Consider the following 72,089-nt stretch of genomic DNA (forward strand, 5'->3'; position numbering starts at 1 on the left):
ATATGAACATGTCCATTATTCATAAAAAAAATTTCTTTCAAAAAAATCATTAAACTTAATATGTTGTTTATTATTTAAGTTATAATATTATTTATTATTATAAATTAAATTTATATATCGAGTAAAAAATATGTGATATAAATGAATTATTCTATTTATAAATTTAAAAATATATACTTAATCAAATTAGGTCACTAAAATAAAATAAAAACTTACATTTAATGATTATTTTGAAAGAAAAAATAAGAGGGTGACAAAGTTTAACTATGAAAATAGTTGAGTGACTAAATATATAACTTATCTATAATATTTTTAATGGAATTAATAATTTGAGACAAATAATATAATAATTTAAATTTCAATAACAAAACATCTAAAAAAATATTTTAAGAAATGACTCGATATATTAAATAACGATGCATTTAAGCTATAAAAATTCATCTTTTTGTGAGGTGGAAAAATTCTTGAAATGATGTTCCTTTCCAAAACCAAAATCCACTTCGATTTCAACGCTAAATCAATGGTGTAGGGTTAGAAAATGTTTCCTTTTATGAGTACATTTTTCAAAAGGATATCATTTTAAAAATACATTTTTCATAAAAGAAAACACTTTAGTTAAAAAGGATATCATTTTAAAAAATAATCATTATTATTAGAATAATAATTGTTTTAGTAAATAGGTCACTTTTGAGATCAGCCTAACTTACCCCTAACCAAGGTGCAAGAAGTAGCAATCCTACTGTTTACTAAAGCTATCGTACCGTAGGCCTTCTCAAAGCCACTTTTTAGGTCGGCGTTTTAAAAAAAAAATCACTCTGACACACTAATATTATATGCCACACAACCTTTCAATTTTTTTAGGATTTAATAACATTTTGCAGTAAAACGCATCACTTTAAACACGTCTTATGCTAAATTATGACACACGTGGTCCTTTGGGCGCGTCTTACGTCACGTAGGGTTATAGCGCGGTGCAAGAGTCGTACTTTACTGAAATTACTCATTTATCTCCGCCCGTTCACACCCTTTTCCCTCCCTATAAATACATTCATTCTCAATCACTTCCATCCCATCAAATCCTCTAAACTTCTCTCAAATATTCTTTATATTCTCTTATAGCTCTTTAAGATATATTTTATTATATTTAGTATTTTGTTATCATTTTATTTAATTATTTAAATTATTTAATATTTTATTTATTTAATTTTTTTACAGATATAAAATGGAAGAAGTTCTACTTCGTTTAGATGGAAATCACATATCTCGACATTTTACTGATACGGTAACATTTTAATATTTTAATTTAATTTCAATTATTAGTAATAATTTATTTATTTATTGAATGCGTGATTATTAGTTTATAGATTAATTTTTGTAATTATTTATATTTTAGGAGAGAGATCATATTTTAGATCCTTTTATTAGGAAACTTAAGTTAGCGATACTTACGTGTGTCTGGCCGTATTTAGTAGAGGTTGTATTCGGTCACATAGGTAGATATGGATGTCATTGTAAGATAGAACCAGACCTTATTTCTACCTTATTGGAGCGGTGGAGGCTGGAGACCCACACATTCCATTTTTCATGCGGAGAGTGCACGATTACACTTGAGGATGTTTATATGCACTTGGTGCTTCCGGTGGATGGAGGTGTGATATCAGGGATAGCGCACGATTCTTGGACTACTTTGTGACTGGATAATCTATGACGTGTCCCGGAAAGTTTTAACGGTGATCTGATATCGTTAAATTTGTTAGATGCCAATTTTTTGGAGTTGAGCGCAGACGCCTTTGAAGATGAAGTTAAAATGTATGCACGGGCATGCATACAGCAGTTGATGCCGGACAAATCGCGCAACCAAGTTTACTATATGTGGTTGCGACATCTTGTCAACTTTCATCTGGCCGGATCACTCAGTTGGGGCTCGACAGTTTTGGTTTTCATGTATAGGGAGATGTGTCGTGCGACTGACTATAGAAAAAATGCTATCGGCGGATGTCTCATTCTGCTGCAGTCTTGGTCATAGTATCGATTGCCCTTTTTATGTCCTGTTATGAAGAACCCATTCGTATTTCCGCTACTGTTGAGGTAATTATAAAATTGATTTCGTATATTAATTATTTTATACAGTGTATAATAATTTTTTTCCTTGAATAGGTGGTCTACTGACAGGAAAAATCATCGGGAGCTACCTGATGATTTAGAAAAAATTAGGCTGTTAATCGACCAGAATGCTGGTACACAGATATTCATTTTAATGTTTAAAACTCGATTTTAGATTATAGTTATATAATTAGATTATTATTTTGATAAAATTATATATATTTGTTTTAGTTTGAATGGGTGTCATATTCTAATGATGATGTGAGGATGGCGATCCCACCTGAGTTGATGGGCCCATCAGATGTTTGGATGGCGATGATCCTTTTGATCTGTTATGTGATCGTCGAGTGGCACTCCACTGATCGCGTGCTCGACAATTTGGTTTTTTCAACCAATTTCGGAAGCACCTCGCAATATGGGCGAGTTGCATAACACAGATCGACGCGGTAAGACAGATACAGATTGGCTGGTGAAGCATCATAAGTGTGTCGTGTTGTGGGATGATCGACATCGACGCCTTCCCCATAGAGAGCCCATTTATGATGACCTATTGACGGTTGGTGATAATTATTATCAGTGGTTCAACAGTAACGAGAAACCATTTCTGTTTTCTAAGGATGCACGAGGGCGGACCTTTCAGCGACGTCGACAGAGACATTCACCGTCACAGCACCATCGTCCCCTGACTCGTGGACGGAGAGCAGGTGCTTCTGGTTCGTCCTCAGTTGCACCAGCAAAACCTTCATAGCAGTCACTGTCTGCAGCGACTTACATATCGCAACCATATATAATACTGTCACAGCCTTTCCCTTACCCGATACTGCCACCGCCGCCTTCACCTGGTTTTATGACCCCGCCGTCATCACCGTCACAGAGTTATATGACCCCTCCTGGAGGATATTATAAGTCTATGTTTGCAGATCAGACTTGGGGTTCATATGCTGGTTATTTGGCGGGTGCAGCCTCATCACCCATGACCGCCGCACAGTCACCTCTTGTATAGTTTTCACACTCAGCGATGTCTGGGTTTTATGAGATTTCGCAGTTATCTATGAGCGGTGGGATAGTCGGTCATACACCTCCAGGGTCCTTATTCTATGGAGGTGCTACATCGTCATCAATTCCTCATCAACAAAATGTAGCTACTCACGACGACGATGACGATGATGATGATGACAGCGAGGAGTCACAACAAGTGAGACGAAGAAATCCTCCTTGAGACCGACAGCCACCGCCCTGCGGAACACATTCGCATCGCAGACATTGATAGATTTTGTTTTTTTATTATATTTGTATTTAGTTGTTTATTGGACTTTTTTATTGTAATTTTTTTATTTATCATTTAATAATTACTTTATTTTGTTAATTTGGTTGGATTTTTTTAAAATTTATTTCTCGTATTTTGTTATACTTTTGTTAATTGATTTTGATTATTTTGTTTATTACCATTTAATATCAGTTAATTTATTTATCATTTAATATCAGTTATTGTAATTTTATTATTATTTACCATTTAATACTTATTGTAAGTTTGTTGTATTTAGAATTATATTCAAATACCAAATTACTATTAGTTTGATAAAATTTAATAATTGTGTTCGATAACTTTCTTAAGTTTGTCACTTATTATCTCTTTTATTATATCACATATAACGCCAACGTCCAATCTCGTTTTCTTGTATCGTTTTTTTAATCTTCATCAATGATTATTGAATGACATTAAATTTAAGTAAATGCAAATTAAAGTACAAGAATTATTATTTGATAAATAAAAACTACATCAGTTCCTCATCAATGGTTACTTGATGGCAACAGAAGTGGACATGTTCTCCTAGTGTGTCCTGAGTTTCTACAATGCCCACATTTTTTGTCTTGTCGAGATGTTTCTCGAATATCCATATCACAATGGATTCGAGTAGATTTTGGACGACCATGGTCCCTCAATAAATTCGGGTCTGGTACAATCGGAAGCCATTTTTGAACCTCATTAGGGTCTTCATCATTACCTATGGGGGGAACTCAAATTCGTATACCTTAAACACTTCTAATAGGAGGTATACGAGATCCATAAAACAATTATAGTCTTGACGGGTATATGAGCAAACTACTATCACATGAGATCATGGATATTTCAGAGCTTGAAAAAACCCACAGTCGTAACATCTGTCCCGTAGATTTACTCTCAACGACACAGCTTCAATCCATTGAAGAGGTCGAGGTAACTCTGTGACACGAAACAATACATGTGTTCTAGAGAAGCTTGTTATAGACATTCCATTTGATGCTGCAATTTTTTTTGTAGATCTGCAACTAATCTAGGGTTATAGACATGACCACCTTGCATCCAGGTTTGAGTCTGTCCCCCGAGCTTCGCAAAAAATGTCCCCAAACAAAAATATGTAGTTTTTACCAAAGCCGCTACAGGTAAGTGACGTGCATCTTTAAGGTCGAATTGATTGCCTCAGCCAAGTTGGTCGTCATTTGTCCATATCGATCTCAACCATCATATGCGTTTGTCCACATTTCTTTATCGATAAGGCTGACACAATCGTATCCTTCCTCATTCTTCGCCCATAATTCTTGAAGCATAGATTCAAATGTTTGAGGAAGTAGTTCGTAACCTGATCAAAAAATGTAGAACTTGCTAACTTTGTTTCCATAAAAAATGAAAACAATCAAAACAAAAATGGTGGTTTCTCTTACCCATGCGCACAAGTAATTGACGCTCATCATTCTTCTTGAACCTTTCATGGTAGTTCACATCAATGTTTCGGATACAATACCTATGTTGGACAGAGGATGACTGCCAGAATGAACCCAAAGACTCCATTGCTGCTTTGATCCTAGCTCCGCGATCTGAAATGACACAGATTTTTCCCTCGTGATAACATGTGAACGTAAGTTTCAGAGGAAAAAATACCAAGAATCTGTATCTTCTCCTTGAACGAGAGCAAGCACAACTGGAAAAATGTTGCGATTACCGTCTTGGACAACTGTCAATAGTAAAACTTGCTTGTATTTTCCATATAAGAAAGTCCCATCGATCTGAACCACAGGCTTGTAGTATTTGACAACATTAATGCACTGTGGGTAAGTCTAAAAAACCGATAGAATTGGCATCGATCGCGAAGAATTCGATCATTATGGTATGCATGGAAGGTTTTGAAGTCCACAATTATCCCAGGATTAAACCTCCGCACCAGCCTAAACTAACTTGAAAGTTAGTTGTAAGATGCATCCCATTCGCCGTGAAGTTTTTTAATGGCCAGCTGCTTTGCCTTCCATGCTTTTCTGTATGAGACGTAATACCCATACTGCGATTGTGTTGAAACATTTTGATATTTCGATATAACAAATTAAGTTAAATGGATTTTAAGATTTTCCAAAATGATTTTCTAAGTATATTCGATATAACTATTCGAATATCAAAACATTACTCCAAATATTTCAAAAAACATTTTTAATCCTTACTTAAGTGTAAAATTAAGTTTTAATCATAAAACAATTTCAAAATAATCTTACAAAGTATTTCGAACTAATTCAAAGCCAAAAATTACAGATTGCTCAGAGGGAACCGATTCCCCCCCATAGGAGGAATCGATCCCCCCTAAATGGTTTTGGCCCCGAGATTTCCAGAATGCTCGGAGGGAACCGATTCCCCCCATAGGAGGAACCGATTCCCCCCTAAACAGTTTTTCTCCGAGAATTCCAGTATGCTCGGAGGGAACCGATCCCCCCCAAGGGGGTACCGATTCCCCCCTTGTACAACGGTCGAAATATTTGAATTTTACACTTAGGAACCGATTCCCTTCAAGGGGGAACCGATTCCCCCACGCTCCAAGCTGTTTTATTAAATGTTTTCACACTAAAACGGCTATAATATCTTCTCTAATCATCCCCAACGTTCAGAAGTGATCCAAGTTATATTTAAGCAAGCTTAGAAGCCATTTATCAAAAAACAAGAAACATCAAGCAACTAGAATCAAGAGAAAATCAAAGAGAAAGCATCAAACCTCAAGTTTGAGCATTTCAAGCCTATTTTCATTCAATATTCATTTTGCTTTCAAGAACACTTTTTGTGCTCAATTGTATTCATCTTTGAGTGTTCTTTTCTTTGTTCTAGAATTGTGCAAACATCTTACCTTGTGAGGTTTTCTTGTAAGTTTGCAAATTTGTAATCTTCTCTTTGGGAAAAAGAGTGTTCTCAAGAGTTGGGGTATACTCTTGAGAGAATTGTAAGGTTATCTCTTTGGCCTCAAAAGAAAGAACAAATTAGTGAATTTGTTGGAAAATCCTTAGTGTGGATAGCTAAGGTAGTGGACGTAGACTTTATTTGAGAAAGTCGAACCACTGTAAATCGCTGTGCAATTACTTTCAATTTTCTGCAAAAGCTTCCACAAAAATTTTAATTGCCAATTCACCCCCTCTTGGCCGATTTCATCAATCGATTAACTCAACAATTGGTATCAGAGCCTAACTCATTTGAAAGTTTTATCGCCTCTTGAGTCGATTCGGGAAGAGTTATATCGATTATTAAAGTCATCAATGGCCTCCGCTTCAAACTTCGACTCCGGTCTCGATTCGATGCCCGTCAACAAGCCTCCTTTCTTCAATGGAGCTAACTATGCCTATTGGAAGAATAGAATGATGTACTTCATTCAAGCAAGTGACATGGGAGCATGGAATGCTGTAGAAGAAGGATACATCAAACCTCTCACTCATCCAAGGTTGTGGAGTGAAGGAGAGACAAGAATGTTCCAGCTCAACTCCAAAGCCATCCATATTATTTTTTGTGCTCTTGGACCAGATGAATACGGAAGAGTTTCATCGTGTACAACCGCCAAAGAAATATGGGACAAACTTCAAGTCACACATGAAGGTACAGATGAGGTAAAGAAATCAAAAATTAGTATTCTAACGCATAGCTATGAAAATTTCAGGATGAAACCAAATGAAGACATCAAAGCTATGACGGATAGATTTTCAACGATTGTCAATGGTCTCAAATCATATGGAGAGATCATCTCAAATGAAAAGCTTGTGAGGAAGTTAGTCTACTCCCTCCCAAAATCATGGCAATCAAAGAAGACGACAATCATCGAGTCTAAGGACCTATTGTCCTTAACTCTTGAATAACTTATCGGTTCACTCCTCACTCATGAGATGATGCTCGAAGATGAGGTGGACCTTGATAAAGTTGAAGAGACACCAAAAGAAAAGGAGAAGAAGAAAAATATTGGAGTTGCTCTCAAATCCACAAAAGATGAGAGTGATTCTAATAATGATGATGATGACGAGGAAATGGCATTGTTTGCCAAACGGTTCAGAAAAATGATGAGACCTTACCAAGGAAGAAAATTCAAACGAAACGAAGGCCTCAAAAATGAACCAAAAGAGAAGGACCCAATCATTTGCTATGAATGCAAAAAGCCGGGGCATGTCAAATATGATTGCCCACAATTGAAGAAAAAGGGTCAATCAAAGAATAAGCACAAGGCTCATGTGGCTACATGGAGCGATGAAGAAGGTTCCGATGAAGAAGAACAAGAAGTAGCAAACTTGTGCTTGATGGCATTCGGGGAAGATTCTAAGGTAACCTCTAACTCATCCGATTTTGATGATTTATCTTATGATGAGTTATTTGAGGAGTACAATGGGTTGGCTTCGGATTATGAGAAATTGTTTTTAAAATATAAAAATGATGTTTCAAAATTGAAAAATGAAAACAAACTCATATCCAAAACCAACAACGATCTTGAAAGTAAAATCAAAGATTTGCAAATCAAACTAGAAGAGTTTGAAAAGAAAAATTTAGATTTGCAAAATTTACTTTCAAAGATCAATGATGACCATCAAAAGAAAATTGATGATCTTAAAACTTCTTTTGATAAAGTTGGAACAAAACATTTTGAAAAAGGTGGAAATTCAAAATCCAACTTTGTTAGAAAAAGTTTTAGAAACTACAATCATAGAAGTCCCCAAAGAACCTCTAATGGAAAAATCATTAGAAGTATGTGGGTTCCTAAAGAACTCATTACTACTAAAGATAAAAATATCCTACACAAATGGATACCTAAGGGGACTAGGATTTTGGAAACTAATGAATATGGACCCAAAAGAATTTGGGTACCAAAAATCAAAAATTAATCTATGTTTGTAGGGAAAGGAGCATTGCTACAAGGCACGGGAAACAAATTCAAATTCATGGTACCTTGATAGTGGATGCTCAAGACATATGACCGGAGACAAAAGCCGGTTCATTGAGCTTAACGCCAAAAATGGAGGAGAAGTGACTTTTGGAGACAATTCAAAAGGTCACATTGAAGGTATTGGTACAATAGGTAATACCTCTTCCATACAAATTAAGAATGTTTTATATGTGAATGGATTAAAGCATAATCTATTGAGTATTAGTCAATTATGCGATAAAGGATTCAATGTCTTATTTGAAATTAATGGTTGTAAAGTCATTGACATTGCATCTAATCGGATTATGCTTGTTGGTCATAGAATAGGAAACATTTACATGGTGCATTTAGATTCTATTGATATGACTAATTTATGCCTAGTTGCTAAGGATGAGCATGATAGTTGGTTATGGCATAGGAGACTAGGTCATGCTAGTATGAGTGTTTTGCAACGGTTAATTCAAGGAGACTTAGTAAGAGGGTTGCCTAAGCTTAAATTTGATAATGATAAAATCTGTGATGCTTGTGCTAAAGGAAAACAAAAACGAGTTTCTTTTAAATCTATTAATGATGTATCAACTAGTAGAGTATTACAATTGATCCATTTAGATCTTTTTGGGCCAACTAGAACTACTAGCTTGGGAGGAAAACAATATGCTTTTGTCTTGGTAGATGACTATTCTAGATACACTTGGGTTCTATTCTTAAGTACTAAAGATGAAGCATTAGAAAATTTCATCACATTTTCAAAAATAATCCAAAATGAAAAAGGTTACTCTATCACTAGTGTTAGAAGTGATCATGGAACTGAATTTGAAAATCTTGGATTTATTGAGTTTTGTAATTCTAATGGTATTAGCCATAATTTTTCAGCACCTAGAACCCCTCAACAAAATGGAGTTGTTGAGAGGAAAAATCGAACTTTAGAAGAAATGGCTAGAACCATGCTTTGTGAAAATAATTTGCCAAAATATTTTTGGGCGGAAGCCACAAATACCGCTTGTTATGTTGTAAATCGAGTAATGATTAGACCAATTTTAAAGAAAACTCCATATGAAATTCTCAAAAATAAAAAGCCTAACATTAGTTATTTTCATCCTTTTGGATGTAAATGTTTTGTTTTAAACAACGGTAAAGAAAATCTTGGCAAATTTGATGCTAAAAGTGATGAAGGAATTTTTCTGGGTTATTCCTTAAATTCTAAAGCTTATCGTGTATTTAATAAAAGAACTTTAGTTGTAGAAGAATCTATACATGTTGTTTTCGATGATAATCCCATTCCGAGGAAGGATTCTTCTGTTAATGATGATGTAGGTATTGTACAAGCAAATGACGTTAGACATGACGTTGGAGAATCATCATCAAAGGAAGAAACAAAAGATGAGGAAACTCATGATCCCCTCGAGAATCCAACCATTGAAGAAAGGGAAGTATCTTTTCCAAGAGAGTACAACTATGTCAAGGATGGTGAAATTATAGGTGATCCATCAAAAGGGGTAACTACTCGATCTTCTCTTAGAAATATCTGTAATTATGTTGCATTTATTTCATGCATAGAGCCTAAGAACATCAAAGAAGCATTAAAAGATGAACATTGGATTATGGCTATGCAAGAAGAATTAAATCAATTTGAGAGAAGTAAAGTATGGACATTAGTTGAAAGGCCTAGTAATAAATCTACTGTAGGTACTAGATGGGTTTTTAGAAATAAACTTGATGAAAGTGGTAATATAGTGAGGAACAAGGCTAGACTTGTTGCTCAAGGCTATACTCAAGAAGAAGGCATAGACTATGATGAAACATACGCTCCCGTAGCTAGGATGGAAGCAATTAGAATGTTATTGGCATTTGCATGTTTCAATGAATTTAAATTATATCAAATGGAAGTTAAAAGTGCATTTTTAAATGGTTTTATAAAAGAAGAAGTGTACGTGGAACAACCTCCAGGTTTTGAAGATTCAAATTTTCCGGATCATGTTTTAAAATTGACAAAAGCTCTTTATGGTTTAAAACAAGCTCCTAGAGCTTGGTATGAAAGATTGTCAAATTTTTTAATTGAAAAAGATTTTTTAAAAGGAAAGGTTGACACTACATTGTTTTTAAAGAGAAAAGGTAAAGATTTATTAGTAGTTCAAATTTATGTTGATGATATAATATTTAGTTCTACTAATGATGTTCTTTGCCAAGAATTTTCTAAGCTAATGCAAAGTGAGTTTGAGATGAGCATGATGGGGGAGCTCTCATTTTTCTTGGGACTCCAAATCAAGAAAAGAAAAGATGGCATCTTCATTAATCAAGCTAAGTACGTCAAAGATATGGTCAAGAAGTTTGGACTGGAAAATGGGAAACCTCATAACACTCCAATGAGCTCTTCAACAAAGCTTGACTTAGATGAAGGAGGTAAATGTGTAGATGTTAAATTATATAGGTCAATGATTGGCTCTTTGCTTTATCTAACTGCAAGTAGACCGGACATTATGTTTAGTGTTTGCTTATGTGCTAGATTTCAATCATGTCCTAAGGAATCACATTTACTAGCTGTTAAGAGAATCTTTAGATACCTTAAGGACACTTCTAGTTTAGGACTTTGGTATCCTAGAGACTCTAGCTTTAGCTTGCATGCCTTTTCTGATGCGGATTATGGAGGATGCAAATTAGATAGGAAAAGCACCTCCGGTACTTGTCAATTCCTTGGAAATATGTTGATTTCTTGGTTTTCAAAGAAACAAAAATGTGTTGCATTATCTACCACTGAAGCGGAATACATTTCAGCCGGTAGTTGCTGTGCACAAGTTTTATGGATGAAACAACAACTTTTTGATTATGGAATTGAAGTAGGTACCATTCCTATCAAGTGTGACAATACTAGTGCTATTTGTCTCACTAAAAATCCCATCCAACACTCTAGAACTAAGCACATTGAAATAAGACATCACTTCATTAGAGACCATGTCACTAAGGAAGATGTAGTTCTAGAATTTGTTGATACTTTGCACCAATTAGCGGATATCTTTACAAAACCCTTAGACAAGGAAAGATTTTGGACACTTAGGAGAGAATTAGGTTTGACCAACCTATCTTCACTTAGTGTTTAAAATAATTTTAGCACTTTTAATAAATCTTGAAAAATGCTTATAATAATAATTTTTGATTGCATTCTTGCTATTAGTTAGGGGGAGTTTGTGATTCTTAGTGAAAATTAATTTTATGCTCAAAAATCGATTAAAGATTAATTTAATTGTTTGAACATAATTAATTTTTGATATATGAGTTGCCAATACCACTAGAAAAGATTAATTTAGCATTTTGTGCTTAAAAATCGGATTTTAGCATTTTGGTGCAGAGGGAATCGATCCCCCCCTGAGGGAACCGATTCCCCCTTTGAAGGGGAACCGATTCCCCCCACAGGGGAATCGATACCCCCCTGGGGTTCTGTTAAAATCGGGCAGAACACCCAAAAACGCAAAAACCCTCATTTCCTCTCTTCTTCCGCCGTTCCTCTCTTCTAGATAACCCAAATCTCCATTTTTGTCTCAAATCAACGATATTAATCGGAATTTGCTTCAAATATCATCTTCTAAACCTGTTGAAATCATTAAAATCGTGCAAACAACATCTAAATCCCCTCAATCTTCATCTTTCAAGGTAATTTTTCTAAACTCTCTATTTCATTGTTTTTGAACATAGGATTAGTTTTAGGTTGAATTAGTGATCGGGCATTGATTATTTAGTGATTAGAAACTAGATGTTACAACTAATTTCATCAAAAACACAAGAATTTTTCAAATTTTTTAAATTTTCGAATAAAAAAAATTATTTTTCAAATTATTGTGTTTTGATTAAATTATGTTGTTGTTATGAAAAACTATACATATATTGTTTCTCAAAACCATATTTTCCAAAAGTTTTTCAAAAACTTTGCCCATTAGGATTGATTTAGAGAATCTTGAAATATTGAGGACTCATTTGAGTTTTGGGATTAATTGAATTGCATACATTTGTTTTTAAAATTGCAGGTTATCAATTCTATTCCGATTTCCTAAACCATGTCCAATCCTAAACGTCCTAGGTCTTCATTTAGCCGTTCTAGTCGTCAAAATCCACCTTCAAATCCTCCTCCTATCCCTCAAAATCCTATTCCAAATCTTGATCCTAACTTGACTATCCAAAATTCTTGTTTCAATCAACCGGGTCCTAAAGATTATCGTTATTGGTTTTACCAATATTTTGACTCGTATAAGATTAGGGAAGAACGTATCCCATCTCTTCAAACTATGGTTGACATTAACTTTAAATATCTCCCTATCTTGCACGAATGGAAATTTGATAAACTTTTCGAACTTGAACCCATTGTCTATCATCAACTTGTTCGTATCTTCTACTGTAATGCCGTTTGTATCAAAAATCGTGACAAAACCAAAACCATAGGAGTGCGTTCCTACCTCCTAGGTCAATATTTCCATCTTGATCCGGATTACATAGCCAATGCCTTAGGCTTGGATAATGAAGGTTTATCAAAACGAAAAACAAGTTTTAGGCTCACGATATAAACAGAATGATAGTGCAAGTGTTTTAGATCTCCATGAACGTTTCCTTCATCTCATGATCACTTGGTGGTTTCGACCATCCGGGGGTCGATATTCAACTCTTAGAGCTTTAGATCTTTGGTGGTTGCACTGTTTTGAAAACAATATAAAAATAAACCTCTCCGAGATTATTTTTGCTGAAATTGTTGAAACCGTTAACCTAGTGCCAAATAAGAAACTCTGTTCTTCACTAGTTTACGGTTGTATCCTTAGTAATCTCTTTTCTAAAGCTGAACTCCGAGTTGGTCTAGATGCCTCATTTCCTCTTAAGAAACAAATCAATCTTCTTTCTTTAACAAGAGCGGGATGGGTCAAAAATAAGGAAGCCGGTGCATGGGTTCGATCTTCTACTCCGGGAGCTAGTTCTTCACAAGCTCCACCCGAAGCTGACAAAGATCCCGAGTTTGAACAATTAATGAGGGATATTGATGAAGCTGAAGAAGAACCTGAACAACCCGAGGAGCACGCACAACAATCGACTCAAATACCTCCATATTTTCAATCTTTTATGGAGACATTTGATTTCCGTTATGCTACAATGGATTCGCGCTTTTCATCTATAGAGTCTCATTTATCCACAATGGGAGCTCAAAAATTAGAGATTCTTCAGGAGATGCGTGCAAACAATGAAGCAACCAATGCTCGTATTAATGAACTAACTCATGAAATGGCTGCTATGCGAGCCCGTTTTCCACCTACCGATCCGGATGTTTGATTTTATGTTTAGCTTTAAAACTTTGAACAAAATGAATATTGTTTCAACATTTTGAATTGTTTGATTTTGTGGATTGTTGGATTTTGAATTTATGGATAATGTGAACTTATATGTTTGGTGTGTTTTATTCGTTATTGCATCATTTACATCATTATTAGCAATATGACCAATTTTGCCATATCACATTATTTATGAATATTGATGAAACTAATGGCTAACCTCTCTTTTGATCGTGATCTTAGCAGCTTAAGCTTATAATTAATAAATCAATTGGCTAAATGATTTCAAAACCTTGTTTTACAATGTCTTTTTGATTTAACAAAAAGGGGGAGAAGAATAGGTGTTAAAAGTTTTACATAATAAATTGAAGAAGTGTTAAAGTAAGGGGGAGTAATTTCAAAACTTGATTTCAAAAATCTTAAAATTACTAAAATGTTTTGTTATATCAAAAAGGGGGAGATTGTTGAAACATTTTGATATTTCGATATAACAAATTAAGTTAAATGGATTTTAAGATTTTCCAAAATGATTTTCTAAGTATATTCGATATAACTATTCAAATATCAAAACATTACTCCAAATATTTCAAAAAACATTTTTAATCCTTACTTAAGTGTAAAATTAAGTTTTAATCATAAAACAATTTCAAAATAATCTTACAAAGTATTTCGAACCAATTCAAAGCCAAAAATTACAGATTGCTCAGAGGGAACCGATTCCCCCCCATAGGAGGAACCGATCCCCCCTAAATGGTTTTGGCCCCGAGATTTCCAGAATGCTCGGAGGGAACCGATTCCCCCCATAGGAGGAACCGATTCCCCCCTAAACAGTTTTTCTCCGAGAATTCCAGTATGCTCGGAGGGAACCGATCCCCCCCAAGGGGGTACCGATTCCCCCCTTGTACAACGGTCGAAATATTTGAATTTTACACTTAGGAACCGATTCCCTTCAAGGGGGAACCGATTCCCCCCACGCTCCAAGCTGTTTTATTAAATGTTTTCACACTAAAACGGCTATAATATCTTCTCTAATCATCCCCAACGTTCAGAAGTGATCCAAGGTATATTTAAGCAAGCTTAGAAGCCATTGATCAAAAACAAGAAACATCAAGCAACTAGAATCAAGAGAAAATCAAAGAGAAAGCATCAAACCTCAAGTTTGAGCATTTCAAGCCTATTTTCATTCAATATTCATTTTGCTTTCAAGAACACTTTTTGTGCTCAATTGTATTCATCTTTGAGTGTTCTTTTCTTTATTCTAGAATTGTGCAAACATCTTACCTTGTGAGGTTTTCTTGTAAGTTTGCAAATTTGTAATCTTCTCTTTGGGAAAAAGAGTGTTCTCAAGAGTTGGGGTATACTCTTGAGAGAATTGTAAGGTTATCTCTTTGGCCTCAAAAGAAAGAACAAATTAGTGAATTTGTTGGAAAATCCTTAGTGTGGATAGCTAAGGTAGTGGACGTAGACTTTATTTGAGAAAGTCGAACCACTGTAAATCGCTGTGCAATTACTTTCAATTTTCTGTAAAAGCTTCCACAAAAATTTTAATTGCCAATTCACCCCCCTCTTGGCCGATTTCGTCAATCGATTAACTCAACAGATTGGATAGCTGAAATCAACACAACAATAGCTATATGGGAGCTCGCTTTTACCATGGGCATAATGGCTTGGCAGATCACTTCAGATTCCAAGTTGGGATGATCTTGGTTGATCCCTCCAGCACAACATGTATCAGGATCGTTGTATACCATTAGTTCCCATCTATTATTTTTCCTCTTCTTTTTCGATACGCGAACCATCTAATTGCATCTATTTTCGCGTCGGGAACAGTGACATACATATTTTTCTGTCGTGGAGCGGGCGACTCTGGATTGAACAGAATTACGAATATTGAAATTTTTTATAACCATCATCGCTTCTTCTTTGCTTGAAAACTCCATGCCTAAAGATAACTCACAATTATTTATTGATGAGTAATATCCATAGTCACCGAGATGAAGCATATATGCAAATTCTGGCCCGTACATTGCACCATAATCAGCTTCATACATGTGTGTTGGAGGGTCAGTTTGTGCCACATTTGAGGGAACTTCGTCTACATCATCATCATCATTGGAGTTGAATTATGGTGATTCCGGGTGCATGAATAGTCCAGTCTCAGCACCATCCGCACCAAGCTTACGAAGCAGTTCTTTTGGTGGAGATGATGGTTCCTCCATGCTCTCTACATTTACGTCGAATAACCTACTACTTGTATGCCTTCCCCTTGAACTAGAAGGCATATCAACATTGAGATTGAAAAAGCTCACAGTCGAATGCCTCCATCTAGAGCTTGAAGCCATCGTGTCAAATGGAAACTGCACAGATTGTTGTGTCGATTTCATCTCCATATTAAGGTCAAAGAAATTTGTAGATGAATGCCTTCCCCTAGAACTGGTCTCGATGTTGCCATACAGATTGTTCATGGACCCACCTCGGTATAGATCGTAAGGAGTTGCTAATGAATGTCTCCCCATTGAAGTTGATAGGCCGACACCATGATGCTGATTTCCCATTATGGCATTAAAATCATTACACATTACTGTAGTCGGGCTATCAACTTGATCAACTTGTTCAGTCAGCCCATAGTGGGAGCTTAATGAAAGAACCCAAACAACACGCACTTGAACAAACTTTGCATACATCTCAATATCGGCGTCTGAATAATTACTTTGAGAATCAACCATCATTTCAACATCATCATTGTTCAATAGTTCAAATACTGTATAAGTTAATGGCAACAATGATGTTGGAAATTTGTATTGCAACGACGACATTCTTCTACTACTTCCAACATGAACCTTCATTGAAATCTTCGTTATCATCTCCTCAAGAGTTATGTTTCTCTTGAATAATATTTTAACATAATCATTTGATACGAAAACAACATCGGTTTCATCTTCTCGAATTTCTCCATCATAAAAAACAATAGCTGAAATTCGCGCTATTATTAGAGTTTGAAAGTGCGACAATATTATATATGCAAAAAAACAACTGAAACAAACCTAATTAAATAAATAATATATGCACGAAAATATAACACAATAATTTTTTTACACATAAACGTAAATCATTTTACATATAAACGTAAATAATTTAAATTTATATTATTACCGTATCGGCAAAAATATTTCGACGTATGCTTTCGCTTTCCAATTATACAACCATAAAAATTAATTGAAAACAATTAATACAATATTTTTTTCAAATAATCATATATAATTATAAAAAAAATTATAAAAATTACCTTATAATGAAAGATCGAACGAACTTCTAAAATAAAATATAAAAGGATTGCCGAGTTTTTTTTTACTGGTTGAGAGAATTATTGTAGTAGTTTCTAGGTTAAGAGGAATTTGTGAGAGAGTTTTAGGAGGAAGGGTATTTATAGCGGAGAGATGATGCTATAAAGTCGAGAAATTCGGATAAATTATGTAAGATGCGACCCTTGTACCGCACCTTGCATTATGCATGTGATAGCTGTAGGAGCGTGCTTTACTGCAAAGGGTATTAAATCAATAAAAAAAATTGAAAGGGTGCCTGACAAATAATATTAGTGTGTGAGGGTGATTTTTTTTTGAAAATACGCCTTTTAGGTCTGCTACCAAATACTTATGAGTCAAATTATCTAATGTATCTTTCAATGCTTATCTATTTTACTTGATTTTTGCGCAAACTTCATCTACTGTATCATTCTTATATAGTTTGGCCTTTCTATTTTTTTTAAAATAATTTAATTCAAGCAAGTTATCACGTCAGTATTATAATAATAAAGGGTAAGAATCAATAACACCTTAATTTTTTTAAAAAAAGTTTGAATACCTGTGAGTAGATTTTAAGTACTTTGGATTGAGCTTACCAAATAAGATTCGAAAGCAACTCAAAGTTTTAAGGCCGTGGAAGACTAGAATATGGGGCTATGCTTCCATGAAAATGAAGAAATACAGGGAAAGACAAAAAAAAAAAAAATCCTGTCTTGTAGTTCAGATGCTGCCTTGAACTCAATGATTTGCATTTGGAGTGAACGTTTTATTAATTATATTCGAAATACCAAAATCCAAAGGCTATCGTTAAGTGCCAATATTCCTTCTCATGTGCATTTTTCATTTACTATTTTTTATACTAATCCTGTTTCACAGGATCATATCTCTAATCTCTACAGCTTCTTCCTCCCACCTTCTCTAATCACTTTTTTTTACTGAGCAACATTCGCCAATGTCGGTTGGTACTCAGCTTTAACAGCTTTTGGTCTGTTCATTTAACCTTCAAATCCGTCCAAAACAGCTAGTTCTTGCTGTCTTCAATCCTAAAACACATTTTCCTTCAATAAAAAAGATTTATTATAGTTATAAGCCTCGCAAAGCAGATGCTCTATTAAAAGTTCCAAGCTTTTCAAAGTGCTTGAATGCTGCAAGGGTTCCATTTGGTAGCCATTGGATTTGCTAGAAGGGATCAGTAAAGTAGATAAGACTCAGGTAAGTTTCTTTACATATCTGCTTAAAGGGTGGTATTTTTTTCAGAAAAGTTTGCATTTTTATTTACTTTTTATAGTATTGGATTAATGGGGTCATACTTATCATCTATGGGAAGTGCTGTACCTATTTCAAGAAATTTCTCAAGTTTTAATATTGAAGAAAATGGGTGATAAGTGTAAGTGTGTAACAAATCTTAAAATATGGACTCAGTCACATGGTGGAAGATGATGCAATGAAAATGCGGTCTTAGCTTAAATGTTGAGATGGATCAAGTGGGTCTGCAAAAAGGAAGTCCCCACGTTGGTGTATCAAAAACACAGAAAATAAATAAACAAAGGCTGACCAGTGATGACTTGGATGTTGTAATCAAAAGGGTTGGGAAAAGGCTAGTGAGTTAATGCATTTGCATATTGCATAATGATCAGAATTGTACATTAATTTTGTTTTTTCATTGCAGCCTGTAGGGTGTTCTTTAGGTTAAAACAGTGGTCGATCGAATCGAATTACCATTAATTGAATTATTTTAATTTTTTTCTTTAATCATTAATCGAATCGAACTTTTTAAAAAAATATTAATCGAACCAAAAAATTTTTGGTTAATTCGGTTAATTTTTAAATTAATCGATTTTTTTTAAAATTTTCTAATTTATATAAAAATTGAATATTTTTTAATTAAAAAACAATTTATAATTAATTTAAATAATATATAATTATAAAGTAAAAATTTTATATGAATTTTTTAATTAATTAATATTGATTTAGGTTTAAAAATTATTGAATATTAAATTATTAATTGAGTTTTAAATGGTTTGGACTAAGCACATATGTTATATATAATATATTTAAAATTTAATTTCGGTTAATTCAGTTATTTCAATTAATTAACCGATTTCAAACCAAATTAACCGTTAACTGAATTTTAAAAAATTTATTAACCGTTCTTCGACCGAACTAATTCGGTGGCCGACCGAATTAATCAAACTAATTCGATTTGATCGATTAATTCGGTTAAAACCGAAAAATGAACACCCCTAGCAGCCTGAGATAAAAATGTTGTGGATGAAATTTGCTAGTGAATTAATGCTTTAAATTTACTAGCAAACTCCATTTAACTAGTAGAGATTGTTTAGCTATCCTTTAACTGCCAAAGAACAGTTTCCCAGCTTTATTAAGGCAGATAAAAAAACTGTAAAGTTTGGTCCAGTGAGTTAGGTAGGAATTTGGAAAAAATGAAAGATGTGGGGTAGTAGGATAACTTAAATATATTGATAAGGTGATAAATAAATGGTCCTTCTAATCAGCTTTATTTGCGTGGGCACTTTTATTGGTTTCATGTTGGTGTGATATATCGTCTTTGAAAATGTAAACGTCGTTGAATCACGTGATTGTGCTTTCTCTCGTTGCCATCAATCAAGATTCTCTTACTTTGTTCTCTCTTCTCTTTCTCCTTCATGCCTGTACAAAAAGCACAGGTTTGTGAAGCTCTTGCATTTGCTGTTTTGCTTGTATGTATATGTATGTTTTTATGTTAAAATTATATTGGTTTTTATTTTCTCTTTTTTTTAGTCTTCTATTTCATTGTCCTTTATTATGGGGTAATGGTGTTGTCAGAGTTCAAAGTTTGGGTTTTTATTTATTTATTAAAACTAAGAAATATTTCTTTTACTTTGCATTAACCAGAAAAGAAAAAAAAATACTATTTTTATATACAAGTAATGGGAAGGAAATAAATGAGGGACCTTGTGCATTTAAGGATATGTCTAGAAGAATTATAGTGTAGTTGAGCTTCAACCCATTTTAAGTTTTCTAGTAATTGGAATCTAAGTGTTACTTGGCTTCATGTTATCTTCCTTTTTTGTGAGATTTTAATCTTAAAGATGTGCATAGTTATCAATGAGTTTGGTGAGGGATTTTATAGATGAGGTATGGAAGCCATGTGAGGGAATGTGACATGCTTTTTATCTCCTCTATTTGCGGGTGTGCAAAGTAAAGATATTCCTTGATATCATTGGAAATTTCATCTTCGAACTTCATTGCTTTACTTTATTCTTTGTTTCTTTCAAATTCATGGTGTTGGATTGTTCCACTCCAGTTTTGCTAATCATTTCAGCTTTAAACTGCAGCTAATTCTGTTCACTTGCAGTAAACTCAGGCTGAAGATTGAGGCATAATTATCATGGATCTTGAGTTGGGGAAGTCCCATGATACTTCAAAGGTTTGTTTTACTTTCAAATGTTATTGGTCATTAAGATTTTGGTTTCTAGGAGCAGGTAGACTTAGGTTCCATGGTAAAAAGATTTACATAGTATGGTTTTGAGTTAATTAGCTGAGTTCTAGAAGAGTTGCTTATTCTGGGATTTTGTTGCAGAAGGATTCTTGGAAGACCGCCTTGCTTTTAGCATACCAAAGCCTTGGTGTAGTGTATGGGGACCTGAGTACTTCTCCTCTTTATGTCTACAAGAGCACATTTGCTGAAGACATTCAACATTCAGAGACAAATGAAGAGATTTATGGTGTTCTGTCCTTTGTCTTTTGGACTCTTACTTTAGTCCCCTTATTCAAGTATGTGTTTGTGGTTCTTCGAGCAGATGACAATGGAGAGGGTAAGCATTTAAACAGTTTCATCGTCCGTTTAACCGTTGAATCGAAGCCTTTTTATCCATGGTTTTGACTTTTGCAGGAGGCACGTTTGCGTTATATTCTCTGATATGCCGCCATGCCAAAGTTAGTCTTCTACCCAACAGGCAAGTCGCTGATGAAGCGCTCTCTACGTATAAACTCGAGCACCATCCCGAGAAAAAGAATAGCTCTGGAGTAAAACTGTACCTTGAGAAGCATAAACTCTTGCACACAGCTTTACTGATCTTGGTTCTCCTCGGTACTTGTATGGTAATTGGAGATGGAGTTCTCACTCCAGCAATTTCTGGTAAACCTCTATGCAGTCGGTTGCTTAAATTTGTGACCTGGTTTTCTCGGCCACCCACTAATTAATATATTCTTATACCGTAGTTTTCTCTGCTGTGTCTGGCCTTGAGTTATCCATGTCCAAGGAACATCACCAGTGTAAGCTCCTAAACTTGCTATGTTAGGTATTCTTCTCCTATTCGGTCGCATTGAAGTCTCTGATATTATGTTTGAGCCAAACCTTCTTACTTTTAACTGAAAAACACTTTGGGAGTATTTTGCAAAATAAGAATGTAAGAGCAGGGTTTAGTTTTGCAATTATTAAACGCTTTCGATTTGCATTCGGAGTGATATTCATGTTCCTTGATGTGGAGACAGGTATTATGCTAATGGTGTTTTGGCTTCGGTATATTAGGGTAATGGAGTGATATTCTTATCTTTGCTCTAATTTACTATCCCTTCATCTGAAATTCTTGGCCTGCTTTACAGATGCAGTTATTCCAATCACTTGCTTAATTTTGGTGTGTCTTTTCGCACTTCAACACTATGGCACACATCGGGTTGGATTTTTCTTTGCTCCAATTGTGTTAACGTGGCTACTATGCATAAGTTCTCTTGGGTTATACAATATAATCCACTGGAACCCACATGTCTATCAAGCCCTTTCTCCATATTACATGTTCAAGTTCTTGAAGAAGACGAGGAAAGGTGGATGGATGTCTTTGGGAGGCATACTGCTCTGCATTACAGGTGAGTTTGGAACAAGTATACAGGTGATGAATTTTCATGTTGCATTGTGTGTTTTGTCCACTTCACAGTTTTTATCTTCGATATAATCGATTTACTTAATCCATGTCTGGCACGTAAGTTAACTTTTGCCCGTGTTTAACTTTAAGGTTAATTCATTATCTGAAAGTCTCTCCAAAACTTGCTGCAAACAGATAACTAGTACCATTACCTTAAAGTTAGTTAATTGTGAAAACTGACAAACCAACAAATACCATCCATGCAGGTTCCGAGGCGATGTTTGCTGATCTTGGTCACTTTTCTTATTCTGCAATTCAGGCAACTAACATAAATCCTCTCCTGAGTTTTCATTCGATAATGATATCATATCTGTTCATTTGAGTTCAAAACTGGCTACTACAATGAATTTAACTTTGTCTTGCTGCAGACTGCTTTTACCTTTCTGGTTTATCCAGCTCTTATACTGGCATACATGGGCCAAGCCGCTTACTTGTCTCAACATCATCATACGAGTTACCAAATCAGCTTCTACGTCTCCGTTCCAGGTATACCTCATCTGTTCTTAATACCAATAAAAAATGGTAGGAAGCTGACTGCTGAAAGGGAATGCAAATAGATTTGATTGCTTATTTGTTTTTTTGTAATGTACAGAAAGTGTGAGATGGCCTGTGCTCATAATAGCGATTCTCGCGTCTGTTGTGGGAAGCCAAGCGATCATTAGTGGAACATTCTCGATAATAAATCAGAGTCAATCACTTGGTTGTTTCCCTAGAGTGAAGGTTGTTCACACCTCTGACAAGATACATGGTCAGATATACATCCCTGAAATCAATTGGGTACTCATGATCCTCTGCATTGCTGTGACTATTGGATTTAGAGATACAAAACACATGGGGAATGCATCAGGTAAGGTTGATTACCTCATAAGTAAACTTCAACGGAAAATAGTTTTAAGGAAGACCTTTCTGCTTTAGAATAAACTGAAAGCTCGATGCATTAGAATTTTGTTCTTGTTTCAGGATTGGCGGTGATGACCGTGATGTTGGTGACGACGTGCCTCACTTCCCTGGTTATTATCCTCTGCTGGCACAAACCCCCAATTGTGGCTCTTTTGTTTCTTCTCTTCTTTGGTTCTATAGAGTTGCTTTATTTCTCAGCTTCACTCACCAAGTTCACTGAAGGGGCTTGGCTCCCTATTCTCTTGGCACTTTTCCTCATGACAATCATGTTTGTATGGCATTATGCCACCATCAAGAAATATGAATTTGATCTCCACAATAAGGTATCACTAGAATGGCTATTAGCATTGGGTCCGAGCTTAGGAATTGCTCGAGTGCCAGGTATCGGCTTAGTTTTTACTGATCTCACCTCTGGTATCCCTGCAAACTTCTCTCGTTTTGTCACAAACCTTCCTGCCTTCCATCGCGTTCTTGTCTTCGTGTGTGTAAAATCAGTACCTGTACCTTTTGTGCCCCCAGCTGAGCGTTATCTCGTTGGCCGTGTGGGTCCTGCTGCTCATCGGTCTTATAGGTGCATTGTTCGATATGGTTACCGAGATGTGCATCAGGATGTTGATTCTTTTGAATCAGAACTAGTTTCCAAATTGGCTGATTTCATTTACTATGATTGGCATCGAAGCCAGCACGGTCCCGGTGCCGAGGATGATATTGTCTCCCACTCAAACGAATCAACGAGTGAATGTAGATTAGCCGTGATAGGGACGGTTGCATTTCCTGGCACACCAGCTTACGAGATCGAGGAAAGCTCTCAACCAGCAAGTGTATCTATTGGATTCTCAACAGTAGAAAGTGTCACAGATGTCATAGAAATGGAGCCTGTGCGTGCTGTTGAAAGAAGAGTTAGATTTGCAATCGACGATGACTCTGAATCCGATGTGCGGACAGACATGGAATTGCAGTTGCGAGAAGAGCTACAAGATCTTTTAGCAGCCCAAGAAGCAGGAACCGCATTCATACTAGGACATTCACATGTTCGAACAAAGCAAGGATCATCCGTTTTGAAGAGACTGGCCATCAATTTCGGGTATAATTTCTTGAGAAGGAATTGCCGTGGAGCAGATGTGGCACTCAAGGTTCCACCGGTGTCTTTACTAGAGGTCGGCATGGTTTATGTGGTGTAAGCCTCTGATGTAAGTAGTTTTTGTAGCTTTGTACTCCATAGCTGGCCTGTAAAGAATTACATTAGTGGTTCAACAGAGATTCACTTGCTTTCGTCCCGGTCTCGTGGATTCCCGAAAGCAACCCGGTTTGCTAGGCTAAAGTTCATACGTCTAATGTCATAGAGAAGTTTGTATTCCAGACACTGAACACCATGCAAGTACCCTTTAACACGAGGTCTGATTAATCTATATTCCCCCCTTGTTATTGGCCATGGAATTTTTATTAAGATATTTCTGGTTTGTTGACCCAAGTCCTCACAATTAGGGGTGCACAAAAAATCTGAATATCCGATTTTGCGAAAAAAATATCCGAAACCGGATTTGGGAAAAACCGGTTTTTTTTTATTGGATTTTTTTAAACCGGTTATTTTAACCGGTTTGGAGAAAAAAACCCAGACCGGGTTTTTTACCGGATAAAAAACCGGTTTGAAAAAAACCGGTTAAAAAACCGGTTTTTATCCGAAAAAAAAAACCGGTATGGGTTTAAAAAACTAGCCGTTAATATAGCCGTTTATGACCGTTTTTGACCGTTTTTTTCTTTAAAAAATTACCATTTTACTACCCTAAACATGTATAAATAGGTTGGGGATGTATTTGGTTGATTACAACTTTCTCAAATCTTATTACACAACACTTAAACATCTCTCAAATCTTAGTTTTGTAATTTTTTGTTCATCATGAGTAACACGGCTGAATCTTCCGTCGGGGGAAACCTTGAAGTCGTGAGAGTGATCGAACACACTCGAAACAAAGATATTTGGGATCACTACGATTTATGTGAGATGTCAAATGGCTCGAGGAGGGCGCGTTGTAAACTTTGTCTAAAGTTTCTTGCATCGGAAGGAAACACAACGTTGAAGAACCATTTGACAAAATCATGCAAGACACTTCGCTCAAGATCGGATCCTAGTCAATCGAATCTTACACCGCAAGGTGGTGTTTTTGTTTACGACAACGAAAAATTACGAGAAGCGTTTACAAAGTTCGTGATTACAAAAGCATTGCCGTTCGACCACTTTGATGATGAAGATTTCACGACAACAATTCAACAACTAATGCAACCACGTTATACTCAAGTAAGTCGTACTACCCTTAGAGGAGATGCTATAAAAATGTGGCGTACGGCGAGGGAAAAAATGATTTTAGGATTCCAAGAACACCGTTATGGTGTGTCGCTTACATGTGACGTTTGGAGTTCCCCTCATAATACCGGAAATTCTTTTTTAGCCGTTACGTCACATTGGTTAGATCAAGATAATTGGCAAATGATGAAAAGAACAATCGCGTTTGAATTATTCGGTGAGCCGCATACCGGTGCTAATTTATTTACACTTTTAAAAAGGGTAATTTGTCTTTATAAATTAGAAAATAAAGTTTTTTCTATATCATTTGATAATGCATCGAATTATACAAACGCGGTTCCAAGATTGAAAATATTACTTTCACCGATTTTAGATGGTGCGTTTTTTCATACCCGTTGCGTTGCACACATAATTAATTTATCCGTGCAAGCCGGTTTGGAGGTTATTGAGCCAATTAGATTAGAATTTAAAACAATGATAAAATCGGTTCTTTGTAACAACAACAAAAGACTAAATGATTATAAACGATTTTGTAAGTCTGTTAATAAAAAAGCTTTGGGTCCTAATTTGGATTGTCCAACTCGTTGGAACTCAACTTGGATGATGATGCATACTGCCTTAAGGCAAAGGGAAACATTGCAAACATTTCACGATCGGCTTTTCGAGAGGGGTCATGTCCCAAACATTTATCCGGATTCGAGTTGGGAAACTATAGCCAAAATAACCGATTTGCTTGAGGCTTTTAAAAATGCAACAACTTTTTTATCCGGTGTTTATTACCCTACTAGCCCGTTGGTTCTTAATCAAATATTTTTGTTGGCTACCCGACTAAATGACTTTGAATTTGAAACCGAAGTTTTTCAAGAAATTGGCTTTGCAATGAAGGAAAAACTTTTAAAATATTTTAAGGAGATTCCCCCCATTTTTACTTGTGCCGCCGCTTTAAACCCAACGTTAAATGTTGGTGGGGTTGAAACACTAATTGAACAAATTGCGTTTTCTTTTAATCTAACCGATGATGAACCCAACTTTGTCCAAAACCAAATAAATTATTTTAACAAATGTTTTCGAGACATGTTTGCAATTTATTTAACTAAATACGGATCAAGTAGTGTAATACACGATCAAATGAGAATGAATGCGTAATCATCTAGTAGACGTCCAAGTAACATAAATTTGAATCTTTTTAACACTCTTGTAAATTCTCAATCCAAACGATCACGTACTACCACCCCAAGTAGCGAGTTGGGAAATTACATGTCATGCGATTTTCTATCAAAAATGACATTTGAAGAGTTTGAAAGTTTGGATATTTTGGCTTGGTGGAAAGAAAAGGAAGCACAATTTTCGATTCTAGCCGCCATGGCCCGTGATTTACTAACCGTCCAAGCTTCTACGGTAGCTTCGGAATCCGCTTTTTCTGTTAGTGGCAGGGTTATATCGCAACGGAGATCAAGACTAAGTCCCGAGTCGGTGGAAGTATGCATTTGTTTAAAGGATTATTTGGATGGAGCGGCTCGTAAGCAACATATCACCACCCTAGAAGATGCAATTGATGCCGATTTGGAAGCAAACTTACACATTGAAGAAGTCGAACTTGGAATATCCCCTCCAAACGAAGAAGGCGAAGATGATGAAGAAGAGATGGCAATGTAGTTTATTTTATAACTTTATTTCAATTATCGTAAACTTTGTTTCAATTATCGAACTTGAAGTTTTAAGTATTTGAATTTATCGAACTTGGAAGTTTTTAAGTATTTGAATTTATCAAACTTGGAAGTATTTAAGTATTTCAATTATGTTGAGTTAATTAAGTATTTCAATTAAGTATTTGAATTTATCGAACTTGAGGTTTGATGCTTTCTCTTTGATTCTCTCTTTATTCTAGTTGCTTGATGTTTCTTGTCTTTGATCAATGGCTTCTAAGCTTGCTTAAATACACCTTGAATCACTTCTGAACGTTAGTGATAATTAATGAAGATAATATAGCCGTTTAAGTGTGAAAACATTTAATAAAAATGCTTGGAGCGTGGGGGAATCGGTACCCTCTCATAGGGAATCGGTTTCCTCTCATAGGGAATCGGTTCCCTAAGTGTAAAATTCAAATATTTCGACCGTTGAATAGGGGGGAATCGGTACCCCTATGGGGGAATCGGTTCCCTCCGAGCATTCTGGAAATCTCAGAGCCAAACCATTCAGTGAGGAATCGGTACCCCCTTGGGGGGAATCGGTTCCCTATGAGCAATCTGGAATATTAAAATCGGTTTTTTTATAACCGGTTTTTTTAAAACCGAAACCGGTTACACCGGTTAGGATATCCGGCCCTCCAAACCGGTTAGAAACCGAACCGGTTATTTTATAAACCGGTTTTTTTTCTATGGGAAAAAACCGGATCGAATAAAAACCGATCCGGATCGGATTGAAATCCGACAAATGTGCACATCTACTCACAATTTTAGTAGTTTGTGAAGGGGCCACTATTGAACCTCTAGCCACCAAATTCACCAGGTCAATATATAAAAAGGCTAGCTTGGTTGGCTGTGGTTCCAACTTCTGTGCCAAAAAAACTAAACCACCACGGGACTAAGGGCACTTCCGCTGTCACCTTCGCAAAACACCATCCCTAAACAACACTTTTGCAGCAAAATGAGGTTAGGAAGCTGCAAGAGTCTGCCAGCATCGTTTAGGGTTTCCGCTAAACAACAAGAGGAGAAGGGTGAGAAAGAAGAGGCAAAGAAGAAGAGCAAACAGTCGTTTAGCAGCGTGACGGAGGCCCTGGATTTCTCTCAAATACCACGTCTGCAGTTTTGTTAATATTTTAACAGATAGTGATCAAAATGAAACTAAAATATAATATTAAGTATGATTTTAAAAAAATAATAGTTAAATGACTAAAATGAAACAAAAAATTATAATTTAAGTAAAACGTGTAGTTTACCCTATTAAATTTTGTATTTTTTAGTTATAAGATCGTAATATGGTGATATAGAAAGTAATTGTAATTGTTGGGCTTTGCGATTATATTGTATATGCCAACTTTTGCTACTCTAAAATGTTTGCTTTTGTTTTTTTTTTTATATAAATAAAACGTAGTTTGATATATTAGCCATTAACTGCATCAGAAAGTAAAATGTCCGAAATACAATCTAGAGAATCCATATCATAAAAGACGGGAAGAAAGCGTTAAAGCAAATTTAGATAAATTATGAGCAGCCTGATTTGTCGATCTTCGGATGACTCCCACTTGAATATGCCCAGACTCCTGCATCAAACGTCAAGTTTCCACCAAGTGAAATCCTACTGTCGGCATATCTAGTTGTGTAATGATAAGTTGTCGGACCACGTTCGCAGCATCGCTCTCGATATAGAATCGGAGATAGTTAAGTTCCGTCACCAATCGCAACCCGTAAGTTATTGCCAATGCTTCAGCCATTGCAGCATCACAAATCCCTTGGAGAGAGAAAGTTGACTACAATCCCGTGCAACTATTCCCACTGCTGCTTTGAGTTGGGATGGGTGCATGCAACGTCAACATTAATCTTCAAGGTATCCATTGGAGGTTTCCACAACCTGTCTGCTTAACTGCTTGATGCTGATGCTCCTTGCCAAGCATAGGAAGGTTGATCACCAACATGAGCGGAGAAAATGTCCCCATGTGCAAAGTATTTGACCCCGAACACTCTTGTCATTAAACAATTTGGTGAATTGAGACAACGCCACACTTGCTTTCCGAGGATGGCAATGCTAAATTGTCGAAAATTTCGAAAACCAAGCCCTCCAAGAATCTTCTGTTGGCATATTTTCCCCATGCAAGCAAAGGTCAACCTCTCTCATTAGGACTGCCCGCCCACCAATATGAGCGGAGAATGCTCTCCATATCTGAAATGACCACTTGACCCCCATAGGATAATATATTCTTCGTCCACCCACGAACTTTAGAGATGAACTTATCCCTTATCCATCCAAAAGACACCGATTTATTTCTTCCCACCAGCAAAGGAGCGCCTGGGTAAAACCCTGGATCTGTTGAAGGGGACACCCCAATAATGTCACCCAATACGTGTTACATTTGCGTTGAAGTGTTGGCACCAAAAAACAACGTTGATTTGTTGTAGTTTACAAATTGGCCAGAAGCAGTGCCATAAAGTTGCAACGCCTCTTTGATCCTTCGAAACTCATCAGGCGTATTGCGTAAGAACAAGAGGCAATCATCGGCGTATATCAAGTGCGTGATCCGAGGAGCCTGACGACAAATGCGGAGTCCCCTAATACGGTTGGAACGCTGTTCATGATGTAGCAGGGATGATAAACCTTGCAAGCAGAGAATAAATAGGAAGGGGGACAATGGGTCTCCCAGTCGGATCCCACGTTTCGGTTTGAATTTCTCGGAGAGGCAGCCATTCACACGCACACAGTGTGATACCGACGTAACACAATTCATTACCAAATGAATCCATTCAGCAGCAAATCCAAGCCGAATAAGCATGTGTCTCAGAAATGACCAATCTCCCCGGTCGTAGGCCTTCTCTATATCCAGTTTCAGAACGACTCCCCAACTGACTCTCGGAGGCGCCATTTTCAAATAATACATCATCTCCTGGGCTATGAAGACGTTATCCGTTATGTATCTCCCTGTAACAAAAGCAGCCTACTGCTCATCAATACATACCGCCAAAAATGGCCGAAGGCGATTCACAATCACCTTGGAGATGATTTTATAGACAACATTACATAAGGCAATCGACGATATTATTTCAAATTATCCGACAGTCACTTTCGAAATGAGGACCAAGACTGTCTCATTAACATCAGCAATTGGGGTTCTCCCTTCCAACATGGCAATGCACAGGGTGATTATATTTTCTCAATTGCACATTGATACACTTTAAGGATTGTAAACCAAAAATTCAATAAATCATGTATCATACATTTTACTAATACGTGGTTTCTAATTGAACAACCAGTGAAATAAAATAATTTCATGGACAACATTCAACAAATTCCCATCAATAATTAGTGCAAACACGACATTGAATTATAAAAGTCGTATATAATATATTCCAGCATATAGATAGTACTAACATACTTAAAACTCTTACGGGAAAAAAGAAACCCATATAATTGAAATCATAATGTTCTCAAAATCAAAATAAATTAATACGTAAACATTGTGCAAATTTCAAAGTCGAATACATTACAAAAATTATCGTACAAAAGCAATAAATGTAAATTTAAATTTTAATCCAAAAACTGGAAATCTCGAGTAATTAAAAAAATAAAGAAATCGGATTTCAAAAGATTCAAGATACATTAAATTAATACATAAAACCTTAGAAGTACTTTATGAACAAATAAAATCGAAAAAGATTTTTTTTTTTATTTTCAATGATTTAACGTGATCTGACGATGATGTCATTTATTAGAACCAAACCATAATAAACATAAAATCATATTAAACCATTAAGAATAAAATACTCGGTGCGGAAGCATATCCGGACTAATTAATAAGTTAAAATCCTAGAATTATCTTTAGTTGTGATAATCTAAGAAGATATAGTTTCCTTAACTATAAACTCTCTGATGGAGATAAAAATAAATACAATATTATCTATTTATTGGGATCATAACCCCTTTATATATAGATAATTTAAGAATCTGTTGTTTGTACATATAACTCGACCCCTCATTAAATTATAAATACAATTTTAATAGTATCTATATTTTTATTTTTATTACACTTCTAATACCTTATGACTTTATAACATAATTGATCATTTAATTAATGTCATATTTTATGTTAACAATATACATTATAAATATATACTCATATTTATGGATTTTAATCCAGAATCATACCCATCAATAATGCAGACTAAGAGTTATCGATATTATCAGACTGACATGTCAAGAGTGATAACTTACCATGGAACATTCTTTTTGAATCTAAGAAAAAACCATGTTATCCCATGGAACTGAGCTTCCTAAGCAGTTTGAAAATAAATACAAATTGTTGGAGGAAAGGGTCGAAGCTTTAGAAGATGATGCTGCCTCAGTCGAAAGACTAGGTGTGAAGAGACTTAATTTAGTCTCCAACTTGATCATTCTGTCTGATTTCAAGGTGTCTAATTTTGAGAAACATGATGGCACTAAATGTTCTCTTATCCACCTGACAAACAATGTTTTGTAAGAAGATGAAATATTTTCTAAATGATATCAATTTGTTTATTCATTACTTCTATGCTAGCCTGTTGAACTTGTTGCGGTATGATATAATAAATTGATTAATGAATAAATTTGATCATAAGTTGATTAGGACAATGTATTTTTGGGCAATATAAAAATAGGATAAACTATATCATAGACCACATAACTATAATTCCTTTTCATTTTGACCATCATTTTTGAATTTTTGTCAATTAGGTCACTCAACTATTTAAATGCATTCAATAAGTCCACTTGCCGTTAACATTTAACGGAAGTGCTGACGTGACAGTTAATAAATTGGTATAATCACACATTTGGTCACTGTTACTTATATATTCTATCAATTTAGTCCTAATTTTAATAAATTAAAATAAATTTAATCTTCCAATCAAATTATGTCATGTGTCATCATTCGATTGGAGGATTTAATTTATTTTAATTTAATAATTTTATTTTGCACCAACCAATGGGTGACAAGTGTCACCCTATGGTGGTAAGAAAATTAATGAGATGAAATGAGGAAAGCAAGGATTTGAATATGGGACCATTGGGGAGTTTAAGTAGCAGTTTAACCATTGATCCAGGCAAACCTTTTGGTTCAAAATGAACTACATATGCTATATATATTAAATACTAGTCTAAATTTTTTATTATTTTATATATCTTAACATTAAATATATATATATATATATATATATATATTATTCTTATATTAACTTAAAAATATTTTTATTCTTATTTTAACTTAAAAATATATTTAAAATTTTTATATTAACTTAGAAAATAATTTATTCTTAGCTTATCTTAAATATTTATATTTTATTCTTATAATATTTTAAAATTAAGATAAGAATAAAACATATTTTTAAATTAAAACAAAAACAAAATATACATTTTTAAACTAAAATTAAAAAAATAAAATATACATTTTAAGTTAAAAATAAGAATAAAATATTTAAAAATAAATTATTTAAGTTAAGATATAGAAATTTAAGTTTAGACTAATATACAAAATATATATTATATATAGTCTATCCCAAAACAAGTAATTTGCTTGGTTTAGTCGTCACATGCATTTCTTTCAAACCCAATACCTAGGTTTGATTTCCTTCTCCCTTATTTAAGTAGCTTTAATTTTCTTTCCATCAAAGGATGACACGTGTCATCCTTTGATTGGTGGGAATTAATACTAAAATAAATTAAATCTTCCAGTCAAGCGGCGACACATGTCATGATATTTGGCACCAGTTACACGTGGCATAATCTGATTCAAAGATTAAATTTATTTTAATTTATTAAAATTAGGACCAAATTGATAGAATATATAAGTAACATTGACCAAACGGTAATTATACCAATTTTGCAACACTTTCTTTAAATGTTAACAGCAAGTGACCTAATTGAGTACATTTAAATAGTTGAGTGATATGATTGGCAAAAATTCAAAAGTTATGGTTAAAATGAAAGGGGATTATAGTTAGGTGATCTCTTATATAGTTTACCCTATAAAATATGCTATAAACGTATTTCTAGACGATCAAGTTATTTAAAGAATGAGAATAAAAGTTAACGAAAGCTTTAAGGAATATGATAAGTGACACCTCAAATTTTATTTTCTATGCTGAAAAAGAAATGTCTTCAATATTTGATAGAACTCTTCCAACCCATTTCTTCGATCTAATGCTCGTAAGTTCCATAAACGACTTTAAAATTCTTATGATAATCGGAGATACAATAGAAAATAAGATTTACATTAAGCTAGATTTAGATCCTATGAGCAAAATCTTATAATTATGTTAATTTTGGTCTAAACTTGGAAATACAATAAAAATTCCTATTGCATTCGCATATATTTGGAAATATTATTTGAATATCCAATCCACTTATATTTTTATAAAACAATAACAAAATAAGAAGGGCTACAGTACCACTTGTCGAATCTCAAAAGCCTTCTTCATAAGGAAAAGATCCACCACCGGCGGAGGCGGAGGAAATTGAAAATTCCAAACTCATCATCAATGGGATTATCATATATATAAACCTGCCCGGCTCTCTCTGATTCTTCTCTTTCCTTTTACTCTTTCATTCACAGTATGAAAAATCCAACGGCCAACCCATCCCTTTACTTAGCCTTCAAACATTTCCCTTAAACAAGCTTCCTTTTTCGTTGACATACCCATTTTATATTTTTCTACCCCATTTGGTTGTGGAATCTGATCTGGGTTTTTGTTATTTCGGGGAGGAGAGTGAGAGAAGGGAAGATGTTAAAGTGCATAGCTTGTTCAAAGCAGATAAACAATAACAATGGATCTGTTGGTCGTCAGCAAGATGAAGATACTTTGGAAACTCCTAGGACTAGGCAAGCCATTAAAGCTCTCACGTCTCAGGTACTTTTTACTCACTATATACATATATGAATATGTATATATTTGCTTACACGCTTTTTGTGTTTGTTTCCTGAGATAATGCGGGAAAAATACGACTAGGAATAATTCGACTTTGATGGGTTTAATTTTATTTTTCGGTGGAAAATAACATGAGAATCATCTTTTTCTTCTCTCCTGTTGCTTCCTTAATTTCATTAGCCACCAAACATTGAAATCATGGATCATAATTTTTCTTAAACCTTTATCGAATTTGTTTTTCCTTCTCTGTTTTCAATTTTCAGAAGAAATGGGGAAATCAAATAATCCCTGAAAATGTTTTTCTTTCTACCTTTTCTTTCCCCACCAAAGGCTTTTAGTGACAGATGACTTTTCCTTTTATATAATTTTCAGATCAAGGAAATTGCATTGAAAGCATCAGGAGCTTATAAAAGCTGCAAGCCTTGTTCTGGTTCATCAAACCATAACAGGAACAATGCTGACTCTGATTCGGCACAATTCCATTGCCCATACCGAAGAGCAAGAAGCTCTACTCCCCGAATTTGGGGCAAAGAGATGGAATCGAGACTAAAAGGACTTTCCAGTGAAGACGGTAACCCAACATCAGTTAGTGGCCGTGCAGAATCAGTAGTGTTTATGAAGGAAGATGAGCCTAAGGAATGGGTTGCTCAAGTGGAGCCAGGTGTTTTAATCACTTTCCTTTCATTGCCTGAGGGAGGGAATGATCTGAAACGAATTCGATTCAGGTACTTTATTTTGTTAATGGCATATATTATAGTGAAGGTTATGAGTTGTCTGGATTTGTTCACATGGTTTTTGTTTTTGATATTGAAATGGTAGCCATATTTGTAGAGTCCTTTTTGGTTTAAACATTTCTTATATATATCAAACATCTGCTTTTCAAGTGATTATATTGTTTTGTTTTTGGAATTGTCTCCTTGTGGTTTGGTTGCCGTTCCTGGATCTTAGTTTGATACTGGACGTTTTGACATTATCCTTTGTCACTTCATGTGTGGGTTGCTGTCTCACTAAAATCTCTTGAGAGGCTTTATGTGTGAAAATCTGTATCCCATCATTGAATTAATGAATTGACCCCTGATGCGAGTCTTTCTTTATAGCTTGACCCACTAGGCAGTATAGCTTTTCTTGCATTGCCAGTGATTGTGCAATAATGATGGCAATATATCGTTTTCGCATGGCCAAAAAATCTCAGCTGGAGATAGATTTTTTTTCTGGTACAACCAGGCTAGGCTTTGTGTTTGTTGCATGAACACGTCCCTCCCAACAATGCCATCTCCAAATTTCGAACCTGGGTTCTATTCAGGAGTGTGCATTTTGCCTTTTAATTGCACCTATAACTTGCTGATCAACCGAAGTTCAATGATGGCTAAATTATTTGATCTGTATGTGTTTCTTATTCCTTGGACAGTGGGATGTGATTTGCTATGTCTTCAAGTAGAACTTGAGTTGTCACTATGGTCAAGTTTATTTGATCTTTGTGTAGGCAGTAGACTGATTGATGAATCTGCTTGACAGTAACATTAAAGGATTTAAGAAATGTCTTCTTCACATGCAATGTCGGTACATGCAATTCCCTTTGGTTGTCAGGGAGTTTGCTGGCGAAATTTACATTGCCCTGGTGACAGTGACCATCCAAGTATTTAGTTAATAGAATCGCAAGATATTGTCCTTTTGTACAAGTCATTCCTTGTCAATTAGTAATTCTTTTATTGGCCAAAAATAAAGCCTTTCATTCTATTATCAGTTCTTTTGTACAAGTCATGCCTTCAATTCCTTGTCAATTAGTTGGTGTTCTTTCACAAGAAAATGTCCTTTTGTTCCCCACCTTTCATCTGCATGTTAGGGTGACATATTGATGGGATATTTAGTTTGATATTATTGGACAGTATAGCACAAAGGGCATTTTGGATTTTATATTATCAGTTTAAAACTTGAACATCTATGACTCGGCCAGTTCATTAACAGGTTCCTCTTGATAACATTTTGAAACGAACTGATGTTCTTGATTATCTTGTTAATGGATTCAACTGTAATTATCAAGGCCCTAAGTTGCTGTAGGTCTGTTGATTAACCAATTGTTTATTCTTTTCTACACATTTTTCATTTCTAGGATTTTGAAACTTCAATTACTGCAATTATCAGCTTCTTTTCTTTTTTCATTCTATGGTTTGTTCTTGTTTGCTTGAAGTGCTGAAGTATCCTTTTTGTTAATTTAATTAGTCGTGAAATGTTTAATAAATGGCAAGCTCAAAGGTGGTGGTTTGAGAACCATGACAAGGTCATGGAATTATACAATGTTCAACTTTTCAACCAACAAGCAGTCCCACTTTCAACTCCCCCAAGATCTGAGGATGAAGTAAGCTTCTTCTCTCCATGTGTTTTTAACTTATTTGTTGTCTTTGGCATCATTTGGGGAAAGTCCTAGTTCTTATGTTTTCTAACGGTTCATAAACTTCTTAAGCCTCGTTTTCAAATTACTTCTTCCTCCGCCCCTTACAGGGATCAAGAGTTGAATCAGCAAAGGATAGTCCTGTGACTCCACCCCTGAACAAAGAACAGCCGCGCAACTTTGTGCGGTCAACAGCTTCATCGGATTCCCTAGATCATCAACCAGTGCAACCCCATCAATACTATGACTCATCTGCACTTGCTTCAACACCGAAACTCTCCAGCACTAGTGGAGCAAAGACTGAGATATTATCTGTAGATGGCTCTGTAAGGAGTAGTTCATCAAGAGAGCCGTCCATTAGTAATGCCAGTGACATTGAAACTGAATGGGTCGAGCAGGATGAACCGGGGGTTTACCTCACTATTAGAGCACTTCCAGGTGGCTCTCGAGAGCTTAGACGTGTCCGCTTCAGGTTCGTAATTTGTTTGAGATAGAATATAGATGGAGTAAAGGTCGAAAATGTTTAAATAGTCTCATAAATTCGAACTCTATAATAATAAAGAATCATTTTTGTTTGTTTCTTGATATGCATGAATGATTGATTGCAGCCGAGAAAAGTTTGGAGAAACGCAGGCAAGGATATGGTGGGAAGAAAATAGAGGCAGAATACAACAACACTACTTATTGTGAGATTTAGCAAATCAATGGCACAGTGACAGTTTGTCTTCTTTTAATTTAACCCATCATTGTTACTGTTTAGACGATTCTACTTGCTGCTTTGGCCACAACTAATCACAGATTATTTCTTTTACTTACATGTTTAACTATGTTTATTTGTGATATTTAGCATCAAATAGCAATTTGTCTCCATGGTTTAGCAAATCAATAACCTGTCTTGTGTGGTCTATTCTTCAAAACAGAGGGAGAGGCAAATTCAATGTATGATTTTATTTGCTCAAGTTTCTACACATCGCGATGGATGCTTAGAATTTCTCAATATAAAATGATTGGGTGTTGCAAACATTCTTTCTTCTCTCCATTGATACTATAAATAAAATTTGAATTACCCTAAAAATGATTATAAAAGCACGATATCGACATTCCTATTTTGACATTGATAATACTACAATGGTGTCGATACTCGTGCATATATGTATCGATACAAAAATACTAAAAAAAGATCAAATAATTTCTATTTATTCATGGTATCGATATTTTTATCCGATATTGATATTAAAACAATTGGAAAAAGTTATTTATTAATATCTAATATTTATATCTTATTATAAGATATCGATACTTATCTACATAAATCAGATTTATTAAATCTCAAGAAATCAATGAAGAACATCTTATACCTTAAAATAACATTGAAAAAACACTTTTAAACTTTTTTTTAATCAAGACACTTCTAATTCTTAAAATATACCAACAATTAGCTGTAACACTAACTTACCATAACAATTTCATGCCTATTTGCAACATAAATACACCAAGTTCAATCAAATCAATATATATATACGCTCCAACCTGTATTATAGCAAAATATCATAAAACACCTTACCTAACAACATAACACTTGTACATAAAGCTGAGTTTAAAATAAAAAAAATTACATCAAAAGAAGAACAGAGATATGGCAGGGATTAATGAACGTTGACAACCATAGTCATTGTGCAATTAATAGCAGGGATATGGGTATGTTGTTCGCTATTATCTGTTAAAAAATATGAAAGCGGTGACACAATGTGGTGTTTTGGTTTACCTACACTGATCGGGAGGATATTGTAGTGCAAAGTCTTACTCCTTGACAACAAGATGGAAGAGACCTGCTATGGGATGGGTAAAGGCTAATGCTGATGGTACTGTGGAAGGGTTGAGTGTTGCGTGATGATCTTGATAAATGGTTGTTTGGTTTTGCTCGAAGCTTTGGAGTTTGTTCGGCTCTGACTGCAGAATTATGGGCTATTCATGATATATTGTTATATGTCTGGGGGTTTGGTTTCAGAAGGGTCGAACTGAAAATAGATTGTCCGAAGGCGGTAAAAATTCCCAACCAGCTATCTAATGTCGACGAGGGTAGCGTGATTTTTTACTTCGATCCGTGAGTTGTTAAACATAGATTGAAAAACAGAGATTAGTCTCATTTGTCGAGAGACTAACCTGGTTGTTGATAAGTTTGCTACGATAGCTAGAGGTTATCCGATAGGGATGACTCTTCACCACAGTCTTCCTCCTGAAGTGGCTGCATTAGTTGATGGAGATCAAACCTACATGTGCTAGCCTTGTGTTTATTTCTGCATTATAAAAAAAGAAAAAAAATCAAAGATAACTTGAGGCCGCTATATAAAATCTCAATTGAATCTTGTACTTTCAACCTCCTACCAAGACAACATAATAAACTTATGAAAATTTATTGAGATAATAAAAACTATCAAAACAAATATACCATAATATTTATGAAACTCAAAACAAATTATTCTCTTCGTGAGCGTTCAATGTCTAATGGTTGAGAGTTATCTATGAATATATATTGCCTTGTACTTACCTCATATTAATAAAAAAAATATTTTCTTCGTCCCGATTAAATTGATATATGTTAATTTTTGATGTAATTTTAAAAAGAAAAAATATTATTAGATTTCTCATATAAAATAACTAAAATAATAATTTAGTTATAATGAATTTAATTTTTTTATTATAAAAAATAGAAGTTATAAAAAATAGAAGGTAGAAAAAATTGATTTTAAATAGTTGTCCAATTTTTTAAAGTGAATATTTGAATTATACAATTTAAAATACAAAGTGATGCAAGCCAAGTGTGTGTAGGGATTTATAAGTGCTTGTGAAAGAAAATATTAAACACTTATTGTTCTTTTCGGCTCTGAAATCATCTTCTCTCTCGAGGCGAGGTTCATTACCGCCTCTTCTTTTATTTTCTTTTTATCTTAATGGAAATGCCTACTTTCCTTTTCAAGTAGAAAAATATTTCCTCCCTGCAAATTAAGAGCAGAAAAGAAGAGAAAGACAGACAGACCAAACAATATCATTCAAATCCCATAAAGCTATGGATAAATTTGCAAGAGAAGATGTGTATAGAAACAGGAGAAAAAACCCATCTTTCTCTTCAACAAAGAAACTTCCACGAGGAAGAAGCATGGCATTGGCCGTGGCACTTCATTGAAAGAAGAAGAAACCAAACGTGCTAGCATGATCGAGGAATGGATGGACTGCAATCAAATGAGTTTGATTATATTGATCCATGGCCATGTTGTTGAACTCCAGTTCCAGCTCTTATGGTTCTAGTTGCAGTGCTAGGTTTTCCTCCTCAGATTCAGATTCCTTTTATCCTACTGCAAAATCATGGTCATTACACTACTCACATGCCTATTTATAGGGCTTAGTAGTAAGAATAAGAGAGGATATAACTGCCAATTACTTGTGTATCATAAACTTACACATAACCACTATTTATAGGGCTTCAATCATCAATGGTTACAAGAAAATGATTGGGGCATATAAATGGTGCAAGGTTAACATAATAGACATCCATATTTAATACTAGTATTCATAACGTTTCTCTTGGATGTCTTAAAATATGTCTTAAAATCTTACAATAAAAATTCTCATAGGACAAAAATCCAACGAAATAAAAAGAATATATTGTATTTTAATACACATGACATGTTGTCTCATTAAAAATCTTTTTAGAAAAACACAGTGGGATAAAATCATGTATAGGGTGTGACAGCCTATGCCGACCTTGACGTTATGACTGAATATTAACACCCACATCTGTCACCAAAGTAACTTTGAAAATGATTCATTATTTAATTTCGAGTATTAAGCTATTTAACAAATGGACTCTTCTTATTCTTGAATTAACAATTTGACCATTTCATCGTACAACATAGTTATCTATAAAATATGATCTTTCAAACGTATAATTTAATGTTGTATCACCATCACGTGAGAGATGCATAAAACATGCTAAAATACCAAATAAATGCAGATACTGAACAATCTCATGCTACAGTCCGATCAAATATAAGTACAAAGAAATCATAAAGAACATAACAGGGAACAAAATAGAGACTCAAACCTTTCAGATAGAGAAAAAGGGATGAACTAAAAACTCAATATAGGTTGAAAGTGGAAACCAGTAAACATAGTGTTAAGCAAAAAAAAAACCTATGAAAATTTATTAGAACATACATATATAAATATTTCTAGATACCAAATTGATAATGAGATTGTCAAATATTATTTGACCCTACTCAAAATGTTCATGGAGAAAATGATAAATTCAATATCATAATTCCCACTAAAGTAGTCAGGGAAACCCAATTCCCTGCTCATTGGATGGAAATGGGGTCAAAAAAATTTAATACTCTTCTTTTCAATATAATGAGTATGTAAATTTTCTTATTTTTTTCTTCTTCTTTTAATATATTGAACTATATTAAATATCTAATCTAAAATAATGGGTGTGCATTTGGCCTCCTATGTGGCCATATGCATCCGCCCCTGCTCACAACCATGGCTTAATTGAGTTCCTTGTAATGACCAAAAACATGCATTTGGGCATGTTTGCTCAGATAAAAAAATAGAGTGAATCTTAAGTAGAGTGTGTAATGTGAGGCATGGACAGATATAAGATTTTATGTTAGGGTGAACTTATAAAACTTTAAGAAATAAAAACAAATAATCAATAGAAAATATAAAGAAAATACCTAAATTATACAAGAATTTGAAATTGTCAAGGGGACAATCGCCCACGCAGGCCCCCTTGGTCCATCCTGGGAAATGACAAGGTTTATTCAACTTCGCACCCAACTACAACCAGGAGATTTTGTAACCCCCTAGACCCGGCCTGTATGTTAGGCCTAAATTTAGGCGTCCACATAGCACATTAAGAATTTTTTTTTCATAATTAAAACAATGTTAAAATCCATAAGAAAGATTCATATGATAAACATATATGTATACATATGTCAGAAAACTGTGTAAAATATATACATATCAAATACCACAGAAAGCCGTATAAAACATTTACGAAACAAAATATCGATAATACAGATATATCAAGATGGTATCAAAACACATGTCACCAAAATATAACAGAAAGATATATAGAAATATACAGTGGTATAAAATTAGGAGAAGTCGACCCTCCTGATGTCAAGTTTGCTAGCCTAGTATGCTATTATCTGAAAAGGTTAAAATTTACGGAATAAGTTAAAAAGCTCAGTGTACTCCTTACGGTGTATAAAAACATACATATAAAATATTTCAGTAAAATCGATTTATTAAACATGTTTTAAAAACACGAACACTACCCTCGTCCGATCACCAGAATGTTTAGGTTCCCCAGAACCATACATCAACCTTTACACCCAGTAAGGACTTACAATGTCCACAATGCAGAGGAGCCTACAGTATCGACTTACCCTAAGCACAAAGCCGAGGAGCATGCGGTAAGGACTTACTATGAGTACAAAGTCGAGGAGCCTGCGGAAAGCGGTAAGGTCTTACAAGTCGTATACTATGCCTGAGACACTTCCTCCAGTAAACCCCCAACGACAGAAATAACATGTATGTAGTTGAATGAAAATGGTAGTTTAATCCATTAAAATATGAAATATTTCAATTTCAGAAATCAGATACAAAAATATGGTAATCCAGAGATCATAATAGAAATAAATCAGATATCAGATAAACTGTGTTCAGAAAATCAGGTATTGTGTCATAAAAATATTCAGTATTATCATAAATATCAAACAGTTCAGACAGATAGTTGAAAACAATAATGTAATACCAACAGGAAACACACCTTTATCGGTCTAAGTAGTCTGATAGGGAAGCCTACTACTGATTTTGTCGATCATGATCAGCGACAATGCTAGATCCTATGAATCGAAAAATTCATATCGAAATCCTAATATAAATAATATTATGAATAATATTAACCTTTATTTAAATAATTTATGGAAACATACGGGTAACTCTCGTAAAATACGAATCGAGCGGGTCTGACGGACAGGAAACACCAGACCTAATTGAACCTCAGTCATGTGAAACATGAGTGCCTTCATAAAAATATCTTCTTGGATCAATTCCATAACCAAATCTCAAATAAATAAACAAAAATGCTAAAAATACTAAGCATTTTTGGGTTAACGAGCTCGATTCAGGGCTTTTGGGTAAGAATTTAGTAAAATGGATTTCGGAATCGGACTCCGGACGTCGAAAAAAATAAAATATGACTTTTAAAATTTTTTACTTTTTGGTCAAAGTCAACGGTCAACAGTCGGTCAACGATTAATGTTGTACCGAGTCAGATTGGGTCGGGTAGGCAGTTCAGGTTAACAGGTCGAGTCGAACATGGGTCGGGTCAGATCAGCCCATTTCCAAGTAGTCTACCAGGCGGTGGACTTCCCCACGTGCAAGGGCGGCGCGTACGGACTGTAGGGGGTCAAAAAAATTCTAAAAAACTTCCTAATTGTATTTTAAGGGGTTTTGAGATACTTACCAAACTCAGTTGACAACGGTGAATGATAGAGAGCTCGATTTTTAAATGTCGAAAACTTGATATTCTTCACCCCTCACACGTTAGCGACAATGGAGACAAGAAGGAAACCAGTTGACTTGGGACGACGCAAGGAACACGATGGTGCAGGAGGTATCGAAAACGGAGCAATGATCGGCGGCGAAATGACGATCAAAGATTTCTTTCTAAAAGAGGAAACTTTTGAAGAGATTTTTCTTGATTTTGGGGTTATATAAACCCAAAAAAAGAAAATGGCAAAATCATACCATAGGTCCTCCATCTTTAGTTGCTTTCTGAAATTGGATCCAAAATTTAATCAAAATTTTACTTTGGTCCCCAAATTTAATGAAAATTCAAATTAGTCATCGAGAAATTTTTAAGAGAATTTTAGGCCCTATTTTAGGGTGTGTCAACTCTCCCCCTTTAAAGGAATTTCGTCCTCGAAAGTTACCTGATGTAAACAAATGCGGAAATTGAGCCTCCATTGACTCAAATGTCTCCCAAGTAACTTATAAGGGGCCACGATTACTCCATTGAACCTTGACCATCAGAATATGCCTATTCCGAAGAACTCTCTCATCCCGATCTAAAATCTGAACATACTCATTCTCATAGGACAAATCAGGTCTCAACTTTACCTCCTCAACCTGAATGATGTGACCTGGATCTGGACGATATTGCCTGCAACTCAAGCTGATAAGCAACAGTTCCAACTTTCTTCAGAATATGATACGACCCAATAAACCTCAGACTCAATTTACCATTACGCCCAAATCTCAACACTTTCTTCCACGAAAATACCTTGAGAAAAACTTGATCCCCAACCTCAAACTCGATATCCTTCCATCACTTATTTGCGTATGATTTCTCCCTATTAAATGTCTCTCTCAGGCGATCACAGATCAATCGAACAATATCTTCATTCTCTTGAACTAACTCTGGACCCAAAGTCTTTCTATCATGCAACTCTGTCTAACATATAGGAGTACAACATTTACGTCCATACAGAGCCTCGTACGGTGCCATGCGAATACGTGCCTGGTAACTATTATTGTAAGTAAACTCGACTAAGGACAAGAAATCTTCCCAGCTACCAAGAAAGTCAATCTCACAACCCCGTAACATATCCTCCAGCACCTTGATCACTCGCTCAGACTGACCATCAGTCTGTGGGTAGAAAGTTGTACTAAATTTAAACGAGTACCCAGAGCCTCGTGTAATGCCTTTCAAAACCTATAAGTGAACCTCGGATCTCAGTCATATATGATAGACAACAGAACACCATGAAGTCTAATGATCTCACAAATATACAATCTAGTCAGCTTTTCCAAAGAATAATTAATCCGAACAAGGATAAAGTGAGCTAACTTGGTGAGTCGATCAATAATCACCCAAACAGAATCTTTTTTGGAAGGAGTCAGAGGAATACCGGTAATGAAATCCATAGTAATGAGCTCCCATTTCCACTCAGGAATATTAATTGATTGTAACAATTCAAACGGATGCTAGTGCTCTGCCTTAACCTGCTGACAAGTCAGACACCTCGCCACAAAATCTGAAATATTCTTCTTCATACCAGTCCAAAAGTTGCGCTCCTTGAGATTCTTGTACATTTTGTCCCTACCAGGATGTATGGTATAAGGACTATTATGAGCTTCCTGAAGAATAGTCCGTCTTAACTCATCATGTTTAGGGATACAATAATGACCATGAAAGTACAAAATACTATTCTGATCCAAAGTATACCCTGAACTAGATCCCTGCTCAACTTGTTCAATAATGAGAAGCAAGGAGCTATCAAGGAGCTTTTTGGCCCTAATCTCCTCGGCCAAAGTGGGTTTAACTTGGAACTATGATAACAGACTATCGCCATCAAATAAACTCAAACTGGCAAACAAGGTTCTCAGATCAGATATCACCTTACGACTCAAGGCATCGACCACCACATTATCCTTCCTTGGATGATACTCTATCTCACAATCATAGTCCTTTAGAAGCTCCAACTAGCGACACTATCTCAAATTCAACCTTTTATGAGTAAGCAGATACTTCAGAATCTTATGATCAATATAGATATAACACTTTTTTTCGTAGAGATAGTGTCTCTAGATTTTCAAAGAAAAAACCAAGGCAGCTAACTCTAGATCGTCAGTGGGATAGTTGCGTTCATGTGACTTTAACTGACATGACGCATAAGTGACAACCTTCCTATCTTGCATCAAAACACATCTTAATCCAGAGTGAGAAGCATCACTGTAGACAGAAAAATATTTCCCAGACTTAGGTTGAATCACCACTGGGGCTTGAGTCAGAACAGTCTTTAGTTTCTCAAAGCTAGCTTATTGGTTCTCAGACTAGACAAATGAAACATCTTTCCTCAATAGTTTTATTAGAGGAGCTGAAATAATGGAGAACCTCTCAACGAAACGACGATAATAACCAGCTAAGCCTAAGAAACTACGAATCTCAGAGATGTTCTTGGGTTGCTTCCAGTTCAGAATAGCCTCCACTTTACTCGGATCCACCCAGATACCCTCAGTAGAAACGATATGTCTAAGAAAAGCCACTTCGCTGAGCCAGAGCTCACACTTGCTCAACTTGGCGTAAAACTTATTTTCCCTTAGAGTCTGCAGAACAATCTTTAAATGCTCATCATGTTCTGCTTCAGTTCGAGAATACACCAGTATGTCATCGATGAATACAACTACAAACTGGTCCAAGTAAGGTTGAAATACCCAATTCATCAGATCCATAAAAGCAGCAGGGGCATTAGCTAACCCGAATGACATCTGACAACTGTCATTTTGATGTAAAAATAAATTTCTTTTTCTCAATCAATAAATAAGGAAATTCGTAGTAATGAGAAATAATGGTCGATTCCACAGGGACTTAGAAAATTACAAAATTTTGTCTGAATTGTTTAAACCAGGTGTAAAATCGTAAAATGGGGGAATTTTGGTAAAAATATATTTAAATAATAATAAAAGTGATTAAAGTAAAATAAAGAAAAGATTTAAAGTTGAAAATGGATATGGTAAAAAATAGCCTCAAGCCTCGCTTTGACTCAATTTCCTTTAAATCATCGAATTAGATTTTCCCTTTGGGATTCATGTCGGTTACTTTGTCTACAAGGGAAATCCCCGTGACTCTACTTTGTATACCAAATACCCAAGGCAATCTTTGATTCCGGCTTCGGAAACTAGTCTAATCAATATCAATTGTCGTATATCAATTATCGTTTAAGTTCATGAAGATCGACTCAGATTGTTGTTTCAATAACCACCAATTTCGATCTCAATTCCCTCTTGGCGAAGCTATCTCACCAAGTGTGTTCCCAGAAAGTCGAATATGCTTTCAATAAGTCGATCATTTCTCCCACACATTTAATCGCAACAACCTCTTAACCAAAGTCAATCTTTGATTTTGAAAAATAAACACAGAGATTGAGAGAGATATTTCGAAGTTATTAAGGGTCTGTTTCAATTCTTCCGTTAGAATTGAGTCATCGCTTCAGCTCTCGGCTTATGAGAAAATTAGCTAAGCATGACAAAAGTCATACTTAGCATATTTAAAAACAAATCTAAAAAAATAAAGTAAAAACCAAAAATCATGAAAAATAAATAAAAGAGAGAATTTTAATAAAAACTAGAAAGGAGAAGAATATTTTAATATGAGTTGTGAATTTAGGCTTACCCCAAGAGGGTATTTATAGCCTCTAAAAACCTAGAGATAAAAAAAGAAATTAAAATAAAATAATCCTAAAGATAATTGTTTTTCCTAAATTTAAACTTTAAACAAGTCTCCTAATGCAACTCTACTCGTCCATCTTCCAGAAGGCGTGCTGACTAGATATTCTAGAAATTGCCGTTGACTGGACCTTCTAGAAACTGTAACGTCAGACCATGTCATGCCTAGAGTTGTGCCCATGTTTCTAGCTGTGACCAAATAATAATAAAAATGCAGAATGCATTCGTTTTACCGCAAATTCTGGAAAGTAAGATCTCGCACAAAAACAAGCATAACACATCCAAATCAACAGCAATAAATCCATAAGATCAAAGAATTAACGAGCAAATACTATCAATTATGAACACTCATCAAATTTCCCCTCACTTATCTCATGCTTTTCCTCAAGTATGATATAATTAAATAATTCAAAATGTAACCCCCAGACCGATGCGGGTAACTAGATCCAATCCGAGGTGTCACATTTGGGCCACTGGAGCGACACACTGTAAAAATAGCAGAAAATTTAAAACTTTTTTATCAGTACATGTAAAATAATAAAATTAGTTGTCGCTATTTAAAAATAAAACAAATTTACAGACTTGTATATAAATCAAAATACAATTACATGCCCCTAATCACATGTACCATACTCTGCAACAACGTCGGAAGAACTCTCTTACTGAAGTCGATAGATGCACTGGTACAATTCTTTTAACCTGAAAAGGTGAGTGATAGAGTGAGCTTCAAAATGTTCAGTAATACAGAACTATCAGATGATGCTGAAGAACGTGCAGATACAGATAAACATACATATCCTTATTATTTTCGAACATTTACAGATTTTTATGCTGAGCAGAGATCCTACTGATATTTCAGATGGTAACGGACAATGAGCTTTCAGTTCAGACAAATATTTCGGATGACTGAGTTCAAGAGATCAGAATAGGTTATCTAGTGTGTTCCCAAAAATCATGTAACTTTTCAGATCTTTTTAAAACATATATATATATATATACCCCCATCTGTCAAGTCCAAAATTTGTAGGTTCCCCAGAACCATACACCCACCGTCAAGTCCAGTAGGCCCTGAGCACACAGCCGAGGAGCCGGTAAGTAAGGCCCTGAGAGCACACAGCCGAGGAGCCTTCAGGTATACTTCCTCCAACATTACCCCCAAATAAAACATGTTCCGTCCGTAAACGGATATATAAAAAATCAAAACATAATCCAGGTCAAAATCCAGGTCAAGTATTCGATCAAAATCCATGTCAAGTATCTGATCAGAATCCAAGTCAAGTATCCGATCAGAATCCAGGTCAGGTATTATAATAGAAATCAAATCGGAAATCAGGCAAAATATCCAGGTGATTAGGGAACACACCAGAATTTACAGAAATTATTCAGAGGTACTGGATAATCTTAGCAGGCAGAGAAACACGGATCTTCAGTTTACCAATAGAATGTCGGTATTTAGAATCACTATAGGAATAGTTCAATAACTAACAGAATCATCAGTTATTCAGAATATAACTTGAGCTGATAAGGAAGAAATGAAGATTCAAGACATTTACAGTCGGCGTCGATTTATCGGATTATTGAAATAACTTAAGTTTAACAACTCCCATAACTAATGCATGTTGACCGGTCCATCCGTTGTCCTACCAGGTATTCACTCTTTAATACCAACAATTATTATCCCTAAATCAACTTTTGAGTCATTACTGAATATATTTTAAGGAGACGAACAAATACTCTAATGGTTTTTATTTCATTTCCATGTTTCAACTATACCAGGAAATGCTTACGTACTTGATTTGTGGTTTATAATCCATGGGGATAATACATCATATAAGTTCATTCGAGTTTCCAAACTTATTCCAATCTCTTACTTAATCCTCAGTCTTTGAGGTTACTTAGTTCATTTAGCATTCAAGTATATTTCAGATACTTCGGGGGTTTTCTAGGGTAATCCAGACGTTTCTGAAATTCGTATACATATTGTACTTTTGTTCAATTCAATTTGGTATTCGAGGTTTATTTGTCTAATGAATATATATATTTCTTAGTACCGAAGGCGATATAGAGTTGGGCTGGGCTGAGTACTTCCAAAATTATCATTGAACCAAACTTGAGAAGGCGAACAAACATTCAAGTAACATCTATGCCATTCAGGTACTGACATATCATTAATATTGAAGAACTCACTTAAGCTCTGTTCCATAACTTCTAAAGGTAGTCCAACACCTATGCTTATTTGGATTCCTTAATTAATCCAAGATATTTACTTAATATAAGCCATAAGGGTATTTTGGTCATTTTGATGCTCAGTTTTATTCCATTCATTTAAGAGCTCGAGGATATCTAATCATTCCTGAGCTTGGTGATATTCTTAGGTCATTTTCATGATAGGGGTATTTTGGCCATTTTACAGATTTACGGTATTTCAATATTTTCCCTCCATTCGGTCTTATTATTTAATTCCAATTTATCATCTATTCCAGTCATTTCGAACAATTCTGATAAAAGAGCACCCTCCGATAAATTGTTCTTTAGGTATTTACTCATAACTCAGATATTTTCGGGTCAAGTGCCTTCTCGGATTTTACAAACAAAAAATCTTGAATTATTCTTTACAAAGACAGGATCTTAATAATTAAATTCGTACTTAATCAAGTTAAGTACAAATCCTCAAAGTACTTTCTCCTTCAGGGTCAACTCTGACTATTTTACCTCTCAAGGGCATTTTTGTAATTTCTTAACCAGATAATTTTGATATTAGCACTTAACAAAAATAATATAATTTATAGATCCTATGATTAATTGCTTTCTTGAACACTCTCTGATCTTGAAACGGTTCTCTTAACAGACTTCTAGTATCCTTCATAAACTCTCCTAGGATTAAAACTGGTTATCCATAATTTCCAAATAAAACTAATATTTCTTATGCACATTAATATTTTTATCAGATCAATATGTCTGTAAAATCCTCTTATCTAACTTCCATATTCAAATCTTGTCTTTTTATAACATAAGGGTATTTTCATAATTTTACCCTACCGGAATATTCTCATAATTTCTCATCCAAGTACCTTTAACATTTAACCTTTGATTAAATAAATTATAAGTTGCAGATACAGGGCTGATTTGTTTATCACTAATCACAAACTTGTAATTTAATCTAACAATTCCTCAATCTCTTATATTAGTCATTCAATCCGTAATTAGTTACAGAATTTCTACCACATCATATCGAGTGTATAAATTATTCAACTCCACCAAAGTGACCAACATTATCTTGTTCATGCATTTATCAATATAAACATGTTCCATAAAGCATAAAGAGGTAGTAAAATATTACCTCGATTTTTGTGCAATACTGATCGACCATAAAAATTCCATTCGAACGCCTTTGATCTTTAATTCAACTTCCAATATTTCCTCGGATCCATACGAACAGAAATTACATAAAAAACAGAGCATAATTTTGAAAAACGGATCGAATCGGATGATAAATCAGTGAAAACAGCTTATAGGGCTTGAATTTGGCGAAACGAACTTCGGATTCGGATTCAGAACGTCAAAGCCTAAAATATGACTTTTCAAAAATTCAGAATTTGTGGTCAAAATCAAAGTCAACGGGTTTGACTGGAAATTTCGAGGCCTTCGTGTCTGAATTTCAAGAAACGGACTGCGGAATCAGATTTGGAACGTCAAAAAATGTCAGGATAGGTATACTCGGTCAAATTCAAAGGTCGTTTAATTCCTGGTCAAATCCGGTAAAAGTTTTGGTCAAAACTGGTCAACGGGTCAGGTCAGGTCAACAGGTTGGGTCGGGTTAACGGGTCGGGTCGGGTTATGACCGATTAAACCGGTCAAAACAAGAGCAAAACCGGTCAAACCGGACATTTTTTCTTCCCCACGCGCAGTGGCGGCGCGTGGGGGCACGTGAACAGTGCTAAATTCCTGGAAAAATTCCTAAAAATTATTTTAAGCGATTTCGAGATACTTACAAAGCTCGGTTCAAATTTTTGAATGATGGAGAGCTCGATTTCAACGAATCGAAAACTTTGACCGCTTCACCTCCTCACGCGCCGCCGTCGTCAGAGACCAAGGATGACACCGGTGGACTCGGAATGATGCAAGGAACACGATGGTGCGGGAGGTGTCGTAAACGGATGCTCGGATCCTCATGAATCGATGAAAAACCAACTGAAATTGGGTTATTACCGACGATACTTCTGACTGAAATTAATGACGAACGACGCCGATTCACGACAAAAGCTTTGAGGAGTTTTGTTCCTCACTCGACAACGAACACGATGGTGGTTTCGGCTCGTCGATCAGAGGATGGATGGTGAGTAGATTAGAGTTCAAAGAGGGGTTGATGAAGAGGAAAATATGGAAATTTTTTTCCAGAAAACATACGGGGGAGAGATTTATAATTCTCTCCAAAATAAAAATGGGTAAATCATGGGTTTAGCCACTGAATACCCTACACTTCTTAAAAATGTCTGCCAACTTTAAAATTTTGCAATTTAACCCACTGTTTCTTTCAAAATACCATATTAAATCCACCACTTTATAATTTCTTAATTTTAGCCCCTAAATTGGGGTGTTACAATTCTCCCCTCCTTAAAAAGAATTTCGTCCTCAAAATTCATTCATGTCACATAATTGCTGAAATAAAACTTTTATCAGTTCTCTCATATCTTTAAGTAGCTTTTACAAAAGGATGGATCCTCTACTAATCCTTAACCAGCTGAGCATACATTCTTATCATAACTTTTCCTCATTTCAATAAAAGAATCCGAACAAAAATTTCCTTGAGTAATCAATTCAGTCTTTGTCACGAGAATAGGCTCTTAGAGCAGTAACATATCCCAATTTCATTTTCGAAGTCAAGTCAGAATTTTTCAGATAAATAACTCTCACATGGATTGTGAGGTACTTCACAGTGTTTAAATAGATGTTACTGGTATTCCTTTTTGTACAAGTATAGAATTAACAGATAGAAACTTTGGTTTACTCGCTACAGATAGGGACTCAGCCCTGGAGTTCCGGCTCAGAGAGGTACGATTGCAGTCTAGGGGCATGTACTGATCAGACATATTTTGAAATTCGACCGGCCGGTCTATCTTGAAAAAATTTTGACTCAAACCATAGCTCTGATACCACTAAATGTAACCCCGCAGACCGATACCGGTAACCAGATCCGATCCGAGGTGTCACATTTGGGCCAATGGAGTGACCCACTGTAAAAATAGCGGAAAATTTAAAACTTTTTTATCAGTACATGTAAACTAATAAAATCAGTTGTCGCTATTTAAAAATAAAACAAATTTACATACTCGTATTTAAATCAAAATACAATTACATGCCCCCTAATCACATGTACCATACTCTGCAACAACGTCGGAAGAACTCCCTTACTGAAGTCGATAGATGCATTGGTACAATTCTTTTAACCTGAAAAGGTGAGTAATAGAGTGAGCTTCGAAAAGCTCAGTAATACAGAACTACCAGATGATGATGAAGAACGTGCAAATATAGATAAACATACATATCCTTATTATTTCCGAACATTTACAGATTTTTATGCTGAGCAGAGATCTTACTGATATTTCAGATGGTAACGGACAATGAGCTTTCAGTTCAGACAAATATTTCGGATGACTAAGTTCAGGAGATCAGAATAGGTTATCTAGTGTTTTCCCAAAAATCATGTAACTTTTCAGATCTTTTTAAAACATATATATATATATATACCCCCATCCGTCAAGTCCAAAATGTGTAGGTTCCCCAGAACCATACACCCACCGTCAAGTCCATTAGGCCCTGAGCACACAGCCGAGGAGCCGTAAGTAAGGCCTTGAGCACACAGCCGAAGAGCCTCCAGGTATACTTCCTCCAACATTACCCCAAATAAAACATGTTCTGTCCATAAACGGATATATAAAAAAATCAAAACATAATCCAGGTCAAGTATCAGGTCAAAATCCAGGTCAAGTATCCGATCAGAATCCAGGTCAAGTATCCGATCAGAATCCAGGTTAAGTATTCGATCAGAATCCAGGTCAGGTATTATAATAGAAACCAAATCGGAAATCAGGTAAAATATCCAGGTGATTAGGGAACACACCAGAATTTACAGAAATTATTCAGAGGTACTGGATAATCTTAGTAGGCAGAGAAACATGGATCTTCAGTTTACCAATAGAATATCGGTATTTAGAATCACTATAGGAATAGTTCAATAACTAGCGAAATCATCAGTTATTCACAATATAACTTGAGCTGATAAGGAAAAAATGAAGATTCAGGACATTTACAGTCGGTGTCGATTTATCAGATTATTGAAATAACTTAAGTTTAACAACTCCCAAAACTAATGCATGTTGACCGGTCCATTCGTTGTCCTACCAGGTATTCACTCTTTAATACCAATAATTATTGTCCCTAAATCAACTTTTAAATCATCACTGAATATATTTTAAGGAGACGAACAAATACTCTAATGGTTTTTATTTCATTTCCATGTTTCAACTATACCAGGAAATGCTTACGTACTTGATTTATGGTTCATAATCCATAGGGATGATACATCATATAAGTTCATCTGAGTTTCCAAACTTATTCCAATCTCTTACTTAATCCTCAGTCTTTGAGGTTACTTAGTTCATTTAGCATTCAAGTATATTTCAGATACTTCAGGGTTTTTTTAGGGTAATCCAGATGTTTCTGAAATTCGTATACATACTGTACTTCCGTTCAATTCAATTTGGTCTTCGAGGTTTATTTGTCTAATGAATATATATATTTCTTAGTACCGAAGGCGATATAGAGTTGGGTTGGGCTAAGTACTTCCAAAATTATCATCGAACCAAACTTGAGAAGGCGAACAAACATTCATGTAACATCTATGTCGTTCAGGTACTGACATATCATTAAGATTGATGAACTCACTTAAGCTATGTTCCATAACTTTTAAAGGTAGTCCAACACCTATGCTTATTTGGATTCCTTAATTAATCCAAGATATTTACTTAATATAGGCCATAAGGGTATTTTGATACTTAGTTTTATTCCATTCATTTCAGAGCTCGAGGACATCCAATCATTCCTGAGCTTGGTGATATTTTTGGGCCATTTTCATGACAGGGATATTTTGGTCATTTTACAGATTTACGGTATTTCAATCTTTTCCATCCATCCGGTCTTATTATTTAATTCCAATTTATCATCTATTCCAGTCCTTTCGAACAATTCTGATAAAAGAGCACCCTCCGATAAATTGTTCTTTAGGTATTTACTCATAACTCGGATATTTTTGGGTCAAGTGCCTTCTCGGATTTTACAAACGAAAAATCTTGAATTTTTCTTTACAAAGACAGGATCTTAATAATTAAATTCGTACTTAATCGAGTTAAGTACAAATCCTCAAAGTACTTTCTCCTTCAGGGTCAACTCTGACTATTTTACCTCTCAAGGGCATTTTTGTAATTTCTTAACCAGATAATTTCGATATTAGCTCTTAACGAAAATAATATAATTTAGAGATCCTATGATTAATTGCTTTCTTGAACACTCTCTAATCTTGAAACGGTTCTCTTAACAGACTTCTAGTATCATTCACAAACTCTTCTAGGATTAAAACCGGTTATCCATAATTTCCAAATAAAACTAACATTTCTTATGCACATCAATATTTTTATCAGATCAATATGTCTGTAAAATCCTCTTATCTAACTTCCATATTCAAATATTATCTTTTTATAATATAAGAGTATTTTCGTAATTTTACCCTACCGGAGTATTCTCATAATTTCTCATCCAAGTACTTTTAACATTTAACCTTTGATGAAATAAATTATAAATTGCAGATACAGGGCTGGTTTCTTTATCACTAATCATAAACTTGTAATTTAATCTAACAATTCCTCAATCTCTTATATTAGTCATTCGATCCGTAATTAGTTACAAAATTTCTACCACATCATATCGAGTGTATAAATTATTCAACTCCACCAAAGTGACCAACATTATCTTGTTCATGCATTTATCAATATAAACATGTTCCATAAAGCATAAAGAGGTAGTAAAGTATTACCTCGATTTTTGTGCAATACTGATCGACCATAAAAATTCCATTCGAACACCTTTGATCTTCAATTCAACTTCCAATATTTCCTCGGATCCATACCAACAGAAATTACATAAAAACCAGAGCATAATTTTGAAAAACGGATCAAATCGGATGATAAATCAGTGAAAAACAGCTTACCGGGTTCAAATTTGGCGAAACGAACTTCGGATTCGGATTCAGGACGACGAAAGAATAAAATATGACTTTTCAAAAATTCAGAATTTTTGTTCAAAATCAAAGTCAACGGGTTTGACTAGCAATTTCGAGGCCTTCAGGTCTGAATTTCGAGAAACGGACTGCGGAATCAGATTTGGAACGTCGAAAATGTCAGGTTAAGTATACTCGATCAAAGTCAAAGGTCGTTTAATGCCTGGTCAAAGCCGGTCAAAGTTTTGGTCAACAGTGGTCAACGCTGGTCAACGATCAACTGGTCGGGTTAACGGGTCAGGTCGGGTCAACGGGTCGGGTTATGACCGGTCAAACCGGTTAAAACAAGAGCAAAACTGGTCAAACCGGTCATTTTTTCTTCCCCACGCGCAGTGGCGGCGCGTGAACAGTGCTAAATTCCTGGAAAAATTCCTAAAAATTATTTTAAGCGATTTCGAGATACTTACAAAGCTCGGTTGAAATTTTTGAACGGCGAAGAGCTCGATTTCAATGAATCGGAAACTTTGACTGCTTCACCTCCTCACGCGCTACCGTCTTCGGAGACCAAGGATGACACCGGCGGACTCGGAACGATGCAAGGAACACGATGGTGCGGTAGGTGTCGTAAACGGATGCTCGGATCGTCATGAATCGATGAAAAACCAACTGAAATTGGGTTATTACCGACGATACTTCTGACTGAAATTAACAATGAACGGCGACGATTCACGACGAAAGCTTTGAGGGGTTTTGTTCCTCTCTTGACAACGAACACGATGGTGGTTTCGGCTCGTCGATCGGAGGTCGGACGACGAGTAGATCAGAGTTCAAAGAGGGGTTGATGAAGAGGAAAATCTAGAATTTTTTTTCCAGAAAACATACGGGGGAGAGATTTATAATTCTCTCCAAAATAAAAATGGGTAAATCATGGGTTTAGCCACTGAATTTCCTACACTTCTTAAAATGGTATGTCAACTTTAAAATTTTGCAATTTAACCCACTTTTTCTTTCAAAATACAAAATTAAATCCACTACTTTATAATTTCTTAATTTTAGCCCCTAAATTGGGGTGTTACAATTCTCCCCTCCTTAAAAAGAATTTCATCCTCGAAATTTATTCATGTCACATAATTGCAGAAATAAAATTTTCATCAGTTCTCTCATATCTTTAAGTAGCTTTTACAAAAGTACGGATCATCCACTAATCCTTAACCAGCTGAGCATACATTCTTATCATAACTTTTCCTCATTTCAATAAAAGAATCCGAACGGAAATTTCCTTGAGTAATCAATTCAGTCTTTGTCACGAGAATAGGCTCATAGAGTAGTAGCATATCCCAATATAAACATGTTCCATAAAGCATAAAGAGGTAGTAAAGTATTACCTCGATTTTCATGCAATACTAATCGACCATAAAAATTCCATTCGAACGCTTTTGATATTCAATTCAACTTCCAATATTTTCTCGGATCCATACCAACAGAAATTACATAAAAACCAGAGCATAATTTTGAAAAACGGATCGAATCGAATGATAAATCAGTGAAAAACATCTTACCAAGTTTAAATTTGGCGAAACGGACTTCGGATTCGGATTCAGGACGTCGAAAGCATAAAATATGACTTTTCGAAAATTCAGAATTTTTGGTAAAAATCAAAGTCAACGGGTTTGACTGACAATTTCGAGGCCTTTGGGTCTGAATTTCGAGAAACGGACTGCGGAATTGGATTTGGAACGTCGAAAATTGTCAGGATAGGTATACTCGATCAAAGTCAAAGGTTGTTTAATGGCCGGTCAAAGCCGGTCACATTTTTGGTCAACAGTGGTCAACGCCGGTCAACGGTCAACGGGTCAGGTCAACGGGTCGGTCAGGTCGGGTTATGACCAGTCAAACCGGTCAAAACAAGAGCAAAACCGGTCATTTTTTCTTCCCCACGCGCAGTGGCGGCGCGTGAACAGTGTTAAATTCCCGGAAAAATTACTAAAAATTATTTTAAGCGATTTCGAGATACTTACAAAGCCCGGTTCAAATTTTTGAACGCGCGGAGAGCTCGATTTCAATGAATTGAAAACTTTGACCGGTTCACCTCCTTACGCGCCGCCGTCGTCGGAGACCAAGGATGACATCGGCGGACTCGGAACGATGCAAGGAACACGATGGTGCGGGAGGTGTCGTAAACAGATGCTCGGATCGTCGTGAATCGATGAAAAACCAACTGAAATTGGGTTATTACCGACGATACTTCTGACTGAAATTAACGACGAACGACGACGATTCACGACAAATACTTTGAGGGGTTTTGTTCCTCGCTTGACAACGGACACGATGGTGGTTTCGGCTCGTCGATCGGAGGTCGGACGGCGAGTAGATCAGAGTTCAAAGAGGGGTTGATGAAGAGGAAAATCTGGAAATTTTTTTCCAAAAAACATACGGGGGAGAGATTTATAATTCTCTCCAAAATAAAAATGGGTAAATCATGGGTTTAGCCACTGAATTTCCTACACTTCTTAAAACGGTCTGTCAACTTTAAAATTTTGCAATTTAACCCACTGTTTCTTTCAAAATACCAAATTAAATCCACCACTTTATAATTTCTTAATTTTAGCCCCTAAATTGGGGTGTTACACAAAATTTTCATATACCTTTCTTTGTCAAGTTTCACATCCAAGAAAACAAGGTAGAAACCATAATAATTATTCAAGCCAAGAAATCAATCAATTAAACATCACCAATTTGAAAAAGTTAAATGCAATTGTAACATCCATTTATTCATTAATCTCAATGCCCATAACTCAACACCTTACTGGGATTCACTCAAATCACTCAATGTGTTTGGGGTATAGAAGCACTCAATGTCAGAACTGACACGATATTACCATAGGCCTGCAAGTAAATCAAATCTCCATTACTAATGAGAACAAGATGCATAAATCAAAGGGTATTTTATTGGTTGTAACGGAACTTAGGTAAAGGTGGGGAAAAGGCTAAATATATGGCTAAAAATTCAAGGTAAGGAACTAACAAATAACAAGTTCAACTCCATCAAAACATTAAGCACAACAAGATAAAAAGACAAATTATTAAACAACAAATTTCTTTTCGAAATGCATTTATTTTTTTTTCGCTTTGTTGTTGTTTTGTTTTCCATTTTTTTCTCATGCTTTTTTCCTTTTTTTTCGAACAGCTTCTTTTTTTCTTTCTTTTCGAAATGCTGTTGTTCTTTTTTTATTCTCGATAGAGCATACAATGGTTAAATTATTCACTTTCCCTGAAAAGAGTAGAAAATAAAAAGGCTCGGGGTTTATGAATATGGTAAAAACAAAGAAATGGGAATATGCTAAAAAATGGTTAACCAGGGAAAATACATGGGTAGGCATTTTTAGTGGGAAAAATGGAGTGGTTAATACTAAGGTGCCCAGATCATTTTTAAGCACCATGTTCATATATAATCTTGACAGTATTTAAAATGCAGGTTCTATAATACCAATTTCAAATTCGACACAATCAAATCCAACAAAACGAGAGCAAAATGATATGCTCGTAAAGGCTCAAATCTCACCAAATTGTTTTCATGCATTGAGTTAAGCACATTTCAACCAACAAAATCATGGAGTATCACAAGAAATCTAACTTGATCACAATTTATGCTATTCACTATCAAGAATATCCTAACCTAAACAATTATGTGTTCCCAAACAAGCATGGCATACCAAAAATATTCAACAAAACAAAAAATTCAATGAAATTTTTAGCAAATCTGATCAACAAATAATAGCATCAAAATATAAAAATAAGCAAAGGGAAATTCAACCTAGACTCTACTCCACCTCACTTAAAGTGTTTTGTCTCAAAACGGAAAATTAAAGTACAAGAGAAGGAATAGAGTATCCCCCGGATTCAATGTCGACCACGGCCATAGCCTTGACTGCGGTAGGAGGCGTTGGGATACAGATAGGAAAGAATCTCAGTAATGTTCGTCTCAATGGAATGGAGGCGGTTGTGGACTTCATCAATTTGTGACTGCATGTTCGGGTGAGGTGCTGCAGGTGGCGATTGTAGAGCGTTACGGTGAACAAAAACTTGCTCTTTGCGAGGAGCGAGGAGTGAGGACACCAGGTGAAATGAAGTATGATGCGCTCGGGGTTCTAACAAGTAAGCCTATAGAATCCAAGCATCGCTCATCTAAAGAATTCGTGGAAAAAGCATAAGTAAACCTTGTAACATCAAAATTAGCAATACAAGAGGCTAAATGAGTAATGTAAGAGCCAAGGATAAGTGGGCGATTGGATCGAATAACGATCTCAAAAGCCCGAGCAAACCAAAATTCCAAGTTCACCCGCTGGCCGGCTAACATGCACCATAAAAAGAAAAGTTCAACTCGGCTCAAGGAGGAAGACGAGTCATTTCGGCCGAAAGATAGGTGGGTTTTGCTAACGTACATCGGTCTTCTCTAAGGGGAATGCTAACGTGCGCCGTTTAATGAAACGGTGCACACAGGTTTTCTTGCTTTGTTCCACTGCTGTTCATTACTCCTGGGGTTCGAAAATGACACTGTTCGAATGATAATTTCGTAAATCTTCATCTTTTAAGTTTGATTAAAAACATTCGGTTCATGTAAAATAATAATAAAAAATTAAATAAAACATGCTCAATCGAAATAAAAAAATGTAACGTAATTAAAAACAATGGGTTGCCTCCCATGTAGCGCTTTTGTTTAACGTCGTTAGCTCGACGACCTAATTCAGACTACAAGTTCTTCTAAGTCGAGATCTTCAGTTAAGCAAGCTTGACTATTCACATAATACAATTTAATTCTGTGTCCATTGACTTTAAATTGGGTACCCAAATAATCTCCAAGTTCGACTGTGCCATGAGAAAAAAAAATTCAGTTACCGTATAAGGTCTGCTCCATTTCAATCAAAGTTTACCAGCAAAAAGTTTTAACTTTGAATTAAAAAGAAGAACTTTTTGTGCGATAGAAAAAGATTTAAAAGCAATTTTTCGATCATGAAATTCTTTTGTTTTGTCTTTATATATCCCGGCATTGTCGTAAGCATTTCTTCGGATCTCTTCAAGTTCCTGTATATATAACTTTTGTGTTTTACCAATCGCTTCCAATTCCATATTGCATTGCTTTACAGCCCAGTATGCCTTGTGTTCCATCTCGACTGGCAAATGACATCGCTTACCAAATACCAGGCGATATGGCGACAAGCCGATAGGTCCTTTTTATACAGTTCGGTAAGCCCATAAGGCATCAATCAATTTAAAGCTCCAATCCTTACGATTTGGCTTGACTATTTTTTCAAGAATCATCTTTACTTCACAGTTTGAAATTTTTGCTTGTCTGTTTGTTTGCGGATGATAATTCGTTGCAATCCTATGATTTACTCCATGCATATATGGGGTGTGTGCCGCGGTCGCTTATTATCGCTCTCGGTGTGCTAAACCTGGAAAAATACAAATCTTTAGAAATTGAACAGTAGTTTTGACATCGTTGTTTCGAGTGGCTTTGGCTTCTACCCACTTCGAAACATAGTCAACCGCAAGAATTATATAACAATTGCTAAAGGAAGAAGCAAAAAGACCCATATAGTCGAGTCCCCAAACATCAAATATTTCGCATATATAAATAGGATTAAGAGGCATTTCTTTTCTTCGAGTTAAATTACCTGCATGTTGGCAATTATCACAGGATTTGCAAAATAAGTAAGCATCATGGAAAATATGAGGCCAAAAGAAACCACATTCCAAAATTTTATGAGCAATCCGCTTTGGTCTGAAATGTCCACCACACGAATAAGAATGACAAAAATTTAAAATTGAGCTTACCTCGCTTTCAGTAACACATCGTCGAATTACCTGGTGTAAACAATGCTTATAAAGATACGGATCATCCCAAATGAAGAAACAAGATTCTCTTTTAATACGGTTTACTTCGGCTCTCGTCAAATCAGATGGTAATTTACCCGTGGCTAAGTAATTAACTATATCTGCGAATCAAGGCATTAACTTTTACGCCATCATCAAGCTTTCCTCCGAGAATTCCTCATGAACGGGATGATCAACTGTATTGGAAGCCGGCTTAAGTGACCAACCACCAAATTCTCACATAATTTATTATCCTTGATTTCCAAATCAAATTCTTGGAGAAGTAAGATCCAACAGATTAGTCATGGTTTCACCTCTTTTTTGCTAAGCAAGTAATTCAAGGCTACATGATCAGAGAAAACAACAACTTTAGTGCCAAGAAGATATGATCTAAACTTATCTAATGCAAAAATAATAGTAAATAATTCTTTTTCGGTTGTTGAATAATTTCATTGTGCGGAATCTAAGGTACGTGACGCATAGGCGATAACGTGAGGCTCTTTCCCGATCCTTTGTCCAAGCACGGCTCCAACACTTCTATCCGAAGTATTACACATGACTTCGAATGAAAAATCCCAATTTCACAATTGTACTATGGGTGCCGAAACCAACTTTTCCTTTAAAACGTCAAATGATTCTTTGTATTGTTGGTCAAAATTGAAGGTTTTATCCTTCTATAACAACTCGTATAATGGTTACGCCACCTTGGAAAAATCCTTAACGAATATGCGGTAAAAACCTACATGACAAAGGAAAGAACAAATTTCCCTCACCATAGTGGGGTAAGGAAGTGAACGTATTATATTGGTTTTCTCTTTGTCTACCACAATTCCTTTAGAAGAAACAATATGGCCTAGAATTAAACCTTTATTAACCATAAAATGACACTTTTCATAATTCAAAACAAGGTTAAATTCTAGGCACCGACGCAACACATTTGTCAAGTTTAATAAACACTCATTAAATGAATTACCGTAAAGAGTAAAGTTATCCGTGAAGACTTCAATACCTTTCTCAATATAAGAAGAAAAAAATACTAATCATACACCTTTGGAACGTGGCAGGTGCATTGCAAAGTTCGAAAGGCATCTTTCGGTAAGCGAAAGTGCCGAAGGGGCATGTGAATGTCGTCTTTTCTTGATCTTCAGGTATTTCTGGAATTTGGAAGAAACCTGAAAATCCATCAAGACAACAATATTGAGTTTTACCGGCTAATCTTTCTATCATTTGATCTATGAATGGAAGAGGAAAATGGCCTTTTCGAGTTAATGAATTCAACTTCCTGTAATCTATGCAGACTCTCCATCCATTCTGAACTCATGTTGGTACAAATTCTCCCTCAGAATTTTCAATCACAGTAACTCCTATTTTTTAGAAACTACATGTATCAGACTTACCCATTTACTATCCGAAATTGGATATATAATATCTGCATCAAGGAGTTTTTTTTATCTCATTTTTACCACTTCCATCATTGGTGGATTTAGCCGGCGTTGACCTTTATGTGTCGGTTTTGCACCCTCTTCGATTTTAATTTTGTGCATACATGTAGATGGACTTAACCCTTTTATATTGGTGATGGTCCATCATATAGTTTCCTTGTGTGTGCGTAAAACTGTTATTAAATATTTTTTCCTCCTCGGACAATCCTTTCGATATGATTACTGGCAAGGTGTTATTCGCCTCGAGCAAGGCGTACTTTAGGTGATCCGGTAACGATTTCAGTTCAAATTCAGGTGCCTACAAAACAGAGGGAAGAACTTTAGACTTAGAGAAAATTAAATTTAATTCGGCATAATCAGAATATATGTTATCATCGTGATCTTCTGGCTCCCTGCATATATCAAAGGAAAATTTTAAAAATTCATCAACCAAAGGATCAATTATATCAACAGAATTTATACTTTCCACTTTGTTAGGATATCTCATTGCCTTATATATGTCAAACTTAACGATCTCACCATCAAATTCCATGGTTAAAATTATGCTTCTTACGTCAATCTTCGTGTGTGCAATACTCAGGAAATGACGTCCCAACATGATATCAAATGATGTGCTTGTGCAATCATTCTCCATGTCAATTATATAAAAAACAGCGGGAAATATTAAGTCGTTTACCTCCACCAATACATTCTCTAAAAGTTCTTTCGGATAGATCACCGATCTATCGGCAAACTGATTTGAGATCTTTGTATCCTTCAAAGGCTCGTTAGTAATCATTTTGTAAACAGATAAAGGCATTAAATTAATAGAGGTGCCAAGGTTACTCATGGCTAATTTTATCCCTGCTTTACCAATTTTACAGGGTAATGCGAACATACCTTGGTCTTTCAGATTCGGTGGTAACTTTTGTTGGAAGACAACTGAGACATGTTCTCCCAAATTCACCTTCTCAACCCCAGTAAGATTCCTCTTTGTCGAACAAAGATCCTTTAGAAACTGGGCATATCTTAGAACCTTTCGAAAAACCTCAATGAGAGGTATGTTGATTTCCGCCTTCCAAAACACGTCTAGTATTTCCTTTTCCTTAGCTTGTTTACCCCTCTTTACTAATCTCGATGGAAAAGGTGGTGGCACGTCATAGGGAGATGGTGTTGGATCTATTTGTTCTTCGCCACTCTTCTTCTGGGATCCTGAATTAATAATCTTCTTATCTTTTTGGATTGTTTCATCTGATGGATCAAGTGGTGCCACTATTGTACCACTCTGAAGAGTGATGGCGCTAACATTTTCCCTTAGGTTTACCTCAGTTTGGGATGAAAGTTTACCTTGTGATTCCAAACGACCTACGATTTGAGCCAGTTGGCTTATATGCTTGTCCATCTCTTGGAAGTGAGCTTCAGTACGAATCTGGAACGTTTCCTAGAAAGTGCTAACCTCTCGATAATTGATTCTAATGATGTCTTTTGTGGCTGTTGTGGCAGTGAAGGTGGTATCGCTTGATAACCTTGATTCGACCTTGAGTTTTGAGCATAACTGAAATTCAGATGATCTTTCCATCCTGGATTGTAAGTATTAACGTATGGGTTATAAGCTCTTTGAGGAGGTCCTGAAAAGTTCTCGACTGCATTGACTTGAGTCGATGTGTCTTCTTGGATTAGTGGACAGCCATCTGTTTGGTGATCAGGTAATGCACATATTCTACACAATCTGTTTGGCCCTGTCTTTCATGCAACAAGAGAGTTGACTACTTCAATTAATTTATCTATCTTATTTTTCAAAGAAGATGAACTTATCTCATGAACCCTTCGAGGAGGTTCATTAGTTGTACGGAACTGTAGGGAATTTGCAGCCATTGTGGAGATTAAATCCCTAGCCTCAGTAGGAGTCACGTTCACCAAGACTCCACCGTTGGCAACATCGATCATCTTCATTTCCAGGGGAGTTAATCCTTCATAAAAGTATTAAAGGAGTGTTTGTTCAGTTAACCCATGTTGTGGTAAACTAGCACATATTTTCTTAAACCACTCCCAGTAGTCATAAAGTGACTCTTCATCAAGCTGCTTGATTCCAAGTATTCTATTTCATAGTTCACTTACTTTCACCGCAGGAAAAAACTTGTCAAGAAAAAGAAGAGTCATTTGAGCCCATGTAGTAATAGAATTAGGGGTAGATAAAATAACCACTCCTTAGCCAAATCGGCTAAGGAAAAAGAAAAGGCTCAAAGGTTGATTTGATCCTCGGTTACTCCTTGTGGTCTCATGTTGGAGCAGACCGTGTGAAATTCTGTGAGATGTTTATGTGGATTCTCATTTGGTAATCCGCGGAAGGTAGGGAAGAGATGAATAAGGCCAGGTATGGAGTTTTGCCTTGGGGAAATCAATGCACAAAGGCTCTTGTTCAGTGGGTGCCGCGGCTAACTCTCTGATAGTAGGATCGGCCATCGGAATTGGTTCTGAATTAACAGATTCACCTGAATTTGATTTTGATTTTGGATTTGATTATTGTCTCCTTCTTCCCCGAAGCGTCTATGCGTAAAGTCTCCTAGCTCTGGCTTCGATCTCCGGGTTGTACTCCACTAATATGACCGGATTAGTCCTGGTCATAAATCAAAAGCAAACAAAAATTAGTAAATTTGGCGAAGTCCCCGACAACGGTGTTAATTTGACAACTGTTGTTTTGATGTCAAAATAAATTTCTTTCTCTCAATTAATAAATAAGGAAATACGTAGTAAAGATAAATAAGGGTCGATTCCACGTGGACTTAGAAAATTCAAAATTTTTCTCTAAATTGTTTAAACTAGGCATGAAACAGTAAAATAGGGAGAATTTTGGTAAAAGGATATTTAAATAATAATAAAAGAGATTTAAAGTAAAATAAAGAAAAGATTTAAAGTTGAAAATGGATATGGTAAAAAATATCCTCAAGCCTTACATTGACTCAATTTCCTTTAGATCATCGAATTAGATTTTCCCTTCGGGATTCACGTCGGTTACTTTGTCTACAAGGGCAATCCCCGTGACTATACTTTGTATACCGAATACCCAAGGTAATCTTTTATTCAGGCTTTGAAAATTGGTCTAATCAACATCAATTGTCGTAGATCAATTACCGTTTAAGTTTGTGAAGACCGACTCAGATTGTTGCTTCAATAACAACTAATTCCAATCTCAATTCACTCTTGACGAAGCTATTTCGCCAAGTGTGTTCCCAGGAAGTCAAATGTGCTTTCAATAAGTCGATCATTCCTCCCACACATTTAATCGTAACAACCTCTTGACCAAAGTCAATCTTTGATTTTGAAAACTTGTTTTGATTTTGAAAAATAAGCACAGAGATTGAGAGAGATATCCCAAAGTTATTAAAGGCCTGTTTCAATTCTCCCTTTGGAATTGAGTCATTGCTTCAGCTCTCGGCTTATGAGAAAATTAGTTAAGCATGAAAAAAGTCATACTTAGCATATTTAAAAACAAAGCTAACAAAAATAAAGTAAAAATCGAAAATCTTGAAAAATAAATAGAAGAGAGAATTTTAATAAAAACTAGAAAGGAGAAGAATATTGTAATCTGAGTTGTGAATTTAGGCTTACCCCAAGAGGGTATTTATAGCCTCTAAAAACCTAGAGATAAACAAAGAAATTAAAATAAAATAATCCTAAAGATAATTTTCCTAAATTCAAACTTTAAACAAGTCTCCTAATGCAACTCTGCTCGTCTATCTTCCAGAATGAGTAATGACTAGATCTTCTAGAAACTGCCACTAACTGGACCTTCTAGAAACTGCCACGTCAGACCGTGTCATGCCCAGAGTCGTGCCCATGTCTCCAGTCATGACCAAATAATAAAAAAATACAGAATGCGTATGTTTTACCACTAATTCTGGAAAGTAAGATCTTGCACAAAAACAAGCATAACTCAACCAAATCAGTAGTAATAAATCCATAAGATCGAAGAATTAACGAGCAAATACTACCGATTCTGAACACAAGTTAACATCACAAAAAAATCGTAATGCCCATACCGAGTACGGAAAACAGTCTTTGGGACATCAGAATCTTTCACCTTGAGTTGGTAATAACCAGACCTCAAATCTATCTTCAAAAATATGGAAGCCCCTTGAAATTGGTCAAACATATCATCGATCCTGGGAAGAGGATATTTGTTTTTAACCATGACCTTGTTCAGTTTCCTAGAATCAATACAGAGTCTTAATGTCCTATATTTCATCTTGACAAAAAGAACTGAGGCTCCCAACGGTGATACACTGGGTTGAATAAATCCTCTATCCGACAACTCCTGGAGTTGGACTTTTAGTTCCTTAAGCTCCTTTGGGGCCATACGGTAAGGAGCCATCGAAATCGGGGTGGAACCGAAATAGACTTCAATATCAAACTCAATTTCTCTATCCAGTGGTAATCCCGACAACTCTTCAGGAAAAACATCGGGAAATTCCTTAACAATTGGGATGCCTTCAATGTCATATCGGAAACTCCTAGTGGCCAACATATAAGCAAGAAACACCTCGGAACCCTTCCTGATCATCCTCTCAGCAACCAATGTCGACACAACATTCGTTAGGAATCCACGACGTTCCCCGATCATCACAATCTTTCGGTTATCCGGAGTCTTCAGAATAACTCTCTTGGTCTCACAATCGAGATTAACTCGATGCTTGTTCAACCAATCCATGCCAAGAATAAAGTCAAACTGCTCCAAAGGTAACTCCATCAGGTCGGCCATAAAGATTTTCCCATGGATCATTATAGGACAACCTTTATACATACGATCTAACTCTATGTACTGACTTACGAAACTCTGAATTAATTGATGGGTTGAAATTCTTGAATCTTTCTTTGGTTGCGATCTTCCAAGAAGATAGTTCCCTTAAGTTTAAATTGATTGGTTGCTAATATTTCTATGATTTTGTTTATATTTTTAATGCAATATATGTATATATTCAATTAATTTTTTTATTTTGATTGTTGGTTAATAGAATATATATATATAAACAAATTAATTCATATTATGACCATGTCTGATATTTTGATAGATTAGTTGAAACAGAATACCGCCAAAGTGACATCTTTTGTGTAAACTAATTTATTTGAAATATCAAGATGATTATGTGTTTCTTTTGATTCATGTGTTTATTAATTGGCCCAAAGGAAAGTTAATATTTGGTCGGATTTCAAGTAACACTTGTGGTAATAACATGTGACAATTATAAGGTATTTATTTTATGTGAGCATTACAGTCCAAAGATTAGTATTTTTTGACATAGATTATTGTCAATTTTTATTTCTACAACAAGATTATTGTTTAATGTTAATATTATTGTCCAATGACTTGATATTAATATAGTGTTTGGTATCTTGTGATGGGAATTAACCATAATTTTGAATTTATTTGTTTACTTAAGTATACTTTGTTCTATATTCAAATTATTTATTTATTTATTTATTGTTATCACAATATCTTCTCCATGGAAAAATGCACTTAGGAAAGTGAATATGAAGGAATGAAAAAAAACACTTACATAAAGTTTTGGTTGTATGAACATAGAATTTGCGCTAAGGAAAGAACGATTTCCACCTCTCATAGGGATAACATTTTTAATTGGTATAAGGGATTTTGAGAGGTGAAATTTGTTTAAATTGCATAAGTATAGTGGTCATGAAGCACAACATTTTAGACGCCTTTAGGGGCACATAATATGAAAAGATTACTAAGGCTAATAGTTTCCTTGACGAAATTGAGAAATATTTTTCCAAAAATATTAAGGTTTAAATGACATCACCTTTCACTTCTTTGATGTCTATAAAGTATAAAGGTCAAGGAAATTTGAGGGAGTACATTATGGATATGTTACATATTGTTTCAAGACTTAATACACTTAAGATCAAGTTTTTCTGAAGAATTACTTGTTCTTGTGATTTCAATATCGCTTCCTATAAAGTTTAATCAACTCAAAAGGAGAAATGAACTTTTAATGAGCTCCTTTTTCATTTTGTGCAAGAGGAAGAAAGGTTGAAGCATAATAAGTTTCAAAGTACTCATTTGAAAAGTGCATATAAAGATAAGGGCAAAAATAAAATCATAATGTAGTTGTTAAGAGTCTAGCTCAAAAGAGACAACAATATGTTATAAACGGTTGTTCTCTCTTGAGATAAGTTAGGATATATGAGGAGCAACAATAAGCAACTACTTTGGCTATTTTGAGCAATCCGGGGGTTATAAGGTTTATGATCTTATAATTAAAAATATTTTTAAGGTGAGATCTATAACACTATCTTTTAGGGTGTTGAGTTTTGAGAGAGAAATAAGGTTTAAGAAATTGAACTTGAGGAGGAATTAGATTATAACTCAATTTTTATTATCACTTTTGATGATATTTGTGTGTTTATACATTTCAATAATCAAGAAGTGAATCTAGAAATCTCAACAAGATTATTTTGGAACAACTCTCTATTTAAGATGAGAAACTGTTACGAAAGAACAAACTCAATAATCTCAAAGAACAAATATCATTAAGTAGATCCACGACACGAGAGAAATATTATTTTAGATTATTATGTTTCTACAAGAAATAAGGATGACAGTAGAATGATGAAAGATGATCTAATCAACTTTCTTCATGTCATAAAAGTTATGACTCTCAAAAGTGGATTAATGTCAAGTAAGAAGAGTATAAGTGTTATACAAGATAATATACAAGATAATAAAGTTTGAGGGCTTATCTTATTACCTAAAGATGCATAGTTAATTGGTTATAAATGAGTATTTATAATCAAGATGGATGCAAATGGTGATGTTGATAAGTATAAGGGATGTCTTGTATATAGAGGATATACTTAGAAAGAAGACATTAATTTTGTAGGGACTTTCTCTTTGGTTTCATTAAATTGAAAGACTCTTTTAGGATGATTATGATACTTGTTGCTCATATTTGATTTTGAGTTACTTAAGTTGGATTTCAAAATTGTGTTTCTCAATGGTAACTTTTATGAAATATTTATATAGTGCAATTAGAAAATTCTATCTAATGATACAAAATTAATAATATGCAAATTAAGGAATTCCATTTATAGTTCAAGTATTACTCCCGTTAATTGTATAACAAACTTCACCGAGTGATTATCTCATTTGGTTTTGAGATGAATTTGGTTGATAACTTTATATATTATAAGTTTAGTGGGAGTAAACCAAATAATAGCCCTTATTGCTAAGGGAACCAAGTTTAGTCTTGATCAATGCCATAAGGATGATTTTGAAACTAAGAAAATGTAAAAGGTTCCTTATTGTCGACACCATTTTTTAACAAAATAAAAATAAGTATCAAATTCTATGAAATAATGACGGGTTTTGAAAAAATAAATTTGGAGTCGCCATTGACCTTTGGGTTAGGTAGGTTGAATACATAAAAACGTCTTTTAAAACAATTTTAAGAAAAAAATTATTTGAAAAGACAAAATGAGTCTGCGCTAACCAAAGATTTATTTTTAAGGGGTCAGGAGTTGGTTACGTGTTGGGAAGGATTAGCACCCCACAACACCCAAAATTGACACCTAGTCGCTTATACATTGTCGTAGTAGTGGAGTTTATAAATTCAAGTCAAGATTTAAAATGTGATTCTTTTATCGAACACTGATTAATTCTATTTTTTTTATCAAAACATACTCAATTATTTTTAAATTCGTTTTCGTTGGAACGTCGTATTGGATCATACTACCTCAAAAGGTCGCACTTTCCCCGTACATTCTACAAAATTCGTTCTTGAAAATGGACAAGAGTATAAAATAGATGAGATAGCGTGAAACAAGTAGATACAATATAAATACAAAATACGATAATAATAAGTAAACTAATACTAAAAGGAAAGACAATCAAACTAAATTAAAATTTTGATCTGGCGAAACAAAAGTAAGAATCAAGAGTTGGGCACGTTTTTTAATGGAAGCTAAAATTAAAAATAAATAAATAAATGAAGTTATGAATACCAAAGCTGAAACCTCAAATATACAGGATATATATATATTAAGGAAAAAATGTAATACAATTGGAAACATGGTGGACGACCAAAATCAAGGGAAATATGGAGAAATATATTAATGTTGCGGAAGACAACTGTCGGATAGAGACAACTATCGGATAGAGACAACTATCGGATAGAGTAAAATCGCAATTGATAATTTGAGAAAATAAAAATGAAGATAAAAGAGACACAAAATTTACGTGGAAAACCCCTGAATAATATAAGGTAAAAACCACGGGCAACGGTAGAAGAATTTCACTATGAGAAAATAGGAATTACAACCTCTCTCGATCTACCAAGGAGAAAACAATGATAATTCTCTCTAGATAAAAAGGAGAAAACAACTCTCAAGAAACTCTCTAAAATATCTCTAGTATTGGAAGAAAGCTAGAATGCTTTGGGATGATTTTGAAGCTAAATGAGCTAGGGTATTTATAGTTGAAGCTTAAGGACTAATTTGTAAATACCTTAAATTACAATGACTAAAATTGAGATTTTACCATTGTTGATTTTCAATAAATAGCCAACCCTTTTTGACAAAATTGGTGGCTGTCACCGAAAGTGGCTTGGCCACTTGTTTATTTTTCAACAATCTCCCACTTGAAGATTTGATTGGAATAATCATATCTTCACACAATTCTTTTTACCTTGTACCATCATGTTGCTTATGTCTCTGACAGGCCACAAGAGGATCGACACCAAGTAAATTTATCAGCGTTGATCGCCTTTGTCATGAAATCTGCTATCTTGTCTTTGGTATGGATCTTCTGCATATCTACTATCCATTCTTCCACCTTTTCACAAATGAAATGGTACTGAACTCGTATGTGTTTTGTCCTTGAATGAAATGCTGAAGTGGAAGGATAATTAGGTTATCTTACCCCTAGATATGGGTTGTTGTTGTTTGTGGGATATGGCAGTGGATATTTATATGGGTATGGCATGGCACTGAAGGCCAAGTTGCCTTCAGTAGACAAAGGAATATCTGGTCTATGGTCCATGAGAACCAGTCCTCCCTCAGTACCTACAAAATAACTAAGCTCAGCACCAATCTGAAATGTCAAAAGAACTAAGCTCACTACATGTGTAAGAACCAGGATCTTCCTTCTCCTTTGAGATACGAATGGAGATGTCAACAAATCCTTGAGGTTTGTTGGAATTTGGTTTGCGTAACTGGTAACTCCCTACTTCTTGAGTTGAAGAGGAGGAGGCTGAATTGTTGTTGTTATATTTGGTCAGGAATTCTTTCAAGCCAACAGTTGCAGTCCCTTGAAGCCTTTCCCTAAAAAAAATGGGCTCCATACTGTATATTTCAACATAGACCACAATCTCCTCTACAGTAAACTCATCAACCAAAGCTGCAAACTTGGTTTTCCATACCGGATTTGAGCTGTCGGAAGCATCGATCTTGGTGCAATATTTGTCGTTGGGATCGATCCATCTCACTGTAAACCACTATAGCTTCCAGAAAGAGGACGAACCGAAGACCTCGAGCATAAATTATGCAAATTTCAATCCAAATTTTCCCATTACAAAAAAAGTGAAGAAAGATTGAAAGGGTAGCGAAATATGTGCTTTCTTTGAAGGAGAAAAAAAGTTGGAAGTGAGCTATATATTAATTATTATGGTAAATTACATGCTTACTCACTAGATTTTATTATATCTTCTATTACATTCTTTGTAATTCTATTTTTTTTTTAAATTTTCTCATTAAAATTTTATATTGAATTTTTTTATCATTCAATTATTTTCTTTTTAACAGATGAATGACCTAACTTATTTTATTAATATATAGTGATCATATATATATTTTTGATTAATATTTAATTATGATGTGTAACATTTAATACAAAATAAAAAATAAAATTCTTGAATTTTACTAATAAACCCTAATCTCAAATTACAACCCACCCCACCCTCACCCTTGGCCTCCTACTCCCACCGTCAACAGCTTTTCTCCTTGGCCACTATCAACGACGACCATTGTTGAACGAAACCGATGATGGGTTGTTGTCACAGGAAGCATAGATTGTTAAGAGCTTACCTCAATGAAAACAAATCAACAAAAAATCCAAAACCAATCAATTAAAAAGAACAAATTCTAAAGTCTCAAACACAAGCAAGGCAGCGCCACCAACACCGGCCATAGCAATCGAACCC

The 72,089-nt window shown here is 35.2% G+C and overlaps 2 protein-coding genes across 8 annotated transcripts; both read left to right on the plus strand.

The window, feature by feature from the left end:
- Positions 1-18,086: 18,086 nt before the first annotated feature.
- LOC120175738 (potassium transporter 2-like) lies at positions 18,087-23,991 on the plus strand. Of its 7 annotated transcripts, none has more exons than XM_039182303.1 (10): positions 18,087-18,105; positions 20,258-20,320; positions 20,474-20,708; positions 20,786-21,031; positions 21,115-21,168; positions 21,499-21,759; positions 22,022-22,074; positions 22,184-22,301; positions 22,408-22,662; positions 22,776-23,991. In XM_039182303.1, exons 2-10 carry the CDS (start codon positions 20,282-20,284, stop codon positions 23,894-23,896), a joined length of 2,382 nt encoding a protein of 793 aa, XP_039038234.1. In that variant the 5' UTR covers positions 18,087-18,105; positions 20,258-20,281; the 3' UTR covers positions 23,897-23,991. The 7 variants fall into 7 exon arrangements, with proteins under 7 accessions (XP_039038234.1, XP_039038231.1, XP_039038232.1 ...); XM_039182300.1 differs by lacking the exon at positions 18,087-18,105 and adding an exon at positions 19,428-19,577 and having other exon boundaries at positions 20,229-20,320; XM_039182301.1 differs by lacking the exon at positions 18,087-18,105 and adding an exon at positions 19,428-19,577 and having other exon boundaries at positions 20,249-20,320.
- Positions 23,992-33,147: 9,156 nt separating this feature from the next.
- LOC120175754 (protein Brevis radix-like 2) lies at positions 33,148-36,825 on the plus strand. The gene is made up of 5 exons (XM_039182314.1): positions 33,148-33,608; positions 33,999-34,351; positions 35,847-35,982; positions 36,126-36,487; positions 36,624-36,825. Exons 1-5 carry the CDS (start codon positions 33,483-33,485, stop codon positions 36,703-36,705), a joined length of 1,059 nt encoding a protein of 352 aa, XP_039038245.1. The 5' UTR covers positions 33,148-33,482; the 3' UTR covers positions 36,706-36,825.
- The last annotated feature ends 35,264 nt before the right edge of the window (positions 36,826-72,089 follow it).

The sequence above is a fragment of the Hibiscus syriacus genome, unplaced genomic scaffold (assembly GCF_006381635.1).
Source record: "Hibiscus syriacus cultivar Baekdansim isolate YM2019G1 unplaced genomic scaffold, ASM638163v2 tig00112215_pilon, whole genome shotgun sequence".
Classification (NCBI taxonomy): Eukaryota; Viridiplantae; Streptophyta; class Magnoliopsida; order Malvales; family Malvaceae; genus Hibiscus; species Hibiscus syriacus.

Excerpts from the sequence above, each read along its gene's own strand:
- LOC120175738 (XM_039182303.1), top strand. The coding sequence starts at position 20,282 with ATGGATCTTGAGTTGGGGAAGTCCCATGATACTTCAAAG. Across the intron at positions 21,032-21,114 it reads TCTCACTCCAGCAATTTCTG|TTTTCTCTGCTGTGTCTGGC; the intron begins GTAAACCTCTAT and ends CTTATACCGTAG. Across the intron at positions 22,075-22,183 it reads TTTCTTATTCTGCAATTCAG|ACTGCTTTTACCTTTCTGGT; the intron begins GCAACTAACATA and ends GTCTTGCTGCAG.
- LOC120175754 (XM_039182314.1), top strand. The coding sequence starts at position 33,483 with ATGTTAAAGTGCATAGCTTGTTCAAAGCAGATAAACAATAACAATGGA. Across the intron at positions 33,609-33,998 it reads TTAAAGCTCTCACGTCTCAG|ATCAAGGAAATTGCATTGAA; the intron begins GTACTTTTTACT and ends TATAATTTTCAG. Across the intron at positions 34,352-35,846 it reads CTGAAACGAATTCGATTCAG|TCGTGAAATGTTTAATAAAT; the intron begins GTACTTTATTTT and ends TAATTTAATTAG.